The sequence below is a fragment of the Eriocheir sinensis genome, chromosome 4, assembly GCF_024679095.1.
Source record: "Eriocheir sinensis breed Jianghai 21 chromosome 4, ASM2467909v1, whole genome shotgun sequence".
Taxonomy (NCBI): Eukaryota; Metazoa; Arthropoda; class Malacostraca; order Decapoda; family Varunidae; genus Eriocheir; species Eriocheir sinensis.
In genome coordinates this window covers 2,234,027-2,300,262 of record NC_066512.1, presented here as the reverse complement: position 1 = coordinate 2,300,262, position 66,236 = coordinate 2,234,027, and the positions used below count along the sequence as shown (strand labels likewise).

The window sequence follows — 66,236 nt, the reverse complement described above, 5'->3', positions numbered from 1 at the left end:
ACTTCCAACACTCGAGCCTGGACACCAGTGTAAATACGAGCCATATTGCTGGCATTATCATAAGACTGAGATCTGCAGTTGCTGTTATCAATATCCATTTCCTTCAGCATCTGCATAACTGTGTTAAACAGATGTTCCGCTCCATGATTTTCAATGATTAGGAAGCCAATGAAACGTTCAGCAACAGAGCCGTAAAATCAAGGTTAGTTGGTCTAGATGAGCTAAATCAGGTGTTGAGTCAACACTCAATCCGAAGTATTTCGCTGGTTTTACTTGCTCTACAATTTCACATTTCACCTGCTCAGCCAGCAGTTTGATGAATTCATCACAAATTGTTGAAGACAGATAAGATACATGCCCTCGCCCTGGGTTCCCATGAAGACGAATATGTTCTGCTAGGAAATCGTCAAACTGTGCAATGAGCTCCAAACAGCCTAAATAGTTGCCATTGTTGGACGATCCTAAGATTTCCGAATCTCCACGAAAGGCCGGTCCACGCTCAACTAGAAATTGGATTACAGCAATCATTCTTGTCAAAACTTTGGACCAGTAGTCACGTTCCATCTCCTGTTGTTGCACAAGCTCTGAGTCAATCCGCAAACTTGTTTGTTTTTCAACAAGTTTGCATATATTCAGACGGTGGTCTTTACTTGTCTCCTGAGCTCGGGTTCTAGCATCTGCATTTTTCCAGTCACAGTATCCTTTTACAAAAGCATTGTCTTTATCAATGAAAACTGGAGTAGCACAAAACAGTTTACAGACACAGCAATAAGTGGTACCCCTAGACAAACAATAGATTAACCATTCTCTATTCACTGTTTCACCATTATTCAAGGTTCTGGTGAAGAAACGTTGTCTTACATATCTCTTTGAACCTCCAAAATCTCTTTCTGACATGTCGTGATTGTTGGGAGGAATATTTTGAGATGGAGCTTGTTTTGAGAAATAATCAATTAAATCTGGACCCACTTGCCATTTTGCAGGATCACTATCAAACACCTGTGTACTTCATGAAGTTGCTGAATCTTGTTGGAATTTTAGACCTTGAGTAGGATGAGATTCAGTCATTGCCTCTTCAACTGGATCAGGCAATTAGGGACTGGTGTTTTGTTCTGAAGGTGTATCCCTGTGCAGGCTGTGCTGTAAATGGTGTGAATCTGCAGGACCTGGTGAGGCAGCGTCAGTCAGTATTGCAGATGGAGCTGATGATGATGATGCAGATCCTTTGTCTTTGTCCTTTGGCTTTGGTTTCATAAAGCTTTCTAGAGAGCCTTTATTTCTTCATATCCTCTTTCTTCTTTTTTCTCTTTTGGCAGTCCCCGATTCATGGTGTCTCATGTAGCCGGCAGACATGCTAATTGGAGTCTCGCCATGTCGCTAGCTAAAGCAGTGTTGCCATCTCGCCTTTTAGCGTTAGTAGTAGCAATAGCAGGCTACTACTACTACTACTACTGCTACTACTACTACTACTACTACTACTGCTACTACTACTACTACTACTACTACTACTACTACTGCTACTACTACTAACGCATACATAACAGCTTATTTTACCTCGCTATACTATATATATATATATATATATATATATATATATATATATATATATATATATATATATATATATATATATATATATATATATATATATATATATATATATATATATATATATATATATATATATATATATATATTGTGTGTGTGTGTGTGTGTGTTATCTTTTTCCTTATATCTCATTACTATTATATTTATAACTCTTTTTCTCCCTCTTTATGTTCTCCTTTCTTCATTTACTTTATTTCATCACATTTTCTTTCTTTTTCTCCTTCCAGCAAAATAAGTAAAGATGAAAAACAAAGGCGAGCAAAATATATTAATAAACTGTTATCTGTCTGCAGGAATATGAACCTTCCCCCGAGCCTGCCATGGGACCCCCTCCTCCTTCTCCTCCTCCTCCTCCCCTCCTCCTCCTCCTCATCGTCGCCCCAGGATAAAGGTAAATGGCGCTGAGTAATTGTTCTTTACTAATTTTACATGTCTGTGTATGCACTTAGTCGTTTTTACCTTCTAGTCCCAGGCGAGAATCTTTACAAGTGGTGGAGTTTTTTTCGTACAGGTGTTAGAGCGAGGTTTGTTTTATGTTTTGTTCTGATTTGTACTTCTGTTTATTTTTATCTGTCTGTCTGTTGTCGTCTCTGTGGGACGTAATTTTTCTTATTATCAGCTTGAATTTTCTGCGTGACTGTCATTTTTTTTTTACCTGTGGCGAAAATGTAATGTTTTTTTGTTGTATATCTCCATTTCAGTCTTTTTACACACACACACACACACACACACACACACACACACACACACACACACACACACACACACACACACTTGTCATCACCTCACAGTTACTGTTTTAATAATTTGCACGACTCGCCGGACGTGTGCGGTCACCCAATATGACGATAAATTTTTCACGCCACGAGCCAGTAAACAGCGGCTCTGTGTGTGTGTGTGTGTGTGTGTGTGTGTGTGTGTGTGTGTGTGTGTCTCAGTCAAGTGTTGGTGTCCAAATTCTACCTGTCTAAAATAATTTGACGGGCCAGGTAATTTAAGCATGAATTTCTGTCTTTATTGGTTAGTAAAGAAAATTAAGATGCGTAAATTAATGTATAAACGAGAGAAAGAAAAAGGAAAGAGAGAAGTAAGAAAGACGGACGAGTAGATAGATGGAAGCATGATGTGTGTATATATTCAATGAGAAGAGTGGAATTTTTATCTCCCGACTGGTGGTGAAAAATCAGTCAATTATTCATGGGGGTCATACACCGGGGGGCGCTTCGCCTTGCCCGAAGATCCCTCTGGGAGATTCTCCAAGCAGGCCTCCTTCCCATCCAGAGTACTTCCTGGCAGGATCCATCAACTTGCTCAAACCACGAGCTCCGCGGGCGTCCCCTTGGCCTCCTCCGCTCAGGACTGTCTCTTACAGAAACAACCCAGTGAGCAGCATCAGCTTCTGGGTGACGTGCCACGTGCCCTTGCAGGAATCCCACGGAGTCGCAGGAGATCCCAGAGTGCCTCGCGATGCACTGAGTCAAACGCCTTCTTGAGATCGACATAGGCTGCAAGCATTTCACGTCGAAACTCACGTCTGCGCCTTACCAGTACGCGAAGCGCTAGCATACGGTCAGTTGTTGACTTACCAGGCGTGAACCCAGACTGTGTGGTGAATATATATATATATATATATATATATAGATATATATATAGATAGATATATATATATATATATATATATATATATATATATATATATATATGTTGCCTATAGCGCCGGTAGACTATTCTTTATGGACCTGATGGTCGGCCCGAGCCCGTTGAGGCGCAGATAGTTGTTTATAATGGCGCCATTATTCTCGCCTCATGCTGTCCCCCGGAACTCATTCTTAATTTCACTTGGGCAGCTACTTCTAGAGTCCGGGTTGATAGGTGATCTTCAGGACAGCATGTGGGTAATCTTAGGCCACTCGGCGGTGACTGAAAAATACCAGGTGGTAGCGGCGGATTCGAACACGCATCATCCAAAACGCGGCGAATGCGGGGTCGGCCCGCTAACCACTCAGCCACCGCCTTCCCCCCCCCTCTCTCTCTCTCTCTCTCTCTCTCTCTCTCTCTCTCTCTCTCTCTCTCTCTATCTATATATATATATATATATATATATATATATATATATATATAAAACGGGGAGGCGGTGGCTGAGTGGTTAGCGTGCCGGCCCCGCAATCCGCGCGTTGTCCATGATGTGGGTTCGAATCCGCCACTAACCACCTGGGATTTTTCAGTCACCACCGAGTGGCCTATGACTACCCACATGCTGTCCTGAAGCTCACCTATCAACCCGGACTCAAGAAGATGTACAGCGCAAGTGAAATCAAGAATGAGCTCCGGGGGGCAGCATGGCTGCATGACCCAATAATAATGGCGTCACTATAAAGAATTGCCTGCGCCATATCGGGCTCGGACCGACCATCAGGCCCATATGAATTTGCCTTCCGGCGCTATAGGTCACACGTAAAAAAAAAAAATTATATATATATATATATATATATATATATATATATATATATATATATATATATATATATATATATATATATATATATATATATATATATATATATATATATATATATATATATATATATATATATATATATATATATATATATATATATATATATATATATATATATATATATATATATATATATATATATATATATATATATATATATATATATATATATATATATATATATATATATATATATATATATATATATATATATATATATATATATATATATATATATATATATATATATATATATATATATATATATATATATATATATATATATATATATATATATATATATATATATATATATATATATATATATATATATATATATATATATATATATATATATATATATATAGTAGTGACACTGTCCAGTAAGTTTCGTTCAGAAAGCGACATCTGGCAACCCCTCCACGTGACATGAAAATTATTATATCCTATCGAAACCGTACTGTTATGGTGATCGGTGGTCACAGGTGCACTCTACATAATTTTAAGATAGATATTTATCAAAAATGCCCGTCGCTAACGCTTAATAAATATTTTTTCTTTAGGCTCTGTCGCTACATTTTGACACGAGCTTTTAGTTTCGTTCAAATTTAGTCAAGAGCAACTCTAAGTTGTTTATCAAACTATGATACATTTAAAAATATATTGCACTTATTAGGGGAGATTGTTATGCCTTTTAACTAAAAACAAAAAAATCCCTGACAGCCGATATCTTGTTCTTTATAAAAAAAAATTATACGTAATAATAGGCTATAAACGTTCACATGATGGCGTCGTCGACCGCGGGCCTTGGCTGGAGCAGCGGTATTCTATTAAAGCCCTTATGTCCGCAGGCACTGCAGTTGAGCTGTCACGTCAGTGGCTGTGGAAACGTATAATTTTTAATACTTAAAAAAATAGGAGAGAGAGAGAGAGAGAGAGAGAGAGAGAGAGAGAGAGAGAGAGAGAGAGAGAGAGAGAGAGAGAGAGAGAGAGGGGGGGAGATGCTGGGTGGGGACGGGAGACACGTCCATCAGCGACAAGGGGTCAGCTAGTCAGCGACCTGCCGAGCTCAACACACACACACACACACACACACGTATTTATACTTAGATAATACGTAATCATCACGGAGAAATGATTTTAGATTTTTTATTATCTGAATTGTCTTTGAGGCTTTATAGTGACGGGAATTAAGGCTGCGAGTTAAACAGACCCTCAAGCCTATTTGCTGTTTGATGGTAAGGAGCATTAGTCAGTGCCTGCCTCTGTGAAGGACAGCATTGCACGCGGTATTTTCAAAGTCTAATAAGAAAAAAATGTTTCAGACTGTTTGTGATATGTTTTACCTCGTCATCATCATCATCATCATGTAGAAGACATTCATTATCGCATTTCTAAATTGAATTCATGTAATCCGGTATATTTTTAATTTCATTATATTTTAATATAATATAATATTATACAATATTATAATTTCACGGTCACACACACACGGTACACACTGAAACACGTCACTAACATCGCCAGTGAATGCGTCACCGTGGTATAGTTGCCAGATACCGCTACCAGGCTAAACATTCTCAAAACCGTGACACTACTCTCTATCGTCGACTGTATATATATATATATATATATATATATATATATATATATATATATATATATATATATATATATATATATATATATATATATATATATATATATATATATATATATATATATATATATATATATATGTATGTATGTATGGCCGAACTGGTAGCGTACTGGGCCCACATTCACCGCGTGATGGACGACGCAGGTTCGAATCCCCACGCTACCACTCGGATTTTTCAGTCACCGCCGAGTGGCTTAAAACTACCCACATGCTGTCCTGAAGACCACCCATCAACCCGGACTCTAGAGGAAGCCGTCCAAGCGAATCAAGAACGAGTTCCGGGGGGCAGCATGAGCCAATGCAAGATGGCGCCACTATAAACACTCGCCTGCGCCAGAACGGGCTGGGCCGACCATCAGGCCCCACCTGGAAGAAGCCTTGGGCCGACCATCAGGCCCCACCAGGAAGATGCCTACCGGCGCAACAGGCAAAAAAGTAAAAAAATATATATATATATATATATATATATATATATATATATATATATATATATATATATATATATATATATATATATATATATATATATATATATAGATATAGAGAGAGAGAGAGAGAGAGAGAGAGAGAGAGAGAGAGAGAGAGAGAGAGAGAGAGAGAGAGAGAGAAGGCGGTGGCTGAGTCGTCAGAGTAACGGCTCCGTGTTCAGGAGGACGCGAGTTCAATCCCCGCCCGGTGCCACCAAGCTGGGATTTTTCAGCCGCCGCCGAGTGGCTTATAACTACCCACATGCTGTCCAGAAGACCACCTATCATCCCGGACTCTAGGTTCTAGGATCAAAGGTGAGCTCTGGGAGGGCATCATGAGCCAATGCAAGATGGCGCCACTATAAACACTCGCCTGCGCCAGAACGGGCTGGGCCGACCATCAGGACCCAAAGGAAAGAAGCCTTGGACCGACCATCAGGATCCACCGGGAAGAAGCCTACCAATACAATAGGCAATATATATATATATATATATATATATATATATATATATATATATATATATATATATATATATATATATATATATATATATATATATATATATATATATTTATATAGATATGATTATATAACCGGACATTAATTCAAATATGTAGACTCTCTCTCTCTCTCTCTCTCTCTCTCTCTCTCTCTCTCTCTCTCTCTCTCTCTCTCTCTCTCTCTCTCTCTCACCCACTGACAAAACACCAAAAGACAGTAACGTTGAGCATTTGTGCGTGCGAGTAAACATTGCAAAAGTCAATTTAAATATATCTGTCACCTACAGGCCTCCCGGGCAATCACTCCATGACGACCTTGAAATGTACAGCGTTTTAAGGCTGTACTCACTGATATTAGGAGACTTTAACCTCCTCCATATCGACTGGGCGACACTGTCAGGTACAGAAGGCGAGTCACTTAGAATGATCGAATTTCTAGAAGAAAATTATCTAAGCCAAATGGTTTCTGAACCAACTCGACAAAATAACATACTCGACCTTGTTATAACGACCCAAGATAACCTAGTCAGTAATGTCACGGTAGGAGAACACCTCGGTTCTTGCGGTCATAAATTAGTGCGCGTAGACATTAGAGCTCAAACATCAATGACTGAAAATAAAGTAAAGGTGCCCAATTTCAAAAGAGCTAACTTCGTAGAAATCCGACAAAAACTAACAAATACAACTATCAGATGACGCCAAAGCCTGGCTAAGCTTTAAAAATCACTTATTCACTCAGCAGAACACATTCGTCCCCTTGTGCGAGAAGCGAATTAACACTAATAAAAGCCCACCTTGGTTTATAGAGAAATTAAACACTCAGTCAAGGAGAGAAAAATGTTTTACAGGTTAAAGAAAGAACAAAGCTCGCCCGAAAACATTAGACTTTATAACGATGCCAGGCGACGAGTAAAAAGATTAGTATGTAAGGCAAAACGTATATATGAAGAAAATATTGCAGCCAACTGTAAAAATAATCCAAAATCCTTCTTCAGTTACATAAACCACAGAAAGGCGATCAGAAGTGGAATTGGACCTTTAACAAACAGCGACGGTGCACTAGTGACTGACAGCTAACACATTGCAAACCTATTAAACAATTACTTCTCCTCGTTGTTTAATACTAGCAGTCTTCCTCCCGCTACCACCAACACCAGTACTAATGTATATCTCGAGCATGCATTGCCTAATTTTGAAATAACAACCGATGAAGTCCTTAAAGCTCTCCATTCACTTAAAACAAATAAAAGTCCCGGACCCGATAAAGTATATCTTATACTGCTTAAAGAAACAAAGAGCGAAATAGTCTCCTCTCTCACAAACGTATTCAATATGTCCTTGCGACAAGGCATCGTCCCTTCGGATTGGAAAAAGGCTAACGTGACACCGATTTTTAAGAAAGGAGACAAAAAATACCAAGTAACTACCGACTCATTAGTCTAACTTCAATTGTAGGTAAGCTACTTGAGAGCATAATTAGAGACAAAATTGTGAGTTACCTCGAAAGCCACTCATTAATTGGGGATTCACAACATGGCTTACGTAACAAAAGATCCTGCCTATCAAACCTATTGACCTTTTATAACGACCTCTTCTCAGTTTATGACGTAACCAAATCATTGGACGTAGTCTATCTTGATTTCCAGAAAGCGTTTGATAAAGTCCCACATCATAAATTACTTTATAAATTATAGCAAATAGGTATTGACGGTCAAGTAAACCAATGGATCGCGAATTGGTTGAGCAACAGACAACAAAGAGTGGTGATTGACGGATTTAACTCAGAGTGGGCGCCGGTCACTAGTGGCGTCCCTCAGGGCTCGGTTCTTGGCCCAGTGCTCTTCATTATTTACATCAACGACGTGGATGTTGGACTCAATAATCGCATTAGTAAATTTGCAGACGACACAAAGATTGGTAACTCGATTCTCACTGACGAAGACAGACAAAGCCTCCAAGAAGATTTGCACAAAATTTCAGCTTGGTCGGATAGATGGGAAATACCCTTTAATGTAGACAAGTTCCAGGTCCTTCAAGTTGGAACAAGAAATGAGAAGTTCGATTACGAAATGCGCGGCGTTAAACTCACAAGCGTTCAATGCGTTAAGGACCTTGGGGTCAAAATCAGGTCAAACCTCAAATTCTCACATCAATGCATCGATGCAGCAAATAAAGCGAACAGAATGTTGGGCTTCATTAAAAGAAACTTTTTATTCAAGAATAAAGATGTAATACTTCCGCTCTACAATAGTTTAGTCAGACCCCACTTGGAATATGCGGTACAGTTTTGGTCTCCTCACCATGCAAAGGACATTGCTAAATTAGAAGGTGTTCAGCGTCGAGCAACAAAAATGATCCCTTCCTTGCGCAACAAATCATACGAAGAAAGGCTTTCCACCCTTAACCTGTTCTCTCTTGAGAAACGTCGCCTCCGAGGAAAATTGATTGAATGTTTTAAAATACTTAATTGTTTCACGAATGTAGACAGAACAAAATTATTTATGATTGATGACACTTTGCGAACGAGGAACAATGGCATAAAACTCAAATGTAGACAAGTAAATTCAGACTGCACCAAATTTTTCTTCACCAACGTTGTAGTGCGAGAATGGAATAAGTTTCCACCGTCAGTGGTCCAAAGTAACACGATTGACTCCTTTAAAAACAAGCTTGACCGTCACTTCCTTCAACTTAATATTAACTAGAGTAGAAAAGCAACGTTTTGGAGCCATCTGATTAGTGTATATTCACTTAGGTTTAAGGACAGACTACCTAATCTGGACCATGGGGTCTGTGTGGTCTGATTTTCTATGTAATTTTATGTATTTCTCTCTCTCTCTCTCTCTCTCTCTCTCTCTCTCTCTCTCTCTCTCTCTCTCTCTCTCTCTCTCTCTCTCCCCCCTCCCTCCCGCAAGTCTGTTTATGATTTAAGTGCTGATTTTCAAAGAATCCTTATTGAACCAGCAATGAAAGTATTCCCTCAATGAAGTAAGACCTTCCTTAAAATAAGTAATAATAGTATTTTGACTGGTTTTAATAGACAGTGTTATTCAAGTAGAAAAAAATACCATAAGGCGAAGCATAAGAATAATGTATTAAGAAGTTCGAGTAGCTATATGGACATGATATCAAGGAGTAAGAAATACAACCAATAACTTAAAAGGCTTAAAGCAAAGGAAAAACGTAATTTTATCGCAAAGTCGAGAAATGTTAAAACTAAGGATTCTAGATTATATTGGCAGATATTACGGGGAATACAGAATAAGTCTGAGGTACCAATTTTGATTACAACATTTATGAATCGTTTTTAGTGATTAGTGAAAGACGGTAATATTGAACAATCTCTGGATGCTGCGGGCATTGATATTGACGACGACAGTGAGCTGAATAAAATGGTTACAGAGGAGGAACTTAACAGGTGCATACAGAGGCTAAAGAATAATAAAGCCGCTGAGATTGACAACTTCATTAACGAATATTTTAAACATACGAATCATACACTGCATGAGTACTCTGTGTAAACTTTTTAACAAGATTATAGAAGCAGGGAACCTTCCAGAGGACTGGTTAATTGGAGTTATTATCCCTATTTATAAAAATATAGGGGAAGTAGAGGATGTTAATAATTACAGGAGTATAACTTTACTAAGTTGCTTGGGGAAACTTTACAAGAATGCTTAAATCTCGGAGTGGCATTCAACTTTAAACAGTAAATCATCATGCAGCACTTATGTGACTTATAAGGACAGTTTCTCTTTTCAAAGCTACTTAATAAGGTTACCAAGGCCGTATAGAATAAGTCTTTGAAATTTTGAACTAATAACCACAGATTACCCATTGCAACGGGCAGGTATACCAGAACCCCTATAGAGAGGAAGGACTTTGTGGTGAATGTAGTAACAATAGTATAGGAGACGAGTACCCTGTCAAGTTTGAGTGCAATGATCAAGACGTTACCCACCTGAGGCCTCGGTATGTTCCTGCTGGCTACTGCAGAAATAATACAAGTTTGCGCAACTGTTCCAAAATAATAGACATACCATGCAATATATAGCGGCATTATTCCGCAAGTCTCTTTGTAACATATTTAGATAATTCAAATTGTTAGCCAATGAATAAAATACATTGTATTTTATGTTCAGTTGCGCTCCATACTTTGTTAAAAAGTCTGAGCTCAAAAAATTTCTCTCTCTCTCTCTCTCTCTCTCTCTCTCTCTCTCTCTCTCTCTCTCTCTCTCTCTCTCTCTCTCTCTCTCTCTCTCTCTCTCTCTCTCTCTCTCTCTCTCTCTCTCTCTCTCTCTCATTCCATCATTTCTACCACCACCTCCACCCTCCCCCTTCCTCCCCCCTTTCCTCTTGGCATAGGGACAAGAGGGAGGGAGGCATAGAGGGAGGAGAGGTGGAAGAGGAGAAGAAGGAGGAGGATTAGGAGGAGGTGGAGGAGAAGGAGGAGGAGGAGAAGGAGGAGGTGGAGGAGAAGGAGGAGGAGGAGAAGGAGGAGGAGAGGAAGAAAAGGAGGAGGAAAGGTTTGAGAGGAAATTTTCGGCGTAACAAGTGAAAATATGAAAAAAAGTATATATATATATATATATATATATATATATATATATATATATATATATATATATATATATATATATATATATATATATATATATATATATATATATACTTTTTTTTACTAATAGAAGAAGGAAATAGGCAAAAAAAGTAATGTTAAAAGACCTAAAAAAGTAATGGGAAAAGACCTAAAAAAGTAATGTTAAAAGACCTAAAAAAGTAATGTTAAAAGACCTAAAAAAGTAATGGGAAAAGACCTAAAAAAGTAATGGAAAAGACCTAAAAAAGTAATGGGAAAAGACCTAAAAAAGTAATGGGAAAAGACCTAAAAAAGTAATGGAAAAGACCTAAAAAAGTAATGGGAAAAGACCGAAAAAATTAAATGAAAAAGACCTAAAAAAGTAATGGAAAAGACCTAAAAAGTAATGGGAAAAGACCTAAAAAGTAATGGAAAAGACCTAAAAAGTAATGGAAAAGACCTAAAAAAGTAATGGAAAAGACCTAAAAAAGTAATGGAAAAGACCTAAAAAAGTAATGGGAAAAGACCTAAAAAAGTAATGGGAAAAGACCTAAAAAAGTAATGGAAAAGACCTAAAAAAGTAATGAGAAAAGACCTAAAAAAGTAATGGGAAAAGACCTAAAAAAGTAATGAGAAAAGACCTAAAAAAGTAATGGGAAAAGACCTAAAAAAGTAATGAGAAAAGACCTAAAAAAGTAATGAGAAAAGACCTAAAAAAGTAATGGGAAAAGACCTAAAAAAGTAATGAGAAAAAAACTAAAAAAGTAATGGGAAAAGACCTAAAAAAGTAATGAGAAAAGACCTATAAAAGTAATGGGAAAAGACCTAAAAAAGTAATGAGAAAAAAACTAAAAAAGTAATGAGAAAAGACCTAAAAAAGTAATGGGAGAAGACCTAAAAAAATAATGAGAAAAGACCTAAAAAAGTAATTAGAAAAGACCTAGAAAAGTAATGAGAAAAGACCTAAAAAAGTAATGGGAGAAGACCTAAAAAAATAATGAGAAAAGACCTAAAAAAGTAATTAGAAAAGACCTAGAAAAGTAATGGGAAAAGACCTAAAAAAGTAATGAGAAAAGACCTAAAAAAGTAATGGGAAAAGACCTAAAAAAGTAATGAGAAAAGACCTAAAAAAGTAATGGGAAAAGACCTAAAAAAGTAATGAGAAAAGACCTAAAAAAGTAATGGGAAAAGACCTAAAAAAGTAATGGGAAAAAACCTAAAAAAGTAATGAGAAAAGACAGAAAATAAACGACAAGAAAGGAAAATTAAGAGAATTTAAACAAGAAGAAATATTACGGAGAAAAAAGGAAAAGAAGCAGAAAAGGAAATAAAGAAAAAAAGTTCTTGAAGGAGGAGAGGGAAGACGCAAGTGGAAAAAAACATTGCGTGCGTGCGTGCGTGTGTGCGAGTGTATGTGTGTGTGTGTGTGTGTGTGTGTGTGTGTGTGTGTGTGTGTGTGTGTGTGTGTGTGTGTGTGTGTGTGTGTGTGTGTGTGTGTGTGTGTGTGTGTGTGTGTGTGCGCGTGTGTGTGTGTCTGTGTGTGTTGTTATTGTTGTTGTTTTCCCTGCAGAAACCTTTGAAGGTGTGTAAACAAACGTAAGCTCTATTGTTCTTAAAGTTTTATTGTTTCCATATCTCGACTCGGTAATCGTCAAACGTTGCAGTATCTCGCGTGGAGCTACTGCACGCGTTGCTAGGATCTTTGTTGCTCTCTCTCTCTCTCTCTCTCTCTCTTGGAGTCAGATGAAAATGCAGTCACAAAATAGCAAAGATTGAATAGATGCCGTGTGTCGTTTAAAAAGAGCGATAGAAAAAATGATATAGACGCACCACAAGAAAAGTTAATCGAAGATGTTAAAATAAAACTCGTGTTCAGAGAGGAAGCCGAAGGACCATAAAGTTGCCGATCGGAACACTGAATAACGATGAGGCCAGTGAATCAAGATTTTGAGAGAGAGAGAGAGAGAGAGAGAGAGAGAGAGAGAGAGAGAGAGAGAGAGAGAGAGAGAGAGAGAGAGAGAGAGAGAGAGAGAGAGAGAGAGAGAGAGAGAGAAGATACAGGAGGTCGTAAAGCAAAAGTTATGACCCCCCTCCCCCCAACACATAACCTGGCTGGAGTAGGTAGGAAGACACCTACCGAACGGGCGCAAGCCACTCCCGGTGAGGTATATATGGGAGGTGAGAAGGGAGCTGAAGCCCTCCAAGGACCCCTCCCATGTCCTCACTAACCGTTTCCCTATTGTCTCACCAACACCGGAGAGTAGTTCAGCATGCTCTCTAAAGGCAGATCCTCTCTTTATCCACACCACACTACATTCACACAACAGATACACCTTTTCCCAAAATTAAAATTTCAAAATGGCGCACATACACCAAGCCTCGGAGTCCCCGCCTGGGGGGGGGACCACAAATTCCCCCAGGGAGGACTCCCCTTCTGGCTGCCGACCCGAGAGGTGTCTTGATAACTCCTCGAACCTCTTTCTTCTCAATTTCTGCAACATTCGCGGTCTTCGCTCTAATTTTCATTCCGTGGAACATCATCTCTCCTCCTCTAAACCTCACCTTCTCTTCCTTACCGAAACACAGGTTTCTGAGGCTACTGACAGCAATCTCTACTCTGTTCCCTCCAACTATCTCTATCCTAAATTTCAATCCAAAGCTGGATGTTGCGCCTACGTGCGCAACGACATCACTTGCTCTCGTGCCCACGACCTTGACTCTTCTGAATTTTCCACCATCTGGCTAAGACTTCACTGTCATTCTATTACTAAATACATCTGTGCTGTTTATCTCTCACCTAACTCTACCAACTATGTAAAATTCTTTGACTATTTGAATTCTAAAGTGGAGCACATCTTGACCCACTCTCCCTTCGCTGAAATCTCCATCCTAGGAGATTTCAATGTTCACCACCAGCTTTGGCTTTCATCCTCTTTCACTGACCATCCTGGTGAACAAGCCTACAACTTTGCTATCCTCAACGACCTAGAGCAGTTGGTCCAGCACCCTACACGTATTCCCGACCGTCTTGGAGACCGGCCCAACATTCTAGACCTCTTCCTTACCTCTAACCCTTCTGCTTATTCTGTCAAACTGTTCTCTCCGTTGGGCTCCTCCGATCACATTCTTATTTCTGCATCCTGTCCTATCGCTCCTGTACACCCTCTGGACCCACCGAAGAGGCGATGCTTCTGGCATTTTGCTTCAGCTCGGTGGGACGACCTGAGGATGTACTTTTCCGATTTTCCGTGGAATGATTATTGCTTCCAGGATAGAGACCCCTCTGTGTGTGCTCAGCGCATCACAGAGGTGATTGTCTCTGGAATGGAGGCATACATTCCTCGTTCTTTCTCTACTCCTCACGCTAAAAAGCCTTGGTTTAATCACGCTTGTTCTCGTGCTGTCAATGATAGAGAGGTAGCTTACAAAAGGTACCAGAGCCTTCAAACTAATGCTAATTATGAACTTTACATTTCTGCCCGAAATCGTGCCAAATCTATTCTCCGACTAACCAAAAATTCTTTCATTAATAGAAAATGTCAAAACCTTGCTTTCTCTAACTCTTCCCGTGACTTCTGGCATCTAGCCAAAAACATCTCCTCCAACTTCACTTCTTCATCTTTCCCTCCACTCCTCAGTCCTGACGGCAACACTGCCGTCTCATCTATCTCTAAGGCTGAACTCTTCTCTCAATCTTTTTCAAAAAACTCCACTCTGGACGATTCTGGGCATATTCCTCCTACTCATCCCCCTCTGACTCCTTTATGCCTGTTATAAAGATTCTTCAAAATGATGTTTTCTATGCCCTCTCTGGCCTCAATCCTCAGAAGGCTTATGGACCTGATGGAGTGCCTCCTATTGTCCTTAAAAACTGTGCCTCCGTGCTGTCACCCTGCCTGGTCAAACTCTTTCGCCTCTGCCTGTCAACATCTACCTTTCCTTCTTGCTGGAAGTATGCCTTCATACAGCCTGTACCTAAGAAGGGTGACCGCTCCAATCCCTCAAACTACCGTCCTATTGCTTTACTTTCTTGTCTATCTAAAGCTTTTGAATCAATCCTTAACCGGAAGATTCAAAAGCACCTTTCCACTTCTGACCTTCTATCTGATCGCCAGTATGGGTTCCGCAAGGGGCGTTCTACTGGTGATCTCCTAGCCTTCTTAACTGACTCTTGGTCATCCTCTCTTAGCCGTTTCGGTGAAACTTTTGCAGTTGCGCTGGACATATCAAAAGCTTTTGATAGGGTCTGGCACAAATCTTTGCTTTCTAAACTACCCTCCTACGGTTTCTATCCTTCTCTCTGTACCTTTATCTCCAGTTTCCTTTCTGACCGTTCTATTTCTGCCGTGGTAGACGGTCACTGTTCTTCCCCTAAATCTATTAACAGTGGTGTCCCACAGGGTTCTGTCCTATCTCCCACTCTTTTTCTGTTGTTCATTGATGATCTTCTTTCCAAAACGAACTGTCCTATCCATTCCTACGCCGATGATTCCACTCTGCATTATTCAACTTCTTTTAATAGAAGACCCACCCTTCAGGAACTTAACGACTCAAGGCTGGAGGCTGCAGAACGCTTAGCCTCAGACCTTACTATTATTTCCGATTGGGGCAAGAAGAGCCTGGTGTCCTTCAACGCCTCAAAAACACAGTTTCTCCACCTATCCACTCGACACAATCCTCCAAACAACTATCCCCTATTCTTTGACAACACCCAGCTATCACCTTCCTCAACACTAAACATCCTCGGTCTATCCTTAACTCAAAATCTCAACTGGAAACTTCATATCTCATCTCTTACTAAATCAGCTTCCTCGAGGCTGGGCGTTCTGTACCGTCTCCGCCAGTTCTTCTCCCATGCACAGTTGCTGTCCATATACAGGGCATTGTCCGCCCTCGTATGGAGTATGCATCTCATGTGTGGGGGGGCTCCACTCACACAGCTCTTCTGGACAGAGTGGAGGCTAAGGCTCTTCGTCTCATCAGCTCTCCTCCTCATACTGATAGTCTTCTACCTCTTAAATTCCGCCGCAGTGTTGCCTCTCTTTCTATCTTCTATCGATATTTCCACGCTGACTGCTCTTCTGAACTTGCTAACTGCATGCCTCCCCCCCTCCTGCGGCCCCGCTGCACTCGACTTTCTACTCATGCTCATCCCTATACTGTCCAAACCCCTTATGCAAGAGTTAACCAGCATCTTCACTCTTTCATCCCTCACGCTGGTAAACTCTGGAACAATCTTCCTTCATCTGTATTTCCTCCTGCCTACGACTTGAACTCTTTCAAGAGGAGGGTATCAGGACACCTCTCCTCTCGTATTTGATCTTCCTTTCGGCCACCTCTTTTGTTTCTTTTTTAGGAGCAGCGAGTAGCGGGCTTTTTTTTTTATTATTGTTTTCTTTTTTTGTGTGCCCTTGAGCTGCCTCCTTTGTTGTAAAAAAAAAAAAAAAAAAAAAAGAAGGACCGGGGTTTGATTCCTCGGCCGGGTAAAGATAGGTTGGGTTTACTTTCTTTCACGTGTAGCCCCTGTTCACCTAGCAGTGAGTAGTTACGCGACGTCAGGCAAGGAGTTGTGACCTCGTTGTCGCGGTGTGTTGTGTGTGAGTGGTCTCAGTCCTACCCAAAGATCGGTAGTACGAGCTCTGTCGCCTTCCGTAGGGGAACGGCTGGCTGTCTCGAGAGAGACCCGCAGCAGACCAAGAGGTGAATTACACACACACACACACACACACACACACACACACACACACACACACACACACACACACACTCTCTCTCTCTCTCTCTCTCTCTCTCTCTCTCTCTCTCTCTCTCTCTCTCTCTCTCTCTCTCTCTCTCTCTCTCTCTCTCTCTCTCTCACATCGGTCTCTTGGCCAACGACGTTGCGGACCGTCTTGCAAGGGCTGCCTGTGACCTGGACCCGCCAGCTGCTGGTGCCGCTGCTACCTCCTTGCCGTGGGGCAAGAAAATGGTACGCCAAGCTGCCTGCTCCTCCACCCGTCACCGTAGCGATGCTGAGAGGGCCGCCAGTGCGTCTATCCAGCACTACGAACACTTCCTGCCTCGTCCACACATGTACCGTTGCTCCGGTCTCATGGTTCGCCGCCATAATGTAGTGTGTGCTCGTCTCCGGCTTGGGTACCGGCGAGTGTGGCAGCTGGCCGAGGCGGGGGACGCGCCTCACTTCTCCTCCTGCAAGCTGTGTGACGCGCCCAATGCTAACACCCTTGAACACTATTGCTTGGAGTGTCCACGTGTTGCTGACTTAATACCACAAGGACTCTCACTTGTGGAGACATGTAAATATTTATCGTCTGGAAACAATCTAGATGTTATCCTCACTCGACATCCACATTTTGGGGGATGCTAAATTATTATTATTATTATTATTATTATTATTATTATTATTTTTTTTTTCCCCTACTGTTGACTCAGTATCACAGCGTGCCCTGTGAGGCACGAGTCGCCTGTATCGAAGTTAGCATCCTGAACATGTACTAAGCTTGGCACCCTTGCGTGTAATAAATTAATCAAAACAAAAAAAATCTCTCTCTCTCTCTCTCTCTCTCTCTCTCTCTCTCTCTCTCTCTCTCTCTCTCTCTCTCTCTCTCTCTCTCTCTCTCTCTCTCTCTCTCTCTATTTAAACAGGGTTTACAAAATATTGTGCTAAAGTTGAAGGTTTTAAGCTTCATCTATCTATAGCTATATACAAGACAAGACACACATTGAGTTACTGCCTACAGGTCCTAAGCCAGCTGTTCACCTCCCGCCAGGGGCGTCATTTCAGATTTTTCTTGGGGGGGGCAGAGACAGTTTGGTGAGCAAAGAGCTTCAACAGCTTTCTCTCTCTCTCTCTTATATATATATATATATATATATATATATATATATATATATATATATATATATATATATATATATATATATATATATATATATATATATATATATATATAACTAAATCCAGCTGTTGTTTCTTGAGGCTTCGCGCTGGGGGGCAAACTGAGGCTTGGGGGCAACTTGAGCCCCAAGACAAATGACGCCCTGCCTCCCGCCTGAAGTGACGTGGTGGAGGTCGGTGGCGAACAAGCGCCTCTCCCACTCCCACTCCCTCTCTCTCTCTCTCTCTCTCTCTCTCTCTCTCTCTCTCTCTCTCTCTCTCTCTCTCTCTCTCTCTCTCTCTCTCTCTCTCTCTCTCTTGTTGGTCGTAATCTCGGTCGTTACCTCGCACACTCGTTAGCAACACGTCGTAGTACAATGCGCGCCTCGCCCCGACTCATGACGCGCGCGGAATCGAACGTGCGGCGAGGCAGTTCGTGCTGAGTGTGACGCATTGTTGCCGTGTTCTTTCATGGCAGTTGGTGTTTTATTGCGAAGAACAGCCTTGCGAAGATTATTTTTGCTGGTAATTTTTGTTTTGTTTTGTTTTGTTTTGTTTACCGCGATTAACTGTAGGAAAATGTGTGGTGATATTTTTTCCATTTATTTTTTACTTGTGTTATTTGCTTCGGAATAGAATTACTCAGAAGTTATCTGCTAGTAATGTAATATCTTGGGTTTCATTTTAGTACAACGAGAAAGTGTTGCAGGAAAATTGGAAAGTCGTTACTGATGATTATTTGTATGTTCACTTTACTTTTCAACATGTTGCGAGGAGAAAATTTACTCCTGTAAAGTTTGTGTCGTTGCTACTTTTTTGTGCTTATTTGTTTGGATAAGTTAAGAGAACAGGTCTTGGCAATATTTCTTTTCCTCCTGATGCTCCTGTGTTTTGTTACTACGAGGAGAGGGAATGTGCCGCAGCGAAACATTGTATCGCTAAGTTGTTTTCCGCTTCTTGCGTTTCACTTCAAGAAGAGGTCAGGCGTCAGGTCACTTGTCGATATATCTGACTTTTTCTGCTGCTGAATGTCTTTGCGATGAAGAATATTTGAAGGTTAGTTAGAGGCGCATGTCCGTCCTTTGTGTTGTTCAGTCATATTTCATTGTCGTTATTGTCATATTATTGGTGTCATTACATCTTGTTATTGGCGTTGCAGACGCCGACCAACAGATTTTCCATCTTGTTGTTGTTCTTTCAAGTTGTTTTCCTGGCTTACCCATGCATTGTAGACATGACATTGTATAATAACATTTGTTAGCCCTGATGAACCCTACAACATGGCACTTCATTTTTTTTTTTTTAACGTCTTGGCCGGTAATGGTCGGCCCCAGCCCGTTGTGGCGCAGGCAAGTGTTTATAATGGCGCCATCTTTACTTTTCAATATTTTCCATTCAGACCCCTAGTTGCATCATATAAATTGTTGCGGGTGTGTTGGAGGGTCATGCGACGCCGCTCTAGCACAGTTTTTGTGCTATTTATTAAGGTGAGCGTCTCAAGGCATTATCTTTGAAAAAATAATTTTTCATTTTTTTGCGATTCTTCAAGTTAAAGGCCTAAAAAAAAGGCTATCCTGCTCATGAAAAGTTGTTTAAAATCCGCTGTTAAAGGGCCACGAGCACGTGCTAGTCCTTTAACTTTAACGCTAAGAAGCAAGAGATTGAAATATCATGGGTTTTTAATGATTTTTCGATCGTCTGTTTGACTTCCTTTAGTTTGATTTAGTCCACCTTTTCATGACAGCATGCTCTGTCGGGCTTGTTCTCAGAAAACGTATTGTTTTCTTGGGAAGAACGAAGAAGAAGAAGAGTATTGTTTGTTTACGTGTTGGGGAGAACTCGGGCTCGTAATCTGATGTGTTTTACACCATTTTTCGATGTGCCACGTAAGTCTGAAGCACTCAAGGAGAGACCTGAAAGGTTAGCAGAGGTTAGAGAGGCCAGGAAGAGAAAGAGAGAGGAACAGAAGACTGCCACAGTGAGAATCAGGTGAGGTGGGCAATCCACCCGCCACCCAGCCAGCCCCCACCAACACCCTGGCTAGACGAATTGAGCTGTTACATCAGGACTGCAGTGACAAAACATCTGTTGTAAGTACAGAAAATTGCATTATTGATAAATGTGTACTGCAGGAGCGGTTTGAGGCTGACAGTGTAGCATGCCCAGCTGGGTTAGCCATCATATTGTTATGCCGGACGTGTTACTTGGGTTCCGTGTCGCCGTCAGGAGACTCCGTGGGAGGGAGATATGTAAACACTTTGCACAGTTTCTGAAGTTTAATGTTCTTCCTTAGTAGTACACTTCACTCTGACTCTTCACTGAACACTAGCTTACTATGACTGGGACTGGACTCTCTCGCCCTATTCTCCTATATATATCAGAACAGTACAGTCTAGAATGTTACAGTATATTTTAGATCATACAAGAACATGTAGCAAAAATATATGCGAGTTGGCAACACTGCCCGCCGGGCGCGGGGCCGCGCCCCGGGGGGCGCGGACGGCTCGCCTTGCTCCCCGCCCCCTTGCTCGTTTCTCCGGGAGCCTTCTAGAGGCCTATGGTCGCCGGGGGAAGCTTCCAGCACAACACTATCCCCCCCTCTTAATTGTGATCGTCCCGATCACACACTTAACTATATACAAACGTAAGAGAATTAATCAAAAACATAATAATCGTCGTATCGCTGTGGACGCCTGCGTTGTCTCTGTCTTCTGCTCGGTGCCTTCTGCATGTCTGTCTCCTGGTGCGCCTCGTCGTCGTCCGCTTCTTGGGGTGTCCCTGGAACATCTGCCGAAGCCGGGAGGTTATCTCCCTCGGCTGAAAGGTCCAGAAGGCCTATGTCGTCGTCGACCTCCTCTCGGTCCTGGACGTCCCTTGCGTTTTCGTCGGCTGCTGGGTGTCTGTAGTTGTTCCAGGTGTAGTTTCCCGGACCGTGGTACCTCCATAGGCGGTTGACGTGGACAACTTTCGGCTTGGTCTTTTCCGTTCTCCGGATTCGGTAAGTCACGTCGGAGAGGCGTTCTAGCACAGTGTAAGGGCCTTCCCAGGGGCTCTGTAACTTCGGAGACTGTCCTTTCTTCCTCTGCGGGTTGTAAAGCCAGACTCGGTCTCCTTCCTTGAAGTCAACGTGGCTTGCCCTCCTATTGTAACCGCGCTTCATGGCCTCCCCGGAGAACTTCAAGGCACCTCGGACTTGATGGTGCACCTCTTCCAGCCGTTCCTCTAGTTGACGGGCAAAACTGGAGGCGTCCCTTGGAAGGCTTTCCCCAGGAGGCCTTCCTGTCAGTAGGTCCACCGGCAATCGCAGCTCACGTCCAAACATCAGCTTTGCCGGTGAATACCCCGTAGTCTCGTGGGCGGCAGACCTGTAGGCCATGAGGAGCGCAGGCAGTTTCTGATCCCATGAAGACTGATCATTGTTGCACTGCTTGGCCAACTCCTGGCCCAACGTCCAATTAAACCTCTCCACCATTCCATCTGACTGTGGGTGCAGAGAGGTGGTCCGGGTCTTCTTGATACCCAGAAGCTTGCAGCACTCAGCAAGGACTGTTGACTCAAAATTCCTTCCCTGGTCGGAATGGAGCTCGTTAGGCACACCGAAGCGACAGAAGAACTCCTCCACCAAAACCTTGGCGATGGTAGTGGCTTCCTGGTCAGGGATGGCGTAGGCTTCCGGCCACTTGGTGAAGTAATCCATTGTGACGCAGATGTACCTATTTCCGTTCGTCGTCAGAGGCAAGGGTCCTGCTATATCCACTGCCACCCGTTCCATGGGGGCTCCAACCTGGTATAGTTGCAATGGGGCACGGTGACGCTTCTTGGGGCCCTTCTTTGCACAGCACACCTCACACGCGTGACACCATTCTTCCACGTCCTTCCTCATGCCAACCCAATAGAACCTTTGGCGCAGGCGACTCAGTGTCTTCTTTACCCCTAGGTGTCCGCTGGTGATGCTGTCGTGCATTTCTTTCAAGACGCCTTCCCGGGACTTCACAGGTAGCACCGTGGACCAGTAGTGGTCAAGACCATCATGAGAGACCCAGCGTCGCTGCAACATCCCGTTGTCCATCCGAAGAGTGTCCCACTGAGTCCAGTAATTCTTGGTGGTAGGGCTTTCTCTCGAGATTACTTCCCACCCAGGTCGCGTTGACGATTGACTCAGCCACTCCATAATTGGTCTCAAATCTCGGTCCTCCCGCTGCAGTTTTCCCAAGTCTTCCCATGGCACCTCCGCTGTCTGTTCCACTGTAGTGCGGCGGCACATATTCTGGACTTTTTCCCTCTGGAAGCAATGTTGACACTCAGGTTGGCAGGGGCGCCGGCTCAAGCTGTCCGCGTTACCGTGTGTTAGCCCAGATCGATGCACAATAGTGTAGTGATGTTGCTCTAGTTTACCTATCCAGCGAGCAAGCTGGCCCTCAGGGTTTTTCAGTGACTTCAACCACCGCAATGCAGCGTGATCCGTGCGGATGATGAAAGTTGCACCGTACAGGTAAGCATGGAAAAAGTCAAGGCTCTTGACTACTGCCAGGAGTTCTTTCCGGGTCACGCAATAGTTTTTCTCGGCTGGGGTGAGCTTCTTGCTGAAGTAGGCCACAACCCGTTCCATGTCGGCACATACCTGGGACAGCACTCCACCAATCCCCTCATCACTGGCATCACAATCCAGTATAAAAGGCTTAGAGGGGTCTGGGTAGGTGAGTACGAGCGAGCTGATGAGGGCCTCCTTGAGCTTCTCAAAGGCAACCTGAGTTTCCGCTGTCCACTCAAACTTGCGCCCCTTCTTCGTCAGGAGGTGCAGTGGTGCAGCAATCGTAGCGAAGCCTTTCACAAACCTGCGGTAGTATGAGCACAACCCGAGGAAGCTCCGCAGCTCCTTCACGTTGGTGGGTGTCGGCCAGTCCCTTACCGCAGCCACCTTCTCAGGATCAGTGCGTACTCCAGCCTCGCTCACGATGTGTCCCAAGTATTGGACCTCCTTTTGGAACAGACAGCATTTCTTCGGGCTGAGCTTAAGGTGTGCAGCTCTAAACCGGGCGAAAACCTCTGATAGCCTTTCCATCTCCTGCTCGAAGGTCTGGCCAAAGACAATCACGTCGTCGAGGTAGATGAGTGCCGTCTTCCAGTGAAGTCCCTCCAGCACCCTCTCCATCAGCCGCTCGAACGTGGCCGGCGCGTTGCACAGGCCAAAGGGCATGACCTTAAACTGCCACAGGCCTTGACCGTAGGAGAAGGCTGTTTTCTTTGTCCTGTTCCGCCATTTTGACTTGGTGATACCCAGACTTCATATCCAGTGTTGAAAACCACTTGGAGCCCACCAAGGCGTCGAGCGTGTCGTCGATCCGTGGGAGTGGGTATGAATCCTTGATGGTGAGATCGTTGAGGGCTCGGTAGTCCACACAGCACCTGAGGGAACCGTCCTTTTTCCTGACGAGCACTACAGCGGACGCCCACGGGCTGCTGGACCGCTCGATTAACCCCTGTTGCCGGAGATCATCCATCACCTCATCCATCTCCTTGCGACGGGCTGGTGCCATCCTTCGAGGAGCTTGCTTCACTGGGCGGTGGCTACCTGTGTCGATGTGGTGCTCTACCAGGTCCGTACACCCCAAGTCCAGGTCTCCTGTGGAAAACACATCTGCATTCCTCACGAGAAGCTCCCTGAGCTGTTCCACTTGGGGTTCCTCTAGACACTTGGAGCTCCTGTCAAACAGGTCGCGCAGGTAGTCAGGCAGCTCCTCCCGGGGCTTCGTCAGGGTTCTCCTGCAGACACAGGTTCTTGGTTTCTGGTCGATCTCTTGGCACAACCCCACCATGGTCCCTTGTTTTATTTTCTTTGGGCTGAAGGAGACATTGGCCACGACGACAGGCACTTCCGCTGCAGCAGGGTCTACCAAAGTACTGCCTACAATCACCCCGTTTTCTACCGGGCATCGACTTCCACCCGTAATTTGACAGGGTAACAGCATCTCCGACCTCGGAGGAATAATGGTGGTGCGCTTGACCGTCACTGGCAGGTCTTCCTTGTTCACAGTCGTCAGTGGCACCCTCCTTCCTCCTACAGTCAGCTGCTTAGCGCGGAAGTCCAGCTCGCACCTGTGGGAGACAAGATAATCCATACCTAGGATGCAGGGGTCATCCATGTCGGCCACGTACACAGAGAGGAACTCTTCCTTTCCTCCGAGCTCAAACTTCACGTCCACTGGGCCTCTGAGCTCTGCGTAGTGTCCTGTGACTCCGCACAGTCGATGCGGCGTCTTAGGAAGCCGACGATGACTCACCACGTCAGGCCGCACCAATGTGCGTTCCGAGCCTGTGTCGACGACCACAGGCCACAACACTCCGTCAACCTTGCCCTCCACTTGGCAGCTTGTCATGGTGGTTCTCCTGCACACTGATATCTTCCGGGCATGTACAGGACAGACTGGTCGTTGCCCCCGTGAACCAGTCCTTCTTAGTTTCCCGAGTGGTGGTCCCTCGTTGGGGGCACATTTTTCCGACACTCATTCTTCCAGTGCCCCTTTTCTCCACAGGTCCAGCACTTGGGTCCTTCCCTGGGCTTCTTCTTAGCGCCACCTTCATATTCCTTCTTCCTCTTATAGCATTCGTTCTCCTTGTGTCCAACCTTCTCGCAGTACCAGCACGTTCCTTGGAACCTGTCTGTGTCGCTGACAGCGCCCTTTCGTGCCCTAAAGCCAGAAGTCGAGTCGTCCCTGAAGCTTGACAAGCTAGACCTAACAAAGGACTCAAACTCCATGGCACGTGCCAGAGCTTCCTGCATTGATGTTGGCTTAGCTTGGTTCACTTGTATCTTCAGCTGAGGGCTGTCCAGGGCATCGATGAATTGATCACGCAGCAAAACCGTCAGCAGGTCAGGGGTGGCACCTGGGTATGCCTTGTGCGCCATGCTCTCAAAGTCCTGAGCGAGTTCCTGAAGAGACTCGCCGCGCCTCCTGTTGCGGGTTCTGACCCTAACCCTGAAGAGCTCGTTCTGGTGCTTGGTCCCATATCGTTGCTCCAGTGCCTGTGCCAGCCCGCTGTAGCTGCCCTTTGTCGCATTGTCGAGCTGAGCAAGGACCTCCAGCGCCGCCCCTTTCAGGCTAGTGGCCAGCTGTACCGCGCACTCTTGGTCATCCCATCCGTTTCGAGCTGCCAACAGCTCAAACTGAGCGCGGTAAGCCTCCCAGGAGACCTTGCCATCAAACTCCTGAGGCTTCTTTCTAACAGGCGAACCCAGCAGACCCATGGGGCTGGCGGAACTTCTTGCGGGGATAAACTCAGGCGAAACAGGGCTCAAACTACCCCGGACTTGCGTAGGAGAAGCATCTTGGGTACAACTAGCCCCTGCAGGCACTGGCTGTCCGTTTCCAGCCAAGCAGTCTTCAAGGGCCTTCACTCTGTCACTTACCTCTAGTATTTCTTTATGTGTCGTCTCCCGTACCACCTCCATCTCTTGTTGAAGATTTGTGTGTTCTTTTTCCACTTCTATCAGGCGTTGTCCCAAGTTCGTGGTCACATCTGTCATTTCTCTTCGCACTGATTCACTTCCATCTTGTACTGCTTTTAGCTGTAGCTGTAATCCCGTGAAGCGATCTTCTAACTGTTCTTTGAGTTCTTGGAGTGTTCCTTCTTGTTGTTGCTGTGCTCTTTCTTGTTGTTCTTTGAGTTCTTGGTGTGCTTTTTCTTGTTGTTCTTTGAGTTCTTGGAGTGCTCTTTCTTGTTTCTCCCCCTGTAGTCTCAAGGCTTCCAAAAGTTCAGTCAACATGTCGTCCCTCTGGGCAGCTTGGGAACGAGTCTCCATGGCGAAAAAAACAAATGGCTACACTCCTGACGCCAATGTTACGCCGCACGTGTTACTTGGGTTCCGTGTCGCCGTCAGGAGACTCCTTGGGAGGGAGATATGTAAACACTTTGCACAGTTTCTGAAGTTTAATGTTCTTCCTTAGTAGTACACTTCACTCTGACTCTTCACTGAATATTAGCTTACTATGACTGGGACTGGACTCTCTCGCCCTCTTCTCCTATATATATCAGAACAGTACAGCCTAGAATGTTACAGTATATTTTAGATCATACAAGAACATGTAGCAAAAATATATGTGAGTTGGCAACACTTCCCGCCTGGCGCCTGGCCTTCAGGGGCGCGGACGGCTCGCCTTGCTCCCCGCCCCCTTGCTCGTTTCTCCGGGAGCCTTCTAGAGGCCTATGGTCGCCGGGGGAAGCTTCCAGCACAACAGTATTAAGAGGCTTGAAAAGTTAGGACGGTGTTGTCAATGTATACATGCAGGCGCTCCAGTTGGAAACAGGGTGTTCAACATAAAGTTTTGTGTGACAATAATAATAAGAACATAAATTCTCAAATTTGTTCTGTTACTCCCACTGATAATCATGATGATTCTACTGTCTTACCAGTAGGGGCAGTCACTGTGGTGAGAAACAAATCAGTTCAAGGCCAGGGTTCTTCATGACCAAGGATCCCAACGGACATTCATCTCCCAGACTTTAGTAAATCAGCTAACAGAAAAAAAATGTCTTCTCAGAACCATGGGTTATCACTGGAATAACTGTGTCAAATCGGCGATCGCTCCGAGAGACTGTTTTTTGCCCTGTTCCCTGAGTACACTCTGAACGCTATCTCCACATTTATGGACATATAGCTTGCTACCCAGACGTCCACCCTGCTGACAAGATTCTTTCAGTGCGTGAGTAAAAATCAACCCTGAGTGGAGGAGTCCAAAGAAGCGTCCACAGATCTCGTGAGTAGTCCGTCGATGAATCCTACTGAGGTGCTTGGTATAGGAAAGACGCCTGGGGTGGCGAGGTAACGTAACCTTCGGCCTATGTTGATGAATGACTAGGAAGCCCAGTTTATATGTTCGAAGGCTGATAATCCACGTAAAGTTATATGGTTTAGCTTATTACACTGCATATTTTGTTCTTCAGAATCCCAAATAGGGAGCCCATGAATGGGCCCAATTTTTTCGAAATGACGACCTTGACATTGAATAATGTTTCATCAGACAGACGTGTGAGGTGGGCGGTGGGCGAGTGGACAGCCTGGCACGGGTGATGGGAGGGGCAGGGCAAGGGGCAGCTTCTCACCATGCCGCTCATGCTACCGCGCTGCAGGTCATTCACCATCAACGTCTCGACGCCCAACAACGCTACTCGACCCTCATCTCCGCCATTCTCTCCCACGAAAAGGATCTCCAGGTGTGTGTGGGGTCTTGTGAGGAATGTGGGTGGAGGAAAAATAAGGGTAAGTTTGTAGATGAAAGGATGTGAGGATGATAAAATTGTAGTGAGAGAAGGTAGTGGCAGTGGCATAACGTAATCTGTTATAACCCTCTGGCCATTTCTCACATGTATAGAAAAGTACAAGAATAATGAGGACGAGGTGTGAGAAAGAAGGTATAGCGAATGTGATACTTTAAAATAAATTCCACCCCCCTCTACTTTCTTCCTTCGCTTTTCTTGAACTAAAAAAAAAGGGTAAAGTTAGAACCACAGTAAAAAAAAAAAAAAGAGATTTAGGGACTATGGTAACGGAATTATAAGTCACATGTGTAATTTGTAACTTCTATAGATATAATATTTTTCCCTCTTTTCCACCGAGTCTTCCTGCTAATTCTCCTCCTCCTACTACAGGCTCAAGAGGAGAGAAAACGTGAAGGAGAGCGCATGTTGGAGCGTGAGGCTGGAGAGGTTGGACAGCAGCTACAGGAGGTGACAAGGCTTCAGCGGCTCATCCACGACACCAGAAGTACAACCGCCGCCACCACCGCCAAAGTTGCGACCTATTCCACGTATAAGGTGAGCTGTATAGCTCTAGGTCTGGACATATCAAAGAGACAGAAACGGCAAGTGTTCACATCATCTATATGAAAGGAGCAGAAACCCATATTTAATCAAATTCTTCCCGTGACTTTTGGCTCCTAGCCAAAAATATCTCCTCCAATTTCACTTCTTCATTTTTCTCTCCTCTCCTTAACCCTGACGGCAGCACCGCCGTCTCATCTATCTCTAAGGCTGAACTCTTCTCTCAAACTTTCTGTAACAACTCCTCTCTGGACGATTCTGGGCATATTCCTCCTACTCATCCCCCCTCTGACTCTTTTATACCTGTTATTAAGATTCTGAAGAGTGATGTTTTCTATGCCCTCTCTGGCCTCAATTCTCAGAAGGCTTATGGACCCGATGGAGTGCCTCCTATTGTCCTTAAAAACTGTGCCTTCGTGCTGACAGCATGGTCAAACTCTTTCGCCTCTGCCTGTCAACATCTACCTCTCCTTCATGCTGGAAGTATTCCTTCATACAGCCTGTGCCTAAGAAGGGTGACCGATCCAATCCCTCAAACTACCGCCCTATAGCTTTACTTTCTTGCCTATCTAAAGCTTTTGAATCAATCCTTAACTGGAAGATTCAAAAGCACCTTTCCACTTCTAACCTATACTCTGATCGCCAGTATGGGTTCCGTAAGGGGCGTTCTAATGCCGATTTTCTTGCTCTCTTAACTGACTTTTGGTCATCCTCTCGAGCCGTTTCGGTGAAACTTTCTCAGTTGCGCTAGACATATCGAAAGCTTTCGATAGAGTCTGGCACAAATCTTTGCTTTCTAAACTGCCCTCTTTCGGATTCTATCCCCCTCTCTGTTCCTTTATCTCCAGTTTCCTTTCCGGCCGTTCTATCTCTGCTGTGGTGGACGGTCACTGTTCTTCCCCTAAACCTATCAACAGTGGTGTTCCACAGGGCTCTGTCCTATCACCCATTCTCTTCCTGTTATTCACCAATGATCTTCTTTCCATAACAAACTGTCCTCTCCACTCATACGCTGATGACTACACTCTTCATTATTCAACTTCTTTCAACAGAAGACCCTCTTAACAGGAATTACAAGACTCCAGACTGGAGGCTGCAGAACGCTTAACCTCAGACCTTGCTATCATTTCCGATTGGGATAGAAGGAACCTTGTGTCCTTTAATGCCTCAAAAACCCAGTTTCTCCACCTATCAACTCGATACAATCTTCCAAACACCTATCCCCTATTCTTCGACAACACCCAGCTGTCACCTTCTTCAACACTAAATATCCTCAGTCTATCCTTAACTCAAAATCTCAACTGGAAACTTCACATCTCCTCTCTTACTAAATCAGCTTCCTTGAGATTGGGTGTTCTGTATCGTCTCGGCCAGTTCTTCTCCCCCGCACAGATACTTTCCATATACAGGGGCCTTGTCCGCCCTCGTATGGAGTATGCATCTCATGTGTGGGGGGGCTCCACTCACACAGCTCTTCTGGACAGAGTGGAGGCTAAGGTTCTTCGTCTCATCAGCTCTCCTCCTCCTACTGACAGCCTTCTACCTTTTAAATTCCGCCGCCATGTTGCTTCTCTTTCTATCTTCTATCGATATTTTTATGCTGACTGCCCTTCTGAACTTGCTAACTGCATGCCTCCCCCCCTCCCGCGTCCCCGCTGCACACGACTTTCTGCTCATGCTCATCCCTATACTGTGTAAACCCCTTATGCAAGAGTTAACCAGCATCTCCATTCTTTCATCCCCTTCACTGGTAAACTCTGGAACAGTCTTCCTTCGTCTTTATTTCCCTCTGCCTATGACTTGACCTCTTTCAAGAAGAGTGTATCAAGACACTTCTCCACCCGGAATTGACCTCTCTTTTGGCTACGCTTTACTTTTTACTTTTGTGGGAGCAGCGAGTTGCGGGCTTTTTTTGTACTCTTTTTGTTGCCCTTGAGCCGCATCCTTTGAAGTAAGAAAAAAAATACAGAGTCAGAAAGTGATTTTGTCAAAGATGGGCAAGTGCGGTACTTAGTGCGGTAGTGCGGTAGTACCGCATCACAAAAAAGTACCGCACTACCGCAAACTTTCTGAAAATACCGCACTACCGCGGACCGCACTAAAAAATCCTGTGGTACTTCTTGCGGTACTTAGAAAGCTATCGAAGACATTTGCAGCGTGGCATTTTTTTTTACAGCTAAGGAGACAGTTCAAGGGCGTAAAGAAAAATATATAAAAAAGCCCGCTACTTACTGCTCCTGAATAGAGGTCAAAGGAGTGTCCAAAAAGAGAGGTCAATTTCGGGAGGAGAGGTGTCCTGATACCCTCCTCTGAGGCTAAGCGTTCTGTTGCCTCCAGCCTTGAATCGTTAAGTTCCTGTAGGGTGGGTCTTCTATTAAAAGAAGTTGAGTAATGCAGAGTGGAGTCATCGGCGTAAGAATGGATAGGACAGTTCGTTTTGGAAAGAAGATCATCAATGAACAACAGAAAGAGAGTGGGAGATAGGACAGAACCCTGTGGGACACCACTGTTAATAAGTTTAGGGGAAGAACAGTGACCGTCTACCACAGAAGAAATAGAACGGTCAGAAAGGAAACTGGAGATAAAGGTACAGAGAGAAGGATAGAAACCGTAGGAGGGTAGTTTGGAAAGCAAAGATTTGTGCCAGACCCTATCAAAAGCTTTTGATATGTCCAGCGCAATCGCAAAGGTTTCACCGCAACGGCTAAGAGAGGATGACCAAGAGTCAGTTAGGAAGGCAAGGAGATCACCAGTAGAACGCCCCTTGCGGAACCCATACTGGCGATCAGATAGAAAGTCAGAAGTGGAAAGGTGCTTTTGAATCTTCCGGTTAAGGATTGATTCAAAAGCTTTAGATAGACGGAAAAGTAAATCTATAGGACGGTAGTTTGAGGGATTGGAACGGTCACCCTTCCTAGGCACAGGCTGTATGAAGGCATACTTCCAGCAGGATGGAAAGATAGATGTTGACAGGCAGAGGCGAAAGAGTTTGACCAGGCAGGGTGACAGCACGGAGGCACAGTTTTTAAGGACAATAGGAGGCACTCCATCAGGTCCATAAGCCTTCTGAGGATTGAGGCCAGAGAGGGCATAGAAAACATCATTTTGAAGAATCTTTATAACAGGCATAAAAGAGTCAGAGGGGGGATGAGTGGGAGGAATATGCCCAGAATCGTCCAGAGTGGAGTTTTTAGAAAAAGTTTGAGAGAAGAGTTCAGCCTTAGAGATAGATGAGACGGCAGTGTTGCCGTCAGAACTGAGTGGAGGGAAAGATGAAGAAGTGAAGTTAGAGGAGATGTTTTTGGCTAGATGCCAGAAGTCACGGGAAGAGTTAGAGAAAGCAAGGTTTTGGCATTTTCCATTGATAAAAGAGTTTTTGGTTAGTCGGAGAGTAGATTTGGCACGATTCCGGGCAGAAATGTAAAGTTCATGGTTAGCATTAGTTCGAAGGCTCTGGTACCTTTTGTGAGCTGCCTCTCTATCATTGACAGCACGAGAACAAGCGTGATTAAACCAAGGCTTTTTAGCGTGAAGAGTAGAGAAAGTACGTGGAATGTATGCCTCCATTCCAGAGACAATCACCTCTGCGAGGCGCTGAGCACACACAGAGGTGTCTCGCCCCTGGAAGCAATAATCATTCCACGGGAAATCGGAAAAGTACATCCTCAGGTCGTCCCACCGAGGTGAAGCAAAATGCCAGAAGCAACGCCTCTTCGGTGGGTCCAGAGGGTGTACAGGAGCGATAGGACAGGATACAGAAATAAGGTTGTGATCGGAGGAGCCCAACGGAGAAAACAGTTTGACAGAGTAAGCAGAAGGGTTTGAGGTAAGGAAGAGGTCTAGAATGTTGGGCCTGTCTCCAAGACGGTCGGGAATACGTGTAGGGTGCTGGACCAACTGCTCTAGATCATTGAGGATAGCAAAGTTGTAGGCTTGTTCACCAGGCTGGTCAGTGAAAGAGGATGAAAGCCAAAGCTGGTGGTGAACATTGAAATATCCTAGGATGGAGATTTCAGCGAAGGGAGAGTGGGTCAAGATGTGCTCCACTTTAGAGTTCAAGTAGTCAAAGAATCTTACATAGTTAGTAGAGTTAGGTGAGAGATAAACAGCACAGATGTATTTAGTAATAGAATGACAATGAAGGTGGAAAATTCTGAAGAATCAAGGCTGTGGGCACGAGAGCAAGTGATGTCGTTGTGCACGTAGGCGCAACATCCAGCTTTGGATTGAAATTTAGGATAGAGATAGTAGGAGGGAACATCGTAGAGATTGCTGTCAGTAGCCTCAGAAACCTGTGTTTCGGTGAGGAAGAGAAGGTGAGGTTTAGAGGAAGAGAGATGGTGTTCTACAGAATGAAAATTAGAACGAAGACCACGAATGTTGCAGAAATTGAGAAGAAAGAGGTTCGAGGAGTTATCAAGACACCTCTCGGGTCGGCAGCCAGAAGGGGTGTCCTCCCTGGGGGAATTTGTGGTCCCCCCCCCAGGCGGGGACTCCGAGGCAAGGTGAAGGTGCGCCATTTTGAAATTTGAATTTTGGGAAAAGGTGTATATGTATATGTAGGTATATGTGTGTGGTGTGGATAGAGAGAGGATCTGTCTTTAGAGAGGATGCTGAACTACTCTCCGGTGTTGGTGAGACAATAGGGAAACGGTTAGTGAGGGCATGGGAAGGGTCTTTAGAGGGCTTCAGCTCCCTTCTCACCTCCCATATATACCTCACCGGGAGTGGCTTGCGCCCGTTCGGTAGGTGTCTTCTTACCTACACAGAAATGTTTTTTTTTTGTTTTTTTTTTACAGTGAATCGGACTCAATCAGTCAATCGGTATCAGTCATCAGAATCCGTGATTCAATCATTCTGACTTTTCAGTTATTGTTCAAAATTAAATACTAAATGAATAACTCAGAGTAAATCTGATCGTCACTCAACCCAAGGCGGCGCGCCATGACTGCCTCTGACGATGACTGTACATGGCAGAGTACAACAGTACAAGCAAGCACTAACTTGATCGGCGCTCAATCTCATGTCCCGTACAAATTTTTCTTTGATGTATAACATAGACCACAGTACATACTATATCTGTTTTTTTTACTTCATTGTAACTTCTCTATTTTATCATTCTCTCTCTCTCTCTCTCTCTCTCTCTCTCTCTCTCTCTCTCTCTCTCTCTCTCTCTCTCTCTCTCTCTCTCTCTTCAATGTAGCCAAGATCAATATTGTTTGATTATAATAATAATGATAATAATAATAATAATAATAATAATAATAATAATAATAATAATAATAATAATAATTTATCATTATTATTATTATTATTATTATTATTAGTAGTAGTAGTAGTAGTAGTAGTATCATTATTATTATTATAATTATCTCCTCGTTGAAATTTCCATGTGGTTTCTTCGCTGAGGCCTGAGGCGCCAGTGCTTAAGCTTTCCCACGGTCCCGCTATTACCAGTTGCAGATGGTGTGTTTTGTCTTAATATGTTGGACAGTTTGAATAATGTTTCACTGTTCCCGTCATGACTTTCCTATATTAGTAATCTCTCGTTTTCGCTCAAACGCCGGAGAACTCCTCTCCTTCCTCCCCTCCTCCCCTTCCCCTTCACTCCCCCATATCCTCCCTACCATTCCTCCCTGGCTAGTGCTACTGCAACATTCGCACCACCCTTCCTTCCTTCCTTCTTTCCTTCCTTCCTTCCCACCCCCCACTTCCTTCTCTCTCACATGACGCTGATCTCCCCCTCCTCCTTCCCAGTCCCCTCCCTCCCTCCTCCCTCGAAAAGTTGCATTCTCTTCCCTCCCCTTCCCGTCCTCTACTCCCCTGTCCCCGCCTTCCTCCTCCCTTACCTCCCTCTCTCCCTCCCCCAGTCCTCCTTTATTTTTTTTTGTATCTCACAAGTTATTAGTTAGCCAATGGATAGCCAGGATAGGCACTGAGGCATTTTTTTTTATATTGATCAGTGACTACCGCTACCGCAGTACCGCACACCGCGTACCGCACTAGGAAAGAAAAAAATGGGACCGCACTACCGCAACCGCACTATTCCGGAAAAGTACCGTACTACCGCAACCGCACTACTGATTTTTCAGTACCGCGCCCACCTCTGGGTTTAGCTACAGCAGCTACACGCACAATATGCCAGGCAAGGTACATACCCATCTATTACTCGTGCGAATTCGTAACGAGCTGCTAAAGCTGCAAAGTCATGAGCAGTTGCCTGGATTCACTCCTGGAAGGTCGACAACTGATTAAATCCTAGCGCTCCCTGCACTCCCTGCCTATGTCGATCTCAAGAAGCCTTTATATTCAGTGCATCATGAGGAATTCTGGGATCTCCAGTGACTCCGGGGGATTCCTGGAAGAACCACTAGCTTATTGAATGGCCTGTACTCTGGGACTGAGTGCTGTGAAATGTGTGTGTGTGGGGGAGGGTGTCCAGCTTCTTTCCCGTGAACTCGGAAGTAAGATAGGGCTGTGTCCTAACCCCTTCACTTTTTAACATTCGCAGGAAATGGGTGTTAGGTAACTATGGAATATTTGTTGGCAACTTCAAAGTCATTGGGCCTTGTTTATGCCGATGACAAAGTAATCCTTGGGGAATCACTGGAGGTTCTAGTAATGGCTGTCGAGGAACTGTGCGAGGAGGCGAAGGATTTGGGACTTTGTCTCTTGAGCCAAGACCTAAGTACAGGTATTTGGAGGCTTACTTGATAAACATTATAGCCTGTTCATATATATGGCGAGGACATTGACATCTTTGAAAACTTCACAAAACTTGGGAGCGTAGTGCGGAGCAAATGCAAGCAATATAAATAATCCCGTCTATATATATATATATATATATATATATATATATATATATATATATATATATATATATATATATATATATATTGTATATTTTTTATCAGTATTAATATAATGCAATCTAACTAGAATTAGGAAACTAGTGATTAATACCACAAAATATTTAGAAGCGGCGTGAAGACTGTTTCGAACGACATCACGAGTTCAATTGATGACGTGGTGTCTGCTGACGTGGCAACGCTGGTTAACCTGAGAGGCTAGAATAGCCAGCACCTGGCTCTCTGGTATTTGACTTTATAATGAGAACATCTCCACCCGTACTGTTAAATTCTCATAAATTGAAAAATGCACCGACCGAAAGGTTGTGAAGCGTCAGATACCCAGACCGAGCCCGACCCCGTATCAAGATCAAGATCAAGATCAAGCCTCACGCCTGTGGGTGAAAGATCTGCTGAGTGAACTGAGAGCAACAGAGGGACTGAGTGTGAGTGTGAGGAATGAGACAAAGGAGAGTATAAAGCAGAGAATGAGAGAGTTGGATACAAGAGAGTGGAAGAGACAAACGGATGAGAAATCAAGCCTTAAGATATATAGAAAATGGAGACAAGAGTTGGGAGGGCAAGAGGAGGTATACACCAACAACCAAGCCTCAGAAGTGCTGTTCAGATGCAAGACAAACAACATGCAACTAAAAGACAGAAACAGACACCGGCAAGAGGAAACCAAGTGTGACATGTGCGGAGCTGAAAACGAAGACCTGCGACACTTCCTGCTCTGGTGCCCGGCCTATACAGAAGAAAGAAAAAAAGTGTGTGAGGCTGCAGCAGTCTTACGTGGAAAAAGAGGACGACACCATTGGAAATTTTTTATTTGAAAATGACCACACCGAAGAAACAAAAGCAACAGTACATAAGTTTTGGACAATAAGAGAAAAAAGAATGAAAGAAAAAGAGGAAAATAATAGACCCAGACAGTAGAGGCACATCAGGGAGTGCCGTTACAAAGGCGAAACTCCCGACCGACTACTACTACTACCTTCGGAATCTCGTGGACCAAACTCAGCCATTCTGGCAACATCTACTGATACCTCTACATCATTCTCCCGGACCACCGGAATCCACAGCTAACATAATAGGGTTGGCAAATTCTATTTTTCTTAGCTTGAGATGAGAGTACGGGAGCATCCATGGTAAGCACACTTAATTCCTTTGATTATATTATAAGGTGGAAGCAACTATTAATTCGAAACGCTGAGTCATTCACACACAAGTCATGTCAAGAAGTCAAGAAGTCTTACGACCGACAGGCTTGACCAACTGCAACGAGGTATATAGTGTTGTCGATACTTGTGAAGAAAAGACAGACTGGATCTTAAAGTCGCATAATGCTTCATGTCGTACTCTACAGCCGTGAGACATCGAAACTGAACAGTGACTTGAAGTGGTGGATCGACGCCTTTGGTAATAAGTGTTAAGGGATTGGAAAGCTTTTAGGACTTCATCGGTAGTTATTACAAAATTAGGCAATGAATGAACGAGATTTACGCTAGTAGGCTACTGTTGTCGTCGCTGGTGTTGGTGGTAGTGGTGGGAAGACTGCTAGTACCGAGGAAAAGTCGACGACGATGATGATGATGAGAAAGCTAATTAGCTTTGTGTGTGTGTGTGTGTGTGTGTGTGTGTGTGTGTTGATCTGTTTGTTTGTTCAGGAGTACGTGGAGAGGAGCGTGGCCATCTTTGGCAGTGAGGCTGCCACAGTGGAGGGCGTCTGTGGCCGCTTCAGAGACCTGCTTATCCTCAGGCTCCAACTGCTGCTTAAGGTCAATCTTGCCCTCCGCCAGCTGCACCATGCACGCAAGGAGCTGCTTGTCTTTGTCCAGGTACTGAGTCCTATAATTATGCTTTCGTACTATTTCCTTGGGATATATGTTTATAGATAGCAAAGGGGTAGGCTATACATAGTTATATAGATGTCCAGACTACATTATATCCTATGGTCCAGACTAGACCTTGCCTTATCGAATATCAAGGTGTAGGAAGTTGTAACTAAGTTTGTTATTAAATTAATCAAATGTGTTGCATTAACCCGGTGGCGGTAGAGGCTCATTCCGTTATTGTACAACATTGTGGAATTGATATTTGATATCGCTGGAATACTTGGTGACATTTGCTTTTTTTTAAATTTTTAAAGAAATGAGGCATCTCTGGGATATACAAAGAGGAAACAAAATAAGCCTGCTAGGAGCTGCTTCTGCAAATAGGGTGTAGTTAAAGAGTTCCCACCAACTTGGCACCAAGGTATGTGAAATTTTCCGAGATCTCAATTTCCTTGCCACACTCATGAACAGACTGTACTGTTTCATCTAGCAAGCCTCCAAACACCTGTATACTGTTATGCCGGACGTGTTACTTGGGTTCCGTGTCGCCGTCAGGAGACTCCGTGGGAGGGAGATATGTAAACACTTCGCACAGCTTCTGTAGTTTAATATTCTTCCTTAGTAGTACACTTCACTTTGACTCTTCACTTACCACTAGCTTACTATGACTGGGACTGGCCCTCTCTCGCCCTCTTCTCCTATATATATCCAGAACAGTACAGTCTAGAATGTTACAGTATATTTTAGATCATACAAGAACATGTAGCAAAATTATATGCGAGTTGGCAACACTTCCCGCCTGGCGTCTGGCCGCGCCCCGCGGGGCGCGGACGGCTCGCCTTGTTCCCCGCCCCCCTGCTCGTTCCTCCCGGAGCCTTCTAGAGGCCCATGGACGCCGGGGGAAGCTTCCAGCACAACACTATCCCCCCCTCTTAATTGTGATCGTCCCGATCACACACTTAACTATATACAAACATAAGAAAATTAATCAAAAACATAATAATCGTCGTATCGCTGTGGACGCCTGCGTTGTCTCTGTCTTCTGCTCGGTGCCTTCTGCGCGTCTGTCTCCTGGTGTGCCTCGTCGTCGTCCGCTTCTTGGGGTGTCCCTGGAACATCTGCCGAAGCCGGGAGGTTATCTCCCTCGGCTGAAAGGTCCAGAAGGCTTATGTCGTCGTCGACCTCCTCTCGGTCCTGGACGTCCCTTGCGTTTTCGTCGGCTGCTGGGTGTCTGTAGTTGTTCCAGGTGTAGTTTCCCGGACCGTGGTACCTCAATAGCCGGTTGACGTGGACAACTTTCGGCTTGGTCCTTTCCGTTCTCCGGATTCGGTAAGTCACGTCGGAGAGGCGTTCTAGCACAGTATAAGGGCCTTCCCAGGGGCTCTGTAACTTCGGAGACTGTCATTTCTTCCTCTGCGGGTTGTAAAGCCAGACTTGGTCTCCTTCTTTGAAGTCAAAGTGGCTTGCCCTCATATTGTAACCGCGCTTCATGGCCTCCCCGGAGAACTTCAAGGCACCACGGACTTGATGGTGCACCTCTTCCAGCCGTTCCTCTAGTTGACGGGCAAAACTGGAGGTGTCCCTTGGAAGGCTTTCCCCAGGAGGCCTTCCTGTCAGTAGGTCCACCGGCAATCGCAGCTCACGTCCAAACATCAGCTTTGCCGGTGAATACCCCGTAGTCTCGTGGGCGGCAGACCTGTAGACCATGAGGAGCGCAGGCAGCTTCTGATCCCATGAAGACTGATCATTGTTGCACTGCTTGGCCAACTCCTGGCCCAACGTCCAATTAAACCTCTCTACCATTCCATCTGACTGTGGGTGCAGAGGGGTGGTCCGGGTCTTCTTGATACCCAGGAGCTTGCAGCACTCAGCAAGGACTGTTGACTCAAAATTCCTTCCCTGGTCGGAATGGAGCTCGTTAGGCACACCGAAGCGACAGAAGAACTCCTCCACCAATACCTTAGCGATGGTAGTGGCTTCCTGGTCAGGGATGCCATAGGCTTCCGGCCACTTGGTGAAGTAATCCATTGTGACGCAGATGTACCTATTTCCGTTCGTCGTCAGAGGCAAGGGTCCTGCTTTATCCACTGCCACCCGTTCCATGGGGGCTCCAACCTGGTATAGTTGCAATGGGGCACGGTGGCGCTTCTTGGGGCCCTTCTTTGCACAGCACACCTCACACGCGTGACACCATTCTTCCACGTCCTTCCTCATGCCAACCCAGTAGAACCTTTGGCGCAGGCGACTCAGTGTCTTCTTTACCCCAAGGTGTCCGCTGGTGATGCTGTCGTGCATTTCTTTCAAGACGCCTTCCCGGGACTTCATAGGTAGCACCGTGGACCAGTAGTGGTCAAGACCATCATGAGAGACCCAGCGTCGCTGCAACACCCCGTTGTCCATCCAAAGAGTGTCCCACTGAGTCCAGTAATTCTTGGTGGTAGGGCTTTCTCTCGAGATTACTTCCCATCCAGGTCGCGTTGACGATTGACTCAGCCACTCCATAATTGGTCTCAGATCTCGGTCCTCCTGCTGCAGTTTTCCCAAGTCTTCCCATGGCACTTCCGCTGTCTGTTCCACTGTAGTGCGGCGGCACATATTCTGGACGCTTTCCCTCTGGAGGCAATGTTGACACTAAGGTAGGCAGGGGCGCCGGCTCAAGCTGTCCGCGTTACCGTGTGTTAGCCCAGATCGGTGCACAATAGTGTAGTGATGCTGCTCTAGTTTACCTATCCAGCGAGCAAGCTGGCCCTCAGGGTTTTTCAGTGACTTCAACCACCGCAATGCAGCGTGATCCGTGCGGATGGTGAAAGTTGCACCGTACAGGTAAGCATGGAAAAAGTCAAGGCTCTTGACTACTGCCAGGAGTTCTTTCCGGGTCACGCAATAGTTTTTCTCGGCTGGGGTGAGCTTCTTGATGAAGTAGGCCACAACCCGTTCCATGTCGGCACATGCCTGGGACAGCACTCCACCAATCCCTCATCACTGGCATCACAATCGAGTATAAAAGGCTTAGAGGGGTCTGGGTAGGTGAGTACGGGCGAGCTGATGAAGGCCTCCTTGAGCTTCTCAAAGGCAACCTGAGTTTCCGCTGTCCACTCGAACTTGCGCCCCTTCTTCGTCAGGAGGTGCAGTGGTGCAGCAATCGTAGCGAAGCCTTTTACAAACCTGCGGTAGTATGAGCACAACCCGAGGAAGCTCAGCAGCTCCTTCACGTCGGTGGGTGTCGGCCAGTCCCTTACCGCAGCCACCTTCTCAGGATCAGTGCGTACTCCAGTCTCGCTCACAATGTGTCCCAAGTATTGGACCTCCCTTTGGAATAGGCAGCATTTCTTCGGGCTGAGCTTAAGGTGTGCAGCTCTAAACCGGGCGAAAACCTCTGATAGCCTTTCCATCTCCTGCTCGAAGGTCTGGCCAAAGACAATCACGTCGTCGAGGTAGATGAGTGCCGTCTTCCAGTGAAGTCCCTCCAGCACCCTCTCCATCAGCCGCTCGAACGTGGCCGGCGCGTTGCAGAGGCCAAAGGGCATAACCTTAAACTGCCACAGGCCTTGACCGTAGGAGAAGGCTGTTTTCTCTTTGTCCTGCTCCGCCATTTTGACTTGGTGATACCCAGACTTCATATCCAGTGTTGAAAACCACTTGGAGCCCACCAAAGCGTCGAGCGTGTCGTCGATCCGTGGGAGTGGGTATGAATCCTTGATGGTGAGATCGTTGAGGGCTCGGTAGTCCACGCAGCACCTGAGGGAACCGTCCTTTTTCCTGACGAGCACTACAGCAGACCCCCACGGGCTGCTGGACCGCTCGATTAACCCCTGTTGCCGGAGATCATCCATTACCTCATCCATCTCCTTGCGACGGGCTGGTGCCATCCTTCGAGGAGCTTGCTTCACTGGGCGGTGGCTACCTGTGTCGATGTGGTGCTCTACCAGGTCCGTACACCCCAAGTCCAGGTCTCCTGTGGAAAACACATCTGCATTTCTCACGAGAAGCTCCTTGAGCTGTTCCACTTGGGGCTCCTCTAGACACTTGGAGCTCCTGTCAAACAGGTCGCGCAGGTAGTCGGGCAGCTCCTCCTGGGGCTTCGTCAGGGTTCTCCTGCAGACACAGGTTCTCGGTTCCTGGTCGATCTCTTGGCACAACCCCACCATGGTCCCTTGTTCTATTTTCTTTGGGCTGCAGGAGACATTGGCCTCGACGACAGGCACTTCCGCTGCAGCAGGGTCTACCAAAGTACTTCCTACAATCACCCCGTTTTCTACCGGGCATCGACTTCCACTCTCTACCACACACAGGCTAGCCGGGGGGGCACCCGTAATTTGACAGGGTAACAGCATCTCCGACCTCGGAGGAATAATGGTGGTGCGCTTGACCGTCACTGGCAGGTCTACCTTGTTAACAGTCGTCAGTGGCACCCTCCTTCCTCCTACAGTCAGCTGCTTAGCGCGGAAGTCCAGCTCGCACCTGTGGGAGACAAGATAATCCATACCTAGGATGCAGGGGTCGTCCATGTCAGCCACGTAGACAGAGAGGAACTCTTCCTTTCCTCCGAGCTCAAACTTCACGTCCACTGGGCCTCTGAGCTCTGCGTAGTGTCCTGTGACTCCGCACAGTCGATGCGGCGTCTTAGGAAGCCGACGATGACTCACCACGTCAGGCCGCACCAATGTGCGTTCCGAGCCTGTGTCGACGACCACAGGCCACAACACTCCGTCAACCTTGCCCTCCACTTGGCAGCTTGTCATGGTGGCTCTCCTGCACACTGATATCTTCGGGGCATGTACAGGACAGACTGGTCGTTGCCCCCGTGAACCAGTCCTCCTTAGTTTCCCGAGTGGTGGTCCCTCGCCGGGGGCACAGTTTTCCGACACTCATTCTTCCAGTGCCCCTTTTCCACAGGTCCAGCACTTGGGTCCTTCCTGGGCTTCTTCTTAGCGCCACCTTCATATTCCTTCTTCCTCTTATAGCATTCGTTCTCCTTGTGCCCAACCTTCGCAGTACCAGCACGTTCCTTGAACCTGTCTGTGTCGCTGACAGCGCCCTTTCGTGCCCTAAAGCCAGAAGTCGAGTCGTCCCTGAAGCTTGACAAGCTAGACCTAACAAAGGACTCAAACTCCATGGCACGTGCCAGAGCTTCCTGCATTGATGTTGGCTGAGCTTGGTTCACTTGTATCTTCAGCTGAGGGCTGTCCAGGGCATCGATGAATTGATCACGCAGCAAAACCGTCAGCAGGTCAGGGGTGGCACCTGGGTATGCCTTGTGCGCCATGCTCTCAAGGTCCTGAGCGAGTTCCTGAAGAGACTCGCCGCGCCTCCTGTTGCGGGTTCTGAACCTAACCCTGAAGAGCTCGTTCTGGTGCTTGGTCCCATATCGTTGCTCCAGCGCCTGTGCCAGCCCGCTGTAGCTGCCCTTTGTCGCATTGTCGAGCTGAGCAAGGACCTCCAGCGCCGCCCCTTTGAGGCTAGTGGCCAGCTGTACCGCGCACTCTTGGTCATCCCATCCGTTCCGGGCTGCCAACAGCTCAAACTGAGCGCGGTAAGCCTCCCAGGAGACCTTGCCATCAAACTCCTGAGGCTTCTTTCTAACAGGCGAACCCAGCAGACTCATGGGGCTGGCGGAACTTCTTGCGGAAATAAACTCAGGCGAAACAGGGCTCAAACTACCCCGGACTTGCGTAGGAGAAGCATCTTGGGTACAACTAGCCCCTGCAGGCATTGGCTGTCCGTTTCCAGCCAAGCAGTCTTCAAGGGCCTTCACTCTGTCACTTCTAATATTTCTTTGTGTGTCGTCTCCCGTACCACCTCCATCTCTTGTTGAAGATTTGTGTGTTCTTTGAGTTCTTGGAGTGCTCTTTCTTGTTTCTCCCCCTGTAGTCTCAAGGCTTCCAAAAGTTCAGTCAACATGTCGTCCCTCTGGGCAGCTTGGCGAAACACAAATGGCTACACTCCTGACACCAGTGTTATGCCGGACGTGTTACTTGGGTTCCGTGTCACCGTCAGGAGACTCCGTGGTAGGGAGATATGTAAACACATCGCACAGCTTCTGTTGTTTAATATTCTTCCTTAGTAGTACACTTCACTTTGACTCTTCACTTACCACTAGCTTACTATGACTGGGACTGGCCCTCTCTCGCCCTCTTCTCCTATATATATCCAGAACAGTACAGTCTAGAATGTTACAGTATATTTTAGATCATACAAGAACATGTAGCAAAAATATATGCGAGTTGGCAACACTTCCCGCCTGGCGTCTGGCCGCGCCCCGCGGGGCGCGGACGGCTCGCCTTGTTCCCCGCCCCCCTGCTCGTTCCTCCCGGAGCCTTCTAGAGGCCCATGGACGCCGGGGGAAGCTTCCAGAACAACAATACCTTGGTCTTGGCCCAGGAAACCTTAAGTCCCAAGGGCTTCGCCTCCTCGTGCAGTGCCTCGAGAACCATCACCAAAATCACCAGTGACTCCGCCAGAATTAATGCATAATAGGCAAAACAAGGTCAGTGACCATAGTATTGCCAATGGATGCTCCACAGTGACTCTCGCCCACAACTCTGCCTAGTACCTACCCAGTTCATACATGTGTTGAAAAGAGATGGGGCAAGGACACAGCCCTGCCTCTCTTCCGTATTCACGGGAAAGAAGCTGTACAAGTCCCCCCCACACTTCACAGCACTCTAATAGGGCCGCTTTTGATCGTTACCAATGGCGCTATCGACGCTATAGTTTTCCACGTGAAACTGGTCGATGGGGTTGTGGTGGCTGCAGAGGAGGCGAGAGGTGTTGAGAGTGTGTGGTACGGTGCGGGGCTAGGCTAACCCCGCAGCCACCACTACCCCATCGGCCAGTTTGAAGTGGAAATTCTAAAGCGGCGATCGCCGCCATTGGTAACGATCAAAACAAACAAAACGATTGTGAAAGCGGCCCTAAGTCCCAGAATACAGGCCAGTCAGCAAACCAATAGTCCTTGCAAGAATCCCATGGTGTCGCAGTGTCGTGCCGTTCATGGGTACTCATTAATTATTTAGGGTCATTATACCTCAAAGTTGAATTAATTTTTGATCATTTAAACAAAGGATAAATTAGTAGTTTATTAACTATTTATCATAAGGCACTTTTTGTAAATATGGAGATTCACTACGCGCGTCCAATATTGCCCCCATGAGAACAATAGGCCTAACCTTTCCAAGGTCTCAGATACTGTTGTACTTCTCTAGTTTTACCGGCGCGTCATACATGTGGGGAGGTGCGCCCCCCTGGTTAGGATGTGGGTCGAGGGGGACGAAGCCCCCCGTTAGAGGTTAGGTTATGTAAAGTTCGGTTGGAGTAGTTTAAATATACTTACCACCCCCCAAAAAGCGATTTCCCACGTGTCCCGTAAGACCGGTAGGGGAAGGGGATTAGGCCTTTTTCTTTACTTTTAAGTACTTGTGCCTTCATATTATGGTTGAGGGACATGTATTTCGTCCCTTAACTATAATATGGAGGCGTAATATCGTATTTTGGAGGCGCGGAGTCAATCTCCACAATTACCAAACATATTTGTTAACGAGATCCTGATGGTAAACTAAAGATCTAGGGGCAGGGTCCAACTATTTCAGATTAAATTTAACGTCCCTCATAACACTTATAACACTTGTAAATACCCCAAACCTAGGATAACATCTACCGCTTAAACTAACATTCAAACATGAGAATAAGTAGCACCGACAACACAGCGAGTGTTCCCACTAGCACGGGAAAACACAACCATCCACTCTGACTCCACCGCTCTACACCTTAATCCCTAACTAATAAGCTAGTGAGTGTTTACGCTTAACCATTATTACCCCTGAGAATGACACACATACCACCCTTTTGGCCTTTTCCTTCCTTCCTGTCTTCACGCATCCTGCCACAAACAACCCCCACAACCCAGCTTAAAAGTTCTGTTCAGTAGGAGTGGGCAGGTACAGGTACCAGTACCGGTACTAACGGTACCAGCTATACGGTACGGTACCGACCAGACTGCTCGGTACCGGTACCAATAATAGCCAGTCGCTCATGGTGTCCCTCATTTCTTCCTCACACGAGTGAGGCTGAGATTGAGTGCCTGAGTGGATATCTCGGTGATATGGATATTCTCTCTCTCTCTCTCTCTCTCTCTCTCTCTCTCTCTCTCTCTCTCTCTCTCTCTCCACTGAATGAAGTGAATATTTATTTTTCGATAGAAAATAGCATATAAATAGTTACTATGGATGGATTCATAGTCTAATAACGATAGCAGTGTGTGTGTGTGTGTGTGTATATATATATATATATATATATATATATATATATATATATATATATATATATGTATTTTTTTTTTTTTTTTTTTTTTTACGCTGTTGCCTTTTGCGCCGGTAGGCATCTACCCGGTGGGGCCTGATGGTCGGCCCAAGTCTTCTTCCAGGTGGGGCCTGATGGTCGGCCCAGCCCGTTCTGGCGCAGGCGAGTGTTTATAGTGGCGCCATCTTGCATTGGCTCATGCTGACCCCCGGAACTCGTTCTTGATTCGCTTGGACGGCTTCCTCTAGAGTCCGGGTTGATGGGTGGTCTTCAGGACAGCATGTGGGTAGTTTTAAGCCACTCGGCGGTGACTGAAAAATCCGAGTGGTAGCGTGGGGATTCGAACCCGCGTCGTCCATCACGCGGTGAATGTGGACCCAGTACGCTACCAGTTCGGCCACCGCCTACCCTAGATATTTTTTTTTTTTACGACAAAGGAGGCAGCTCAAGGGCACACAAAAAAAGAATACAATAATAAAAAAAAGCCCGCTACTCGCTGCTCCTAAAAAAGAAACAAAAGAGGTGGCCGAAAGGAAGATCAAATACGGGAGAGAGGTGTCCTGATACCCTCCTCTTGAAAGAGTTCAAGTCGTAGGCAGGAGGAAATACAGATGAAGGAAGATTGTTCCAGAGTTTACCAGCGTGAGGGATGAAAGAGTGAAGATGCTGGTTAACTCTTGCATAAGGGGTTTGGACAGTATAGGGATGAGCATGAGTAGAAAGTCGAGTGCAGCGGGGCCGCGGGAGGGGGGGAGGCATGCAGTTAGCAAGTTCAGAAGAGCAGTCAGCGTGGAAATATCGATAGAAGATAGAAAGAGAGGCAACATTGCGGCGGAATTTAAGAGGTAGAAGACTATCAGTATGAGGAGGAGAGCTGATGAGACGAAGAACCTCCACTCTGTCCAGAAGAGCTGTGTGAGTGGAGCCCCCCCACTCATGAGATGCATACTGCATGCGAGGGCGTACTAGGCCTAGATATTTGGACAGCACCTGTGCAGGGGATAAGAAATGGCGGAGTCGTTACAGAACGACCAGCCTAGAGGTAGCTGATTTAGTAAGAGATGAGTAATGAAGTTTCAGTTGAGATTTTGAGTTAAGGATAGACCGAGGATGTTTAGTGTTGAGGAAGGTGATAGCTGGGTGTTGTCAAAGAATAGGGGATAGTTGTTTGGAAGATTGTGTCAGTGGATAGGTGGAGAAACTGTGTTTTGAGGCGTTGAAGGACACCAGGTTCTTCTTGCCCCAATCGGAAATAATAGTAAGGTCTGAGGCTAAGCGTTCTGCAGCCTCCAGCCTTGAGTCGTTAAGTTCCTGAAGGGTGGGTCTTCTATTAAAAGAAGTTGAGTAATGCAGAGTGGAATCATCGGCGTAGGAATGGATAGGACAGTTCGTTTTGGAAAGAAGATTATCAATGAACAACAGAAAAAGAGTAGGAGATAGGACAGAACCCTGTGGGACACCACTGTTAATAGATTTAGGGGAAGAACAGTGACCGTCTACCACGGCAGAAATAGAACGGTCAGAAAGGAAACTGGAGATAAAGGTACAGAGAGAAGGATAGAAACCGTAGGAGGGTAGTTTAGAAAGCAAAGATTTGTGCCAGACCCTATCAAAAGCTTTTGATATGTCCAGCGCAATAGCAAAAGTTTCACCGAAACAGCTAAGAGAGGATGACCAAGAGTCAGTTAAGAAGGCTAGGAGATCACCAGTAGAACGCCCCTTGCGGAACCCATACCGGCGATCAGATAGAAGGTCAGAAGTGGAAAGGTGTTTTTGAATCTTCCGGTTAAGGATTGATTCAAAAGCTTTAGATAAACAAGAAAGTAAAGCTATAGGACGGTAGTTTGAGGGATTGGAGCGGTCACCCTTCTTAGGTACAGGCTGTATGAAGGCATACTTCCAGCAAGAAGGAAAGGTAGATGTTGACAGGCAGAGGCGAAAGAGTTTGACCAGGCAGGGTGACAGCACGGAGGCACAGTTTTTAAGGACAATAGGAGGCACTCCATCAGGTCCATAAGCCTTCTGAGGATTGAGGCCAGAGAGGGCATAGAAAACAAAATTTTGAAGAATCTTTATAACAGGCATAAAGGAGTCAGAGGGGGGATGAGTAGGAGGAATATGCCCAGAATCGTCCAGAGTGGAGTTTTTAGAAAAAGTTTGAGAGAAGAGTTCAGCCTTAGAGATAGATGAGACGGCAGTGTTGCCGTCAGGACTGAGGAGTGGAGGGAAAGATGAAGAAGTGAAGTTGGAGGAGATGTTTTTGGCTAGATGCCAGAAGTCACGGGAAGAGTTAGAGAAAGCAAGGTTTTGACATTTTCTATTAATGAAAGAATTTTTGGTTAGTCGGAGAATAGATTTGGCACGATTTCGGGCAGAAATGTAAAGTTCATGGTTAGCATTAGTTTGAAGGCTCTGGTACCTTTTGTGAGCTACCTCTCTATCATTGACAGCAAGAGAACAAGCGTGATTAAACCAAGGCTTTTTAGCGTGAGGAGTAGAGAAAGAACGAGGAATGTATGCCTCCATTTCAGAGACTATCACATCTGTGATGCGCTGAGCACGCACAGAGGGGTCTATATCCTGGAAGCAATAATCATTCCACGGGAAATCGGAAAAGTACATCCTCAGGTCGTCCCACCGAGCTGAAACAAAATGCCAGAAGCATCGCCTCTTCGGTGGGTCCAGAGGGTGTACAGGAGCGATAGGACATGATGCAGAAATAAGATTGTGATCGGAGGAGCCCAACGGAGATAACAGTTTGACAGAATAAGCAGAAGGGTTTGAGGTAAGGAAGAGGTCTAGAATGTTGGGCCGATCTCCAAGACGGTCGGGAATACGTGTAGGGTGCTGGACCAACTGCTCTAGGTCGTTGAGGATAGGAAAGTTGTAGGCTTGTTCACCAGGATGGTCAGTGAAAGAGGATGAAAGCCAAAGCTGGTGGTGAACATTGAAATCTCCTAGGATGGAGATTTCAGCGAAGGGAGAGTGGGTCAAGATGTGCTCCACTTTAGAATTCAAATAGTCACAATTTTACATAGTTGGTAGAGTTAGGTGAGAGATAAACAGCACAGATGTATTTAGTAATAGAATGACAATGAAGTCTTAGCCAGATGGTGGAAAATTCAGAAGAGTCAAGGTCGTGGGCACGAGAGCAAGTGATGTCGGTGCGCACGTAGGCGCAACATCCAGCTTTGGATTGATATTTAGGATAGAGATAGTAGGAGGGAACAGAGTAGAGATTGCTGTCAGTAGTCTCAGAAACCTGTGTTTCGGTAAGGAAGAGAAGGTGAGGTTTAGAGGAGGAGAGATGATGTTCCACAGAATGAAAATTAGAGCGAAGACCACGAATGCTGCAGAAATTGAGAAGAAAGAGGTTCGAGGAGTTATCAAGACACCTCTCGGGTCGGCAGCCAGAAGGGGAGTCCTCCCTGGGGGAATTTGTGGTCCCCCCCCCAGGCGGGGACTCCGAGGCTTGGTGTAGGTGCGCCATTTTGAAATTTTAATTTTGGGAAAAGGTGTATATGTTGTGTGAATGTACTGTGGTGTGGATAAAGAAAGGATCTGTCTTTAGAGAGCATGCTGAACTACTCTCCGGTGTTGGTGAGACAATAGGGAAACGGTTAGTGAGGACATGGGAAGGGTCTTTGGAGGGCTTCAGCTCTCTCTCTCTCTCTCTATATATCTATATATATATATATATATATATATATATATATATATAAACACATATATATATATATATATATATATATATATATATATATATATATATATATATATATATATATATATCTATATATATATATATATATATATATATATATATATATATATATATATATATATATATATATATATATATATATATATATATATATATATATATATATATATATATATATATATATATATATATATATATATATATATATATATATATATATATATATATATATATATATATATATATATATATATATATATATATATATATATACACACAGAAAAGGAGACAGTTGAAGGGCGTGAAAAAAAGAAAACAATAATGAAAAAAAAAAGCCTGCTACTTACTGCTCCTGAATAGATTACAGAGGAGTTGCGAAAAAGAGAGGTCAATTTCGGGAGGAGAGGTATCCAGTTACCCTCCTCTTGAAAGAGTTCAAGTCGTAGGCAGTAGGAAACACAGATGAAGGAAGATTTTTCCAGAGTTTACCAGCGTGAGTGATGAAAGAGTGAAGATGTTGGTTAGCCCTTGCATAAGGGTTTTGGATAGTATAGGAATGAGGTTGATTAGAAAGTCGTGTGAGGCGCGGCCGCGGGAGTGGTGGAGGCATGTAATTATGAAGTTCAGAAGAGCAGTCATCGTGAAAATATCGATAGAAATAGAAAGAGAGGCAACATCGCGACGGAGTTTAAGAGGTAGAAGACTATCAGTAGGAGGAGGAGAGCTGATGAGACGAAGAGCCTTGGACTCCACTCTGTCCAATAGATCTGTGTGAGTGGAGCCCCCCCACACGTGAGATGCATACTCTATACGAGTGCGGACAAGGCCCTTGTATATGGATAGCATCTGTGCGGGGGAGAAGAACTGACGGAGACGATACAGAATGCCCAACTTCGAGGAAGCTGATTTAGTGAGAGAGGAGATGTTAATTTTCCAATTAAGATTTTGAGCTACGGATAGATTGAGGATATTTAGTGTTGAATAAGGTGACAGCTCAATCGGCAATTATAGCAAGGTCTGAGGTTATAGTCCGGGAGCCAAAGCCTGATTTTTAGGTGAATCTTGCACTGAGAGATAAATTTTTTTTTCTTTGCACATTATGGTAAAGGGGGTCATGGGTCATCATTTTCAGGGGGATGACCGGTCATCACCCTTGGGCAATTTTTGCTATTAATCCTTTTAGTAGTAGAACCGCAAAATAGAGGAGTGTTATTAAAATTAGAGAAAGGGACCTGTAACTCGGCAGTTTTGTGAGATATAGAGGCATGTGATACCTTAAAATGTAGATGCTAATATCCTCTTTAAGACTGTGAATAGTTTATATAACATTAATTTCATATCCAGGGGTCATAATGGTCAAAGGTCCCATATGAACAACTCCCTAAATTCCTTTTGTTTTAACAACTTTAAGTTGAGATGATTGTTTATATTTAAGCCAGGTGTTGCTAGGAGTGTTATAATATGTATTGTACGCCTTTTTCAGAATGAAAGCCACATTTGAACAGTGAAGTCAAAGTGAATTCACATTTTAAATAATGGATACAGAGATGGATGATAAGTGCTTAGTCCAATCAAAATTCAAGTGCGGTGAAAAGGCTGAAGACTGAAAGCCTTAACAGCTGTACGAATTGAAAATATCATAAGGTGCAGCATGATATATTCTGATGGTTTATATGAACAATTAGAAAAAATCAATGAGAACAACCAAGACATTATTTTAAATAGCCACAAAAGGTGTGTTTCGATTTACACCTCAAGCAGACAGACTGAACGTCATAAGTGGAGCCATGGTGTGGAGATAGCATCATCTATCCCTCGTAAAATCACCAGACGGTCAAAGGGGGATGGTGCAAAAGAGCCTTTTGATTTTAGAAACAATGCCATTTTTGTGGAAATATTTGTGACATTGAAAAAGACCCCAAGCATCCATCTCGCTGGAGGCCAGCTTACCTCTATCGTGAGACTGTAGGTAATGTTACCACATTGAAAATATGCAATAAAATAAATGACAGAGTTGGCAGTGATGTCAGATGTCGGGCAGCAAGTGCTGTTAGTTACCTTCATGCTGCTGACGCTAGGTATCATGTTGACTGCCGGCAAAGATTTCAATCTGGCAGATCTCTACCAGGAGAAAGTATAGCTGTGAGGCACCAGAGCAAACACAAGATGACCCATTACAAAAAACTCATCAGTCAAATAAAAGAGGACAAGACAAGGATATGGAATTCGGTGGAACTCTTCAGTGCTTACCAGAATGACTTCAAAGGTATAAAACTTTCACGAAGAGGACTTATGCAGGAACTGACTGATCAACTTGGAAATGACATTGTAATTCTATCATCTGCAGGTAAAGCTGATATTATGGTATTCCGCGGTATTGTCTCCAAAGCACTGCGAATTGTGGATGCACCAGAAGATGAGAGAGACCATGTTCTAACATAAGCTAGCAAGCACATTGTCAGAGACTTGAATTCTTTAAATCTCAGCAGCTCTCACTATAACATTCACGTAGATAATGGGTGCTGCATTGAGGACTGTTGTACTTTTGTTTTAGATTTGCTAGCTAAGGTATCCCCAAAACGTAATCAAACTCTGCCAGCTTTGATGATTGGATCTATTTTGACAAGTGTTTTCAGAAACCATTCAGCCAACCTTCAGGTTGCACTTGCAGTAAAAATGGGAGAATCAAAGGGGATTCTCAATGATATGTCTTCTTACAGTGTCACATGTATATATTCTGAGTTGAGGCGCTTCAAGAAATCTGCTGCATGGGCAGCAGTAGCAGACAAAAATCACATGGCCTTGTCAAGTTCAAATGTAGGCTTAGTGCAAGCAGTTGCTGACAATTTCGGTGCAGATATTAGTTCAGTAAATGGTAAAGTTTCGACACATTCTTTGGCCATAGTGATGACCCAGCCAAACACAACTCCAGAAAGTGGTGAAAACAGGTCAAAGATCAAGCGAGTTGGTAAGGATTTATGATGTCAGAACCCATTGACTAAGATGTGGATATTCATAGAGTCAATGTTCGAGGAAAACCAGATATGCCAATCCAAGCCTGTTCTCCCATTGAAGACACTTGCGCATCAGATTCTTATACTGAAACGAGCATCAGAAAATGACATTCATTGAAGATGTAGTGAAGCATATTGACTGTCCAGAGTACAATGGGCATAATACTGTTACGCCACCCCCTACCACACACCACCCACGGGCAGGCAGGCGGCGTGATCCCCACCAGAACAGCCACACGGGCACCAGTCACTCACAGCGGCCCACACCGAACACCGAGGAGAGGAGGGAACGAGGCAGGGCACAAAGGATACACGTTGAACACTAAGTTCTAGTTTAATGACAGGTTCCTCACACAGTACAGAGTACAGCAACTTTCAAGGGCACAGAACAGTTAGTTAATCAGGCACAGTACAGGGGCACGGCAGACACGCACACCGGATGCACACAGCTCGCGAGCGGGGCACCTCAACACTCCACTCTGCCGACTCAGCACTTCCTGCCCTCTCTTGTCCCAACAAGTAGAGTTGCACCATGCTGAGCTAACATTGCATCATGCTACAATTTCATCACATTACACATACAATCATTCACATACAGCACATTCGTAACAATACGAATCTTGCCAGAAGCCAAGGGCATTCTCCTCAACCTCGAACAAAGGCAGTGTATCAGCCACTCATCGATATGAAGCAAACAGATCCAGACACTATGATGACAGCCATGGTCCGGGTAAAACAACTCACATTCGATACTGGGCAGAAGTTTCTGTGATCAACAACTGTATCGTGTCGCCCTGTGGCTGGACCTGCACGGCTATCAGGCGTGACCCTTTGGCGATAGAGTTACCAATTCCTCACAGTTTTGATTTTTTTTTTACAACAAAGGAGACAGCTCAAGGGCACAAAAAAAGTGAACAATAATAAAAAAAAAGCCCGCTACTCGCTGCTCACAAAAAGAATCCAAAGAAGTGGCCGAAAGAGAGGTCAATTTCGGGAGGAGAGGTGTCCTGATACCCTTCTCTTGAAAGAGTTCAAGTCGTAGGCAGGAGGAAATACAGAAGACGGAAGATTGTTCCAGAGTTTACCAGCGTGAGGGATGAAAGAGTGAAGATGCTGGTTAACTCTTGCATGAGGGGTTTGGACAGTATACGGATGAGCGTGAGTAGAAAGTCGCGTGCAGCGGGGCCGCGGCATACAGTTAGCAAGTTCAGAAGAGCAGTCAGCGTGAAGATATCGATAGAAGATAGAAAGAGAGGCAACATGGCGGTGGAAATTAAGAGGTAGAAGACTATCAGCATGAGGAGGAGAGCTGATGAGACGAAGAGCCTTAAACTCCACTCTGTCCAAGAGAGCTGTGTGAGTGGAGCCCCCCCACACGTGAGATGCATACTCCATACGAGGGCGGACAATGCCCCTGTATATGGATAGCAACTGTGCGGGGGAGAAGAACTGGCGGAGACGATACAGAACGCCCAACCTCAAGGAAGCTGATTTAGTGAGAGACGAGATGTGAAGTTTCCAGTTGAGATTTTGAGTTAAGGATAGACCGAGGATGTTTAGTGTTGTAGAAGGTGACAGTTGAGTGTTGTCGAAGAATAGGGGATAGGTGTTTGGAAGATTGTGTCGAGTTGATAGGTGGAGAAATTGGGTTTTTGAGGCATTGAAGGACACAAGGTTCCTTTTACCCCAATCGGAAATGATAGTAAGGTCTGAGGTTAAGCGTTCTGCAGCCTCCAGCCTAGAGTCATGTAATTCCTGTTGAGAGGGTCTTCTGTTGAAAGAAGTTGAATAATGCAGAGTGGAGTCATCAGCGTGAGTGGATAGGACAGTTTGTTATGGAAAGAAGATCATTGATGAATAACAGGAAGAGAGTGGGTGATAGGACAGAGCCCTGTGGAACACCAGTGTTAATAGGTTTATGAGAAGAACAGTGACCGTCTACCACAGCAGAGATAGAACGGCCGGAAAGGAAACTGGAGATAAAGAAACAGAGAGAAGGATAGATTCCGAAAGAGGGAAGTTTAGAAAGCAAAGACTTGTGCCAGACTCTATCGAAGGCTTTCGATATGTCTAGTACAACTGATAAAGTTTCACCGAAACGGCTAAGAGAGGATGACCAAGAATCAGTTAAGAGAGCAAGAAGATCTCCAGTAGAACGTCCCTTGCGGAACCCATACTGGCGATCAGATAGAAGGTTAGAAGTGGAAAGGTGCTTTTGAATCTTCCGGTTAAGGATTGATTCAAAAGCTTTAGATAGACGGGAAAGTAAAGCTATAGGGCGGTAGTCTGAGGGATTGGAACGGTCACCCTTCTTAGGCACAGGTTGTACGAAGGCATACTTCCAGCAGGAAGGAAAGGTAGATGTTGATAGGCAGAGGCAGAAGAGTTTGACCAGGCAGGGTGTCAGCACGGAAGCACAGTTTTTAAGAACAATAGGAGGCACTCCAGGTCCATAAGCCTTCTGAGAGTTGAGGCCAGAGAGGGCATAGAAAACATCATTAGGAAGAATCTTAATAACAGGCATAAAGGAGTCCCAGTAAGAGTAAGAGGAATATGCCTAGAATCATCCAGAGTGGAGTTGTTACAGAAAGTTTGAGCGAAGAGTTCAGCCTTAGAGATAGAAGAGACGGCAGTGCTGCCGTCTGGGTTAAGAAGAGGCGTGAAAGAGGAAGAAGTGAAATTGAAGGAGATATTTTTGGCTATGTGCCAGAAGTCTCTGGAAGAATTAGGGAAAGCAAGGTGTTGACATTTGCTATGGATAAAGGAGTTTTTGGTAAGTCGAAGAATAGATTTGGCACGATTCCGGGCGGAAATGTAAAGGTCATGGTTAGCGGGAGTTCGAAGGCTCTGATACCTTTTGTGAGCTGCCTCTCTATCTTTGACAGCACGAGAACAAGCGTGATTAAACCAAGGCTTTTTAGCATGGGGAGTAGAGAAAGTACGTTGAATGTATGCTTCCATTCCTGAGACAATCACCTCTGTGATGCGCTGGGTACACACAGAGGGGTCTATCCTGGAAGCAGTAATCATTCCACGGGAAATCGGAAAAGTACATCCTCAGGTCGTCCCACCGAGCTGAAGCAAAATGCCAGAAGCATCGCCTCTTCGGTGGGTCCGGAGGGTGTACAAGAGCGATAGGACAGAATACAGAAATAAGGTTGTGATCGGAGGAGCCCAACGGAGAGAACAGTTTGACAGAGTAAGCAGAAGGGTTGGAGGTAAGGAAGAGGTCTACTATGTTGGGGCGGTCTCCAAGACGGTCGGGAATACGTGTAGGGTGCTGAACCAACTGCTCTAGGTCATTGAGGAGAGCAAAGTTGTAGGCTTGTTCACCAGGCTGGTCAGTGAAAGAGGATGAAAGCCAAAGCTGGTGGTGAACATTGAAATCTCCTAGGATGGAGATTTCAGCGAAGGGAGAGTGGGTCAAGATGTGCTCCACTTTAAAGTTCAGGTAGTCAAAGAATTTTACATAGTTAGTAGAATTAGGTGAAAGATAAACAGCACAGATGTATTTAGTAATAGAATGACAATGAAGTCTTTGCCAGATGGTGAAAAATTCAGAAGAGTCAAGGCCGTGGGCAGAACAAGTGATGTCCTTGCGTACGTAGATGCAACATCCAGCTTTGGATTGAAATTGAGGATAGAGATAGTAGGAGGGATCAGAGTAAAGATTGCTGCCAGTAGCCTCAGAAACCTGTGTTTCGGTGAGGAAGAGAAGGTGAGGTTTAGAGGAGGAGAGATGGTGTTCCACAGAATGAAAATTAGAACGAAGAACGCGAATATTGCAGAAATTGACAAAAAAAATGTTCGAGGAGTTATCAAGACACCTCTCAGGTCGGCAGCCAGAAAGGGAGTCCTCCCTGGGGGAATTTGTGGAATTAATGAAGTTATTATTTAAATGATCAGTATCAATAATCAATTTGAGGAATTGGTAGTGGCTTAGCCACCATAGACCAACGCAGTTATAATTATGTACATGCAAAGTCTCTAGAACTTACCTTTGGTAAATATGGGACCTTCCATTTTCATCTCTCCTTGCAGAGTGAGAAGGAGCGAGAGGGAGAAGCTTTACTAAAGCTGTATCGTGAACGTGCCGCCAGTTGGACCACCTCCAGAAACCTGAGTAAGATGGAGGCTCGTCTTGCAGCTCTCCAGACAGCATCCACACACACGCACACACACCTCACGCGAGTGCGACTTGCCCTTGTCAATATCTATAGTGTGGCACGGGCGTACCAGCACTCCCTTTCTGCCTTGGGTCCCAAGGCAGCCACTTCCACTGTCTTGAAACGGCTACACAATTTTCTTGTTGATGCTATGACTGTCACCACCACCGCCCGCGCAGCTACCCACCCCGCTTCCCTCCGTCCTAGTGCTTCCAGTGTGGCCAAACCCATCGGAAAGGGTAGTGCCGCACTTACAAAGAAAGACATGCAGCCTGGAAAAACTGAAGAGGAGGATCAGCCTGAGGATTTATTCGTGTCTCGAAGTGTCAGCAAAAGACATGGCATACAGTCAAGCCGAGAGGGAAGGAAGAGAACCATGAAGGTAGAGGCAGCTGAAGAAGTGTTAACAGGTGAAAAAATGTGAGGCTTAGAGTACCGAGGGCAAGAGTAAGACTCCGAAAGAAATACTGAAAGGGACTATCTAAACTATCTAAACCAGTAGTTCTTAACCTTTTTACTACTACGCCCCCTCTAGGAATTGCTGCTTCCCTCTACGCCCCCCTTGCATCAATGATTTAATTTTCCTTACAAATTTTAAAGAAAAAAAAGTGTTTTTAGTCTTTTTATTGAGTATGAATTACCTAGTCATTAGTGAGATATTTGACACTGCTTCTTAGCTACTACACTAGATCTTGAATGCGTGGTTGAATGCCAGAGAGTGCACAACGTAAGTCCCTTTCAATGTTCAGCCTGTTTCTGTATTTGGTATTGACAGAAACGAGCCTGGAAAATGAAGCTTCACAAAGATACGTGGATCCGAACATTGTTAGAATCCGAAGAGCCTGAGGTGAGATCAGAGAGTAAATAGGAAGGTACTTGACCCAGAATGTCTCAAGATCTAGTTCTTTGAAGTCTTCCTTAGCTGTAGAGTTGAACTTTAACTCAAAAAATCCTCTTGCACTTCATCCGATACATGAGCTACTTCACATTGAAATGGGTTCCTGATGAATTTCCAGGCTTCACACTCCTCATCTATATCTGGGAAGTATCTCTTGGCTTCTGTTTTAAAGTTAGTTAGTGATTATTTGTTTCTTTAACTCAGAATCAAGGTTACCGTGACTGAGAGCAGAGTCCAAGTTACTAAAAGTGGCTGTATTTCCCTGCTGAATTCGACACTTCTTGAGGTCAAGATTGGCCGTGAAGGTTTGAATGGTGTCTTGGTGCATGATGCTGTTGATGTTTTTCCTTTGTAGTTTAAGGTTGAGAGCATTCAACACTTCGAAGATGTCCACCAGGTAAGCTAGAATTTTATTTTTATTATTTATTTATTTTTTTTTTTTTTTTACTTGTACCCCTGTTGCGCCGGTAGACTCTCTTGAGGGGCCTGGATGGAAGTCGGCCCCAGCCCATCATGGCGCAGGCAAGTGTTTATAGTGTCGCCATCTTCTCTTGGCTCATGCTGCCCCCGGAACTCCTTCTTGATTCACTTGGACGGTTTCCTCTAGAGTCCGGGTTGATGGGTGGTCTTCAGGACAGCATGTGGGTAATTTTAAGCCACTCGGCGGTGACTGAAAAATCCGAGGTGGTAGCGTGGGGATTCGAACCCGCGTCGTCCATCACGCGGTGAATGCGGGCCCAGCACGCTACCACTCAGCCACCGCCTACCCTTTGGGGGGCGCACCCAACAGGTTAAGAACGACTGATCTAAACTAACCATTATTATGGATGTGACTTAGTGAATGAGAGACCTTCAAAATCTGAAAGGAAAATTTTGACGATGTTTTTTTTTATGGGGAAAAATAATAAAGAATACATATAAGGACTAGATGGAAAATAAAATAATTCGTTTATTTTTTTTCAAAATGCGGTTACTGAAGTTATTCATGAAAGTGATACGAAAAACAAATGTTTTTTTTTAAATAATAGTGGTTCTGTGAAGACACTGATAAGTTCGAAGGAAAGATAAAAATCTGCTATCACCACCATCACAACAACAAAAAAAAAAACAATAGTAAAAGCACCAACACCTACAGAAAAGCCAACACCAACGACACAACATTTAACAAACCCGGCGACCCCTCAACACTTAATCAACACCACCACCACCACTTGTTAACTGCATAGGCCTACCTCCACCCCTCCTGCGACCCCACTGCATGTGGTTTTCTACTCTAGCTCACCCCTAAGCCATCTAAATTCCTTGTGTAAGAGTTAGCCAGCATATTTACTCTTTCATCCCTCTCGGTGATAAACTCTGGAACAACCTTCCTTCCTCTATAGTTCCTCCTGCCTATGGCTTGAACTCTGTCAAGAGGAGCGTATCAAGACACCTCTCGATCCGGAACTGATCTCTCTTTTGGCCGCTCATTTCTATTTGCTTTTATAGGAGTAGTGTTGAGTGGGCTTACCCTTGAGTTATTTTCTATACTGTAAAAAAAAAAATAAAGATAACACCTTACAACTTTCCCTTTGACTTAACTAAGACAACTATGCTAAATTCTTTAAATATTTGAATTCCAAAGTGGAGCACATCTTAACTCCCTCTCCCTCTCCATCTTAGGAGATTTCAGTGTTCTCCACCAGCTTTGGCTTTCATCCTCTTTCACTGACCAGCCTGGGTGAACAAGCCTACAACTTTACTCTTCTTCTTGATCTATAGAGTTAGTTCAACACGCTACACGTATTCGTGGCCGCCGACACGCACAACGCTCCAGACCTCTTCCTAACTTCTAATCCTCCATCTTATTCTGTCAAACCATTCTCTCCGTTGGACTCTTCCGTTCACAACCTTATTACCGTAATCTGTCCTATCGCTCCTGTACAACCTCTGGACTCGCCGAGGAGGCGGTGCTTCTGGCGTTATGCTTAATGGGGGGTTGTAAAATCTCAAATCCCATGTTAAATTCTTTATGTTCTAAGCGTATTTCCTCCCTTACGTACGGGCCGATGTCTTTCATTCAAAAAGCATTTTAAATTTTAATCAAGAAGGATGGGAGATTAACGTTTGCTATCGGTAAATTTTCTGCAATAGTAAAAAGTATATTTTAGTGTTCGATGTAATAATAAAAAAATTGACAAATATTTTTCAAAAATCAAAATCAACTTCAAACAATAGTTCCGATAGCAAACCCTATTCCTTACACATACTTTCATAAGCTGCAGTAGGAGATATGTGTATAACAAGAAGTGCAACGGAGGAGATATTTTTTAAAGTGCAAAATCATGGTTTTGAGATATCAAGCGATGAAGTTGAAATATTTTTTTGTATTTTACCTATTCCAACTAGGGACTTGAAATCCACAGGATACATACATCAGGATATGAAGAAAAAAGCAGACATGGTTTCCTTAACTTACTTTCATTGGATGTGTACACAGGCTGCGTTGTTTACCCATTGTTACGTCTTTTTTACGGGGTCACAAATCCATGTACTCGATTTTGACCATATTTCAAAGTAAAAACCAGTCTTCTACTGTGTAAAATCAATAAAATATAATTCGAAAGACATTTGAGGCGGATATATAGAGTGTTTTGTTAGATTTATGTAAAAAAATATTATATATGTCGATTTTCACAGATAAATATGAAAATATATTAGTGACTGCTAAAATTTTCCATTTTCTTGACTAGTGGTGTGAGAGAACCTACGAGTACCATGACAGACCATGAAAAAAAAAAAAAATCCTAAAATTAAAAATGGGTGAAAACATGGACTGCAGGCCAGTGGCACCACGCGGAAGCTCATTACAGGACGTTGCGTTGCATGTTGCATACCACTGTATTATTTCTTCATCATATTCATTCATATACCAAAAGAAAGAGGAAATTTCGCAGAATTTTATAAGTCAAAAATATATATGAAAAATTTTCTTTTCAGGCCGACCATTTAACCCCCCCTTAAGAGTGTACTAAGGTTATAAAAAAAAAGGTTTTTCATTTAAGACTTAATTATGAGGATGTGTTCGGAGAATGATTTCCTTTATTCTGTATGCATATGAACGGTTTACATGCATAAAGTCGTCTTCATAACTTCGTGCATGAACATTTATTTAAAACGCTCTAGCGGCCTTATGATTTGTGAAACGTGCTGAGGCATGTAAATACGTATATATCTAAATCGACGAATGGATTGTTTTTTTTGTTGCAAAATTCCCTATATGTAATGGACTTTCGTGGATTCATGACGTAGCATGTCGTGACGTCACGCCAATATGCAATTTTGTACTTATGCAATTTTCTATTCACTTTTATGGAGAAAATCGTCCATACATTTTTATGTCCTCTCATTATCAATAAATACATATAATTTCAAGTAAATTCATTTTAATTTGGATTTTCTATGAATACTTTCTAAAAAAAAATATTGTATTTGAGCAATAGCCCTTTATAGTTTGTAAAGGCTTTTATCGGCCATTATTTCTTTCTCGATCTGAATATTTTTTTACATATGTTATTGGTGAATATATATTGATAATGCATAATTACACCCATGTAACTATTACAATACCTACTACTATTTAATGCAAGGGTGGCGTTGTCTGAAACCTTGAATTTTCAAGTTTTGCGCCTTTGCCGGTAAAATTATTATATATACCTTACTGCTGTGGCCGGGTCATTAGAATGTCACTTCATTGAAAAAGGGTTTATTTTTCCAGCAGTGGGTGCCTTCCCTTTCCTTCATGACCATTCCTTGCCAAGTTTCCTAACTAAGGAAGTTTGGCCCCACCAGCAAGGAAAGTTTTTTGGCAGATATACTTTTTTTGTGGCGAAGAAGACTCACTTTTAGATGTGGATATGGTGAGGTGGTGAGGAGTGGTGTAGGTCATTGGTGCGTTGTGGTGCGATGTAGAGGAAGAGGTCAGTCAGGCTTGCATTTTTTTTTTTTTTTTTTACAACAAAGGAGACAGCTCAAGGGCACAAAAAAGTAGACAACAATAAAAAAAAAAGCCTGCCACTCGCTGCTAACAAAAAGAAACCAAAGAGGTGGCCGAAAGAGAGGTCAATTTCGGGAGGAGAGGTGTCCAGATACCCTTCTCTTGAAAGAGTTCAAGTCGTAGGCAGGAGGAAATACAGAAGAAGGAAGATTGTTCCAGAGTTTACCAGAGTGAGGGCTGAAAGAGTGAAGATGCTGGTTAACTCCTGTATAAGGGGTTTGGACAGTATAGGGATGAGCATGAGTAGAAAGTCGCGTGCAGCGGGGCCACGGGAGGGGGGGAGGCTTGCAGTTAGCAAGTTCAGAAGAGCAGTCAGCATGAAAATATCGATAGAAGATAGAAAGAGAGGCAACATGGCGGCGGAAATTAAGAGGTAGAAGACTATCAGTAAGAGGAGGAGAGCTGATGAGACGAAGAACCTTAGACTCCACTCTGTCCAAGAGAGCTGTGTGAGTGGAGCCCCCCCATACGTGAGATGCATACTCCATACGAGGGCGGACAATGCCCCTGTATATGGATAGTAACTGTGCGGGGGAGAAGAACTGGCGGAGACGATACAGAACGCCCAACCTCGAGGAAGCTGATTTAGTAAGAGACGAGATGTGAAGTTTCCAATTAAGATTTTGAGTTAAGGATAGACCGAGGATGTTTAGTGTTGAAGATGGTGACAGCTGAGTGTTGTTCAAGAAGAGGGGACAGGTGTTTGGAAGATTGTGTCGAGTTGATAGGTGGAGAAATTGGGTTTTTGAGGCATTGAAAGACACAAGGTTCCATTTTCCCCAATCGGAAATGATAGTAAGGTCTGAGGTTAAGCGTTCTGCAGCCCAGTAGGATGATACCTCTATTTTTCCCTCTTCATTCTTCTTCCTCATTATTTCTTTTAAATGGCAAAGATGATGAAGCTTGGTCCTCCTTTTATGCATAACTGAATGACTGGTGATGTGTAAATAGCAGCAAAATAGCGTCAGCCGGGCGTCAGGGAAACAGAAGGAACAAAGGAGCGTAGATCTACCCTCAATGACAATTAGATCATCATTGAGGACTCGTTTGGCTGAGTTTCCCTGCCAGAATGCTTCTCCATGCCTAATTGAGCACATAACAAATAAATATAATCTGTATTCAATGTATGAAGGCCAATGTCGTGCCATACCCTCTCTTGGGTTTAATATTAAGATATACCGCGCTGTTCATTTAAATGTCTGCCAGTGAACGATAAAGCCGTTTCTCACCATAATATTACTTTGGCAGTGTTCTACTATCCATATCAGACCCTATGACATACCGTTTTTCGCAAATATCTTTCAAACGAAGACTCGAATCAGCATGGGGCTTTGGCACATATTGTTTCACACACTCCGCTAATTTTTGACGCTATTGTGCATTGCCAGATGCTGTTAATTATGGCGTTTACTTTTGAATGTGATCGCAAAAACCTGCGTGAGCCACTTACACATTCGAACAGGTGAGGCGTGACGTATTTGTGACGTGTATCCACCGACTACCTCCACCACTGGCTTCCCCTACTCCCATCCCTTCCTTTCCCTCCCTCCTACCCTCCTCCTTCTCCCCCGCACTCTCTCTCCCCGCCCTCTTTCTCCCCCATACCTCCCCCCCCCCCCCTCTCTCTCTCTCTCTCTCTCTTTCTCTCTCTCTCTCTCGGTGTACATACATGCGATGTGAAGCCTTGCACACATATGACTTGTCTATAATGGCGGATAACTCGAAAGTATATACTATAAATATGATAGGGTGTTTCATGCACACTACCCTGATTCCTGTTCCAGCGTAACTGGATGTTGCTTAAGTGCTGTATGAGGTTTGTTTGGCAATTATACAACCATTGAAAATTGTACGAGTATATGATCCTCCTTCCCACAGGTTACGTTGAGCGTATAATGGGATGAAGCGCGTAGCTGACGCTTGATCATTTATAAGAGATCGCGTAAGAGACGGAAAGGAATAAGAGTGGAATTGAAGCGGGAATTCATTGCAGAGTAAAAACGTGAAACGAAATAGGAGAAATATATGAATAATTTATTCCGATGTTAGGAAAAGACTGCCATACGATATAGATTCATGTAGATATGTGAAAAAAGTTATATCACACAAAACTACTATGGGTTTCACTGGCCGTGTTACACTGTTTTTCGCAAATAATTCCTAAACAAATTGTCGGATCAGTATGGTATTTCAACACCAAGCCTTTTACACCCCTACATAATTTATGGCCCACATACAGAGCTGGGCGCGTTACTGGATATCGGGTAGTCCGGTACCGCTCCTCCGCACCTCGAAACACATATAGTCCGTACCTGTACTTCCGCGCCTAAAATTTTTTCACTCGTTCCGGTACCGCACCTCCGCACCTCCGGTACCGTACCCAAAACTATTAAAGCGCGCCTGAAAAATCTAGTCCGTACCTTAAAAAAAAGAAATACAAGGCAATACTGCAGCAGCATTATTATTATCATTATTATTATTATTATTATTACCATTATTTTTGTTATCATTATTGTCATTTTAACGCATAGAATCTCCACCACCTGAAGTAAAGTAACTACTTTTACACTCATCATAATTATCATACCTCAGTACACATGCAACACAGAAAATTCCGGTTAATATCATTCAAAAGAGGAACGACCGGAAGTATTACTGCAGAGCGCGGACTGTTTGTCGTTTTCATTTTTTTTATCCTTGAAAACCTCAGGTGCGGAGGTACGGACTTAAAATACTGCCGTTCCGCACCTGTTACTTCCGCACTTTTGAAAAACTTTCCGCACTTCGGACCTCCGCACCTCGTTTAAAGGTCCGCAGGTCCGGAGGAGCGGAGGTGCGGACAGAGGTACGGAAGTGCCCAGCTCTGCCCACATAGCATATTGCTATATGCGTTTACGAAGGAGTTTACTCTTGTATATTAAGCCGAAGCCAGGAGGTCACGTCTACACTTTCAGAGGACGCGTCCCCACCCCCCAAACACCCCCACCACCCTCCCATATTTCCACCCTCCATCCTTCTTTCGTATCCCTCCCCGTCTCCTCCTTACCTCCCTCCCTCATTACTCAATTTCCTGCCTCTTCCATTATGTTATACCGTTTACTTTATGTACTGTACTCAGAGCTACATATGTCATATACGTAGGCAGCTAAGAAATGCAGTGTGCAGCTTTCAATATTACTTAACATGTAACGTGGAGTACTGCAAGCTTTCATGGAGGCAAAACGTATATCACGTTGTTCATTACTGTATAACATCATGTTTACGCAAATGTAGTAGGAGGCAAATGTGCTGGTCCTATGGCCAGCCGAATGAACACGCTCTATTTGTATTACCTGTGGCCTTGACTTTCTTGTAATAACTTGTTCTTCTTTAGAACATAGTATTTATCACACAACATGGTCAAGTTGACATTATATTATTTTGTTGACTTGTGTCGTTCATAACCACAGGGTTCCATATAAATTGCACAATTGTTCTTCTCTGCATCACTGCATCTTTGTTTATTGATGCCTAATGGTAATAATGGCGTTGTAGCTTTATCAAGTACATTTGAGGCAATAAATATACAAAATATGCTGTGGGATATTATGAAGTTACTGTATGTTATACATTGTATTATTTTATGAAATGAAAGTATTATGATCGATATACGAGTATGCATTGTAGGAATAAAATAGGCAAACATGATAGTACACGATTTAATCGCAGTCACTGTCCAGGAACACATCATCATCCTCCTCCTTTCATCATCGCTGTCGTGGCGTGACATGACGTATCACTCACTGATTTCATGCTATCAGAGTAGGCGGAGCCCACTACTTTAGTAGAGCATCTTAGTAACTACTATCACCGCCCCAGACGCCAAACAAGGTAGCAAAACCATTCTAATATTTACTCGAATGTATTCCGTACCAATGTACGTGATGGTATGTACCATACCTCCCTATCACGTACACGTGTGCGGGACGGTGATAAAGGGGTTAAGGGAGACGGGGAGGTGGGTGAGGTATAAGGGTAGGAGGAATAGTCTGGGGGTTGGTAGGGTGTAGGCTAGACGAGTACATTCGTTCGAATGTAGTGACCATGCCTGGCTTATATACAGGAGTAAACTCTAGCAATATGCTATGTTGAAATACCATACTGATCCGACAATTTGTTTAGGAATTATTTGCGAAAAACAGTGTAACACGGCCAGTGAAACCCATTTTTTTAGTAGTCAGCGAGTATATGATGAGTGGATTAGTAATGTAAATAACCAGAGCTGGGATTCTGTAGAAAAAATCTACCACCGGTATCGGTAGTCGGTAGCGAGCCGCGTCCAATCGGTATCGGTAGATCGGTAGATTTTTCAGAAATCTACCGATCGGTATAGATTCGGTATCGGTAGATTAAAAAACTCTATAATTATATAATAAAAAAATGCTTTTAAAGGCCCATAACACACTTTTTAAGTTATTTCTCTTATTTCGGTTAACAGTAGATTTTATGTAATTTAGAGTCTTTTAATACCTTTTTTAAGTTCAAAAATACATAACTTATTTAATAAATGAATTTCTCCCTCAAAAAATAAACATCAAACTGAAAAAAAGTTAAATTTAAACAAACTAGACAATACAGCATTATTTATTAACTTTCACAAAATAAATTTCTTCTGAGCCTCCTACTCCAGGTCGGTGTCGGCGCCCTTCTTGAGGTCCTCCTTGAGGAATGTCTTGAACTGCTCGCTGTTGCCCTTCAACATCACCAACTGCTCAAAGTTGTTGGCAGTCAGGGAGGACCTCTTGGGGCGGAGGATGTTGCCGGCGGTGCTGAACAACCTCTCAGCGGCAGCGGAACTGGGCAGGGAGGTGTTGTATTTGACAAACAACTTCACCCAGGCGTCGCGGTGGCCGGCAGGAAACTGCTCCTTCCTGACGACGTGGTCCCTGGTCCTGGCCCAGTTGATGACCTCCAGCTTGATGGCCTCCTCCAGCGTAGATTTGTTGGCTGGGGTGGTGGAAGTAGAAGGCCCATAGAGGTCATCATAGCAGAAGTACTGATTGCCACCCTGATCAGCAGCTGCCTCCCGCGTAGGGGTTGGACTGACGAAGTTAAAAGCACAAAACGATTAAGTGCTGCTGCCGCGGCGGGTGGACTTAAAAACACTGCCACTTAAAACACTAGGCGATGAGGCTGAGCACGTTGTCGAGAGCGTAGGAGCTAGAGCGTAGGTGTAGGCTACTCGCGTCGGCAGGCCAAACAAGTGGGGCTCTTTGGCGGGAGCGAGAATCTGTCGTGGCTGCCTCTGATTGGCTGAGAACGCCCAGAACGGCCGGTGATTGGCTAAGCGTGATGACGTCAAAGTAATACCTGGAATTTCCTGCTAACTGCTTCCCATAGATGCG

The 66,236-nt window shown here is 44.5% G+C and overlaps 1 protein-coding gene across 1 annotated transcript; it reads left to right on the top strand.

Moving 5' to 3' along the window:
• The first annotated feature begins 27,232 nt into the window (after window positions 1–27,232).
• LOC127007972 (uncharacterized) lies at window positions 27,233–58,885 on the top strand. Its single transcript, XM_050879518.1, has 4 exons — window positions 27,233–27,424; window positions 27,860–28,024; window positions 36,549–36,719; window positions 55,794–58,885. Exons 1-4 carry the CDS (start codon window positions 27,281–27,283, stop codon window positions 56,340–56,342), a joined length of 1,029 nt encoding a protein of 342 aa, XP_050735475.1. The 5' UTR covers window positions 27,233–27,280; the 3' UTR covers window positions 56,343–58,885.
• The last annotated feature ends 7,351 nt before the right edge of the window (window positions 58,886–66,236 follow it).

Bases quoted from the DNA above. Each gene is read 5' to 3' on its own strand.
- LOC127007972 (XM_050879518.1), top strand. From the start codon at position 27,281: ATGGGAGGGGCAGGGCAAGGGGCAGCTTCTCACCATGCCGCTCATGCT. The intron at 28,025-36,548 runs GTGAGCTGTATA...TTGTTTGTTCAG, and splicing joins CGACCTATTCCACGTATAAG to GAGTACGTGGAGAGGAGCGT. The intron at 36,720-55,793 runs GTACTGAGTCCT...CTCTCCTTGCAG, and splicing joins AGCTGCTTGTCTTTGTCCAG to AGTGAGAAGGAGCGAGAGGG.